At 42.0% G+C, this 72089-nt stretch overlaps 2 protein-coding genes across 2 annotated transcripts in view; both read right to left on the bottom strand.

The window, feature by feature from the left end:
• The window catches only part of LOC119086533 (CD209 antigen-like protein C), a 5790-nt gene extending 1046 nt beyond the window's left edge, over positions 1-4744 (bottom strand). The window contains exons 1-5 of the mRNA XM_037198417.1: positions 4571-4744; positions 4085-4174; positions 3692-3763; positions 2884-3035; positions 1552-1661 (exon numbers count right to left, since the gene is read on the bottom strand). Of these exons, the coding sequence (XP_037054312.1) occupies positions 1552-1661; positions 2884-3035; positions 3692-3763; positions 4085-4174; positions 4571-4622 (476 nt within the window). The 5' untranslated portion in view covers positions 4623-4744. The remainder of the gene's footprint in view (positions 1-1551; positions 1662-2883; positions 3036-3691; positions 3764-4084; positions 4175-4570) is intronic.
• Positions 4745-26083: 21339 nt separating this feature from the next.
• On the bottom strand, positions 26084-51727 carry LOC114683163 (CD209 antigen-like protein C). The gene is made up of 8 exons (XM_028857342.2): positions 51663-51727; positions 34692-34880; positions 34006-34079; positions 33549-33638; positions 30665-30754; positions 28910-29061; positions 27942-28051; positions 26084-26558 (listed from the first exon to the last, which is right to left on the bottom strand). Exons 1-8 carry the CDS (start codon positions 51725-51727, stop codon positions 26417-26419), a joined length of 912 nt encoding a protein of 303 aa, XP_028713175.1. The 3' UTR covers positions 26084-26416.
• Between the last annotated feature and the right edge of the window lie 20362 nt (positions 51728-72089).

The raw sequence follows: 72089 nt of genomic DNA, 5'->3' as shown, positions 1-72089 counted from the left end.
TTTTTTTTTTTAATATTCCTTACTATATTTTTCTGTCCCCCTTTATTCCTCAATGGCTAAGTTCTTCAGCAGGGAACATTCTTCCCAGCATCTAGAATAGCCTCCTTCTCAGATTCCCCATTCTATTGAGTCAGGACACACACCTTGTCTAACAAAAACCCTGGGACCTGAGATTCCCTCCCCACCCTCCCTGTCACATGGACTCAGTCACATAGCAGCTTCCTGTCACTCTCTAACCCTAATCTAAACTGAGATCTCCTGACAAGCAAGTGCCAGCTGGGGAATCTGGGGCCCAGTGTTTCCTGCTTGTCTGTGATTCGTGGATGATCTCTATCATGCCTCATACTGAAAATGGAACATTATGATATCTCAGAGCCCACTGACATTCCACACTAGCCTGGTTTATAATCTCCCATGTTTTTTTCCTTGGACAAGAGAACGGCCTTGGCCTCCTTCCTTCCACCTGTTTCTTTTCATGTTCTCATGGTATGTGGCAGTTCCTTTGTAGCTCACATGACATCATGGATCTTTAAGTATAACAAGCTGTATGTTTGTTTGTTCATTTTTTGTTTGTTTGTTTTGAGACAGCGTTTCTCTGTGTTGCTTTGTAGGCTGTCCTGGAACTCTCTCTGTAGACCAGGCTGGCCTTGATCTCACAGATCTGCCTGCCTCTGCCTCCTGAGTGCAGGAATTAAAGGTGTGTGCCACCACATCAGGATGCACTCTGTATTTTGAAACATGGTCCCTTGCTGAGCCTGAGGTCACTGATTGCCAGTTCTGGTGAGCTAGTCAGTGACTCCTGGTTTCTGTCTGTCTCTCTTCTCAGTGCTAGGATGACAGATGTTTGCTATCACCTTGATTTTTGTGGGTGCTGGGAATCTACACCCAGGCCCTCATGCTTGCATGTCAGGCACTTACTGAATGAGCCAGCTCACCAGCCTCCACCTCATATTATTACAGAAAGGGTCTCTATCTGAGCCTGAAGCTCACAATGAGACTGAACTAGCTGCCCCATAGGCTCTAGGACGTGCTCTGTCTTTGCCTCCCCAGCAGTTGTACTACAGGTACATGTCACCACACCATTTTTTAAATGTGGATGTTGGAGATCTGAACTCAGATTTTCATAATTGTGTGGTGAACACTTTTTCCAGAGTCTCTTGATAGAATCTCCTTCACTTCCTGCCTCATGACCAGCCCTCATCATTCTCAAGTAACCCTGTTGGTGTAGAAAGTTCTGGGGAGAAAACTCAGGTTCTCGTTCTTGCAAAGCCGACACTTTATTGGCTGAGGTTTCTCCCTCCCCAATTATTTAACACACTATACTTAAACAATCCAAACAAGTTGCAAACTGCTCCTGCCCACTCTGATTATGGAATATAAAGGACTACCAACATGGGTATGAAGACCCTCCCCCATCGACTCAATGAATATCATGGACATTTAAGCCTAAGGGAGGGAGGGAGGGAGGAAGGGGCAAGGACTTGGAGGACAGCTGAGGTCAGTTTCACAGCCCCACCCACTCTCCATGAGGTTCCATGCTCCCAGGGCTACCTGTCTTTCATAGGTGAGTCATCTACCCACTGCCATGAGCCTTCCTCTTTCAGGTCAGAGAGACCCAGCCAGGCAGATCCTTTATCCTTAGAAATCACACTCAGGAATGTCTGTAAACAAAGGAGAGAAGTCAGGAGGTTTCTACTTCATTCCTGTGTTCCACCTGTGGGTCTCCAGGGGCATTGACTCCCACCTGAGAGAAGCCCCTGACACGTGCTCTGGAGCCTGAGTCCCTTCCACACCTGTATCTTACGGCCTAATGAAGTCTGACTTACAGTTTTTCCACAGCAGGAGTCTGCACACATGTTCCTAAAGCATTGCCAGTATCTGTGATGAATGAGCACACCCACACACACTCGCCCATAAGGTTTAATGTGATCAGGATGGCTAGCAGTGTGCAGCAACTTTTAGCTCTGTGTCGAGTGATGCGCCATGTGTACACAATTGCATATTTACACTGACAAAAAGTATACACTTGAATATTTTCCCACCAAGGGAACAATTTCCTGTCTCCTGGCCAGCTGGGACAATGTGATAGTTTTAACTGACAGAACAGAGATCCACGTAGGAGATAGGCTCCCGACACACCTGTCAGGTATTATGTAGATAAATTGAAGTGGGAAGGCTCATTTTAACTATTCGCAGAACCATTCCCTGATGGAGGGTCCTGGGCTGGGGAAATGGGGAAAGTGAGCTGAGCACCAGTGGTCATCACTCTGCATCTTGACTTGTGGATACTATGTGGTTGACTCCCTCAAGCTCCTGTGGATGTGACTCCCCAGCCATGACAGACTGTAACACAGAACTGTGAGCCAAGATATCCATCTTTCCTTAAGTTGCTTCTAAAAAGTTTTATTTTATTTTTTGTATTATGTGTGTGTGTCCATGTGTGGGTAGGTGCACATGTGAGTGCAGGTGCCCACCGAGGCCAGAACAAGGCATCGAATCCCTTGGAGCTGGAGTTACAGGTGGTCATGGATGGCCCACGTGGGTCCTCGAAACTGAACTAGGGTCCTCATAGGAGCAGCGAGTACTCTTAAGCACTGGGCAATCCCTCCAGGCCCCTTAAATTGCTTTTTATCAGGGTATGAGGACAGCAGTAGTAAGAGAAGCTATGACTGATGACTTGTACTATAGGTTTTCTGATGCATTCAAATGTGTTCAGACTTGATGTGTCCACTCAGAGGGTGCCAGGGACCCTCAGTCCCACCTCTTCTCTCTCTTTCCAAGAGCAGTAAGCAGACCCTAACCAGAAGCACTTTCTGGCCAGCCATGGCTTCCACACTCAGTCAATGTTGGCCTGTCCCAGGGTGAGGAAGCCATCAAGCGTACCTGCTCTTCATCACTCTCAATGATGACGAGTTGGGCCTCCACTTCCAGGCAGGCAGTGATGGAATCATTCCAGTTACGCTGCGACTTGGAGAAGAAGTAACACTTTCCATGGAAGAACGTCCACTCCCAGGGGCAAGGACGGCAAATGCTGTCTATTGGGGGAGGGTAGATCAGGAGGGACCCACACTTGGATGCCCATGATCCTGCATTTGCTCCAGCCTTCCAGAGTCAGGGCCCTCCCTCACTTGACACTGCATCCTGGGGAAGTAGGAACTTCAGAGATTGAAACAGAGCCCAGAAGACTATATTGACTACTGTGCCCATGACCAACGTGAACACTGAGTACCTACTGCATACACAGTGCTGGAAACATTGAGTGCTGCTGATGTGTATGACCTCTGTGTGAACTGACTGCCTACTATGTGTGTCACCCCTGAGACCACAAAACCACTCCCTGGCTGTTGCTCTGTGTTCCTACTAATTAATTTTTTTGCCTATTGTGTGTACATGCATGTGTGTGTATAAAGGTGTATAAGTGCACTAAGATGGCTGGCCAGTGAGTCTGAGGGAATCCGCCTCCATTTCCCCAGTGCTGGAGGTAGAAACATACATCCCCATGCCTTTTTATTTAAAAATATAGCTTCTGTGGCTCAAACTCAGATTCTGTATAGCAAGCACTTTACCCACTGAGACATCAAGTCCCCACAGAAGTGGAAACTGAGGCCTGGAGAGGGTCAATGGCTCAAACACAGTGTGTTCCCAAGGAGACCTTCTCAGGTCCTTGGATGCCTGATTTCTGGTCACTTACCCACTCTACCCTTGAGTTGCAGCAGCTGCTGATAGATTTTCTCATATCCTGGGGAGCTGGGGGCCTTGAAACCTGCACCAAAAGAATCCAGAAACTACAATGGTACGAATACTTATTGTGTGTTATGACCTGCACTGGATTGCTGCAGCAGAACACCTTTCATCACGTTTAAAAAGAAGAGAATGACACAAAGATGACCAAACCACAAGAAATGGACCCGGGCCCTTCCCCTACCCGTACCCCCACCTCCCGACACACTTCTGCTCCAGTGTGGGAAGCCCCTGAGGCCTCAGTGTGACCCACTCTCAACATTTCCCTCTCTTCACTCCCAGATCCCGCTGCCATGGCCGGTGGGCCATACCACAGAGCTGGAAGCGCCTGTTCCCGCCTGACCTTGAACAAGAACAGCGACCAGCAGCCCAGTCAGGAGCAGGACAGACAGCAGATGCAGCACCAGGCTGCCTTGGTTGTGGCTCAGCCACCCTGTGGGAGAGGCAGGTATTTCAAAACAAGGCCGCCAATCACCTCTGCCCCCAGAAAACAGCAGGTCGGGTTCCAGCCTTCACCTTCTGGTGCTCTGGAGGTCAGGGTCTAGTCTCTAGGCCTGAGCCTTTAGATTCCAGGAACCCAGAGAAATGTCTAATTCTCCAGGATCCAAGACTCTTAGAAAATACTTCTGCATCTTCTTGGCTTCTTGTCTCCACAACTCCACAGCTAATGAACATAAACACACACACACACACACACACACACACACACACACACACACACACACGCCCGCAGTGTGTATATATGTGTGCACACTTGTGTGACTGTGTGCAGAGGCCAGAAGTGACCACTCTGAGCCCCAAGCAGCCACCCACCCCATCCCTGTGTCACCTAGGAAGCCTGGCTGCTGCTTCTCGCTTGCTTCCATGGAGTCGCTCATCATTGCTGCCGTCCTTCAGTGTCCTTGACTGCCGGCAACATCAGCTTTTATTTTCCACACATCTGTTCCTCACTCTCTGAATCTGAAGTCAGAAAGAGAAAAGGAGAAGTGGGGACCAGCACCAGAAGAGGCCAGAGGGAGGTGCTGAGCATCTGACACAGCAGGACTTCCCATGAATCTAGGGGAGGGCAGTGGAGGTGTGTTAGGTCCTTCCTTCATTGCTGCTACCAAATACCTGACGAAAACAACTCAAAGACACACGGGGTCTCAGTTTGGGTATTGGCTAGTAGTGTGAGGGCGCAGTTCACCCAGTGTGGAAGTGAGAGTGACCGCAACTTAAGGAAACTGCTCACGTTGACACCATAGGAAGCAGAGAGGGAGAGGAGAGCCCGTGTGCAGCTCTTTCTCCTCCTCCTGCCGTCCTCTGACCCTGGATCCAGGGACACTAGTGCGGACTCTGCAGCAGCTTTGCTCAGGGAGAAATTTCCCTCTGGGCTCCTGTGCTGTCTGCAATGTCAACTGAAACTGCAGGGGAGGGCGGGGTCTGCACAGCTCTGGAATCCTGTGCACCAGCACGATCGATTCCACAGGGGTGCTGCTGCCGTGTAGGAACTTGTCGCCCCCAGAGCTGTAAGGGAAACCTCACCGGATTCTGTTGGCCCAGGTGCTGAGACAACTCAAGAACTGAGTATCAGTTCCTGCCCTGAATTCCTGCCCTGACTTCTCGGGGTGACAGATTACAAGGTTTAACATAAAATAAACCCCTTCCTCCCTGAGTTGGTTTTGGTCACTGTGTTTTATCAGCAGCAGAGACCCCAGCGGAGACACTAGGTGACTCTAGCTTGTGCCAACTTGACACAACTAACCAACATAAGGACTAGGATTTGACTGTAGGGAAACAGTGAGTTTGTCTGAGAGGCTCCAGGGCCTGACCCAGTAGATGAAGGTGGCTGTTTCTTCAAGGCTGTTCCAGCAGAAGACAGGATAAACACAGAGTCTTAATGACAAACATTCCTTTCATCATTCCCCTTCCTGGCTGATGCACCTTGTTCTTCTGTTCCTTCTTTTACAAACACTTTGTGACTCTTAATCATTTATTTACTTATTTTTAATGCACTAAACCCAATTAGTGCTTCCTATATGCACACGAGTGTGTGGTCATCCACTAGGGCATGGGCAACCTACAGGGCCCTCACCCAAACAAAAGTGACTCTCCCTCCATCAGTGGCCATCAGCTGCCAACAGCTCCTCAGCTAGTGGTAGGGCCCAGGGAGAGCCTTTTCTCTCCTTTTTAACTGGTTTGATCTTGCATCTGCCTCAGGCAGGTGAGCACAGTCACTGTGACCTCAGGAGTGCAGCAGCCATGTTGTGTCCAGAGGATATTTCACATAATTCCTCCCCATGCCTGGGCTCTTACACTCTTTGTTAGCACTCCAGGCAAATACCTAGGCAGCTCCCAGATCTTAGGGCTGTAAGTCACATAATCTATGCACATTCGCTGCCTGGCTGCATAAACCTCTACACATGCACTAGAACCCCCTTTAAAGGCAAGCTCCACCCATTCCTTATCTCTTTCCCACTCTCCTGGGAGAGGCCAGCAGGCAAGGGAGTCATACACCTCAACCAATCATTTGCTCCCTCTCCCATCCCCTCCCCTCCCCTCCCTCTCTCTCCCTTCTCTTCCATTCCCCTCCTTGCACATCTCCCAATCATTCCCTCTCCCTTCTCTGCTCCTCTCTCAACTCTTGTCTCCCCTTAATCAACCCTCCACGTGAGCCTGCCACATGGTGTGTCTGTCTGCTCCTGCCTCCATTTTTAAGTCTTCCCTCCCCTCTTCTGAGTGTTTTAAGAATCTTGGCAGAGGAGAGGGGATCAGGTTCACCTGGCTGTCTCATACATGGGAGGCTTTCTCTTTTTTAGTTTCTTTTCCTGTTGCTGCTGTAAATATTCTGACAGAAGCAGATGAAAAAATGTTTGCCTCCATCTTGTCAGGAAAGTCACAGTGACCAGTTGTAAAGACAGCTGGCCACCTCGCACCCATAGTCCAGAAGCAGAGAGCAATGGATTCCTGCATGCACGTCTGTGCTTAGCTCCCCTCCAACACTCTTATGCACTCCAGGTCCCCCTACCTAGAGAATGGTGTCTCCCACTGTGGGCTGGGTCTACCCACCTCAATAGAGGTGATTAAGAGAACCCCCCACAGATTTACACACAGACTCATCTGATCTTGACAGTCCTTCATTGAGACTCTTCCCATGTAATTCCAGGCTGGATCAAGTGGACCATTAAAACTAACCTTCATAGTCCTCAGTGCATGACAGTGCAGAAGGGGGCCCTTGAGAAGTGATGATCATGAGAGTTTTAACTTCCTCAACAGGTTCATCCACTGTTGTGCTCTCACTTGAATGTATTATATGGAAGTTAGACCTGTTTGGAGGAAGTAGGTCACTGCCAATATACATGGGTTTTGGATCTCTCTCTCCTCTTTCTCTTTCTCTCACTGTTAGTAAAAGGACATGGAAGAAGGAAATTCCTTCCTTCTTCCCCCATTTTCTCTCAGTTGGCCTTGACTCTTGCTGGCAGGTTCAGCTACCCTGTTGCTGCTTCTGTTGACTCTTTTGCTGACCATCTTTTTCAGTTTTCCAGAGAGCTAAAAATCAGTGACTTTCCAGGGATCATCCAGGCCTTTGGTACCAGGCAGGGACAGGTAAGACACCCAGCCTCATAACCTGAGTAACTACTGGGTTGAAGCTCTCTTTAATGTGCAATAGCCATAGTTGGACTGCCCACGCCCTACCATGTAAGCCAATCTAAGAAATCATTCTGTTGTTTTGATCCTCTAGAGAGAACTGACTACACATTCTCCACTCTGGCTCTGTGAGGGCATCAGCATGCTCTCTGCCATGATGTTCTGCTTCACCAGAGCCCAGAAGCAGTAGACCTGAATTATCAAGGACTGAACATCTGGAAAGCAAATATACTTATTTTCTTTAAGTTGAATTTTGAAGGTGTTCTGTCATAGCAGCAGATGGCTGGGTGATACCCAGCACAGTAATTCCTCCCCATCTCTTCAGAATGATCCTCTTGGGTAAACATGTCATTCCTTCCAATACTTCATCTTTTGAGGATTAGTGTTTGAGCAGCTGACCTGTGGATTTGAGTCTGCAAACACCTCCATTGTTATGTAGAAGTACATAATCTGGTTTCCTTCCACACAATGACCTCTTCTCTTTGTGTTTTTGAGTTGGGGTTTGAAAAACTTGAGACTCTAAGAACTCTTTTTTTTTTTTTTTAAATTTTATTTTACAATACTATTCCGTTCTACATAGCACAGATTCCCTTGTTCTCTCCCTTCCTGCTCCCCTCCCCCTCCCCCAGCCCACCCCCCATTCCCACCTCCTCCAGATCAAGGTCTCAGTCTAGGCAGGTCCAGTACCCTCCTCCCAGATTGAGCCAAGAGTCCCTGCATACATCCCAGGTTTCAAACAGCTAACTCGTGCAATGAGCCCAGGTCCTGGTACCACTGCCTAGGTGCCAGAAACCCCATCCAAGGAATGAGGAATCTGGATGCTAGGCCCTGGGTGGAGCGCTGGGTGTCTAATTAGTGAGAAAGAGGAGGGTTTATATGAGCGAGAATTGTTGAAACCAAGGTTGGATAAAGCACAGGGACAAATAACCAAACGAATGGAAACACATGAACTATGAACCAAAGGCTGAGGGGCCCCCAACTGGATCAGGCCCTCTGAATAGGTGAGACAGTTGATTGACTCTAAGAACTCTTAATGTTAGAATTCTCATTTTCTTCTTGTGGAATTCTAGCAGTACTGGATGGCAAGCCTTTTCTATGATATACTACTTACAAGTATTTCCTCAAGGCTTACTCTTGATCATTTAGAAGTATGTTGTTTAGGGGTTGGTAGGATGGCTCAGCAAATGTTCTAGTTAGCTTTCATGTTGATGAGATAGACAATGACCAAAGCTGCTGGGGAAGGGAGGTTTATTTCTTCTTTCTGGTTGGTCTATCATCAAGGGAAGCCAAGGCAGGAACTCAAGGCAGGAGCTTGAAGCATGGAAGAGCACCGCTATTGCCTTGCTTAGTGGCTCATGCTCAGCTTGCTTTTTTTTTTTTATTATTCATTTTACACACCAAACCCAGATTCTCCCCTCATCCCTCTGCCCACTCTCCCCCCTAACCCCCCATAGGATTTGGAGCCACACCCACATGACCACGCATGCACTGGCAAGATGGTTAGTCATTTCTGGGGTTGTAAGTCCCATGTAATCCATGCACTGCATGGTCATGTAATTTGCACAGAGCATGATCACATAATCCATGCTCATGCATGTCATAGCTAAGTAAGCCCATATGCGCATAATCAGGAAAGTCCATAAAAGATGGATCCCATGTATCTCCCCCTCCTCTGCACATATCTTCCAAATAGGCCTAAGGACACCTTTTCCTGTCCCTCCCTTCTAATAAACTCTTATAGTGAGTTTTGCTGTGTCTTGTGACTTTTACTCGTGGGGTAAACAGCGCTGCATAAAACTAACACTCCCCTCACCCTCATCCTCTCCTTCAACAGAATAAGTTCTCCCATGGGGGTACAGCTAAGTGTGGTATATTCAGATGAGGCAGGACCAAGCCCCTCCCTGTTTTATTATGTGTCAGAAAGGTGTCTGACCATAGGTAATGGGATCCAGAAAGCTGGCTCATGCACCAGGAATAGATCCTGGTCACACTGCCAGGGGCACCTCAAACAGACATAGCTACACTACCCATATGCGGAGAGTCTAGTCTGATCCCATGCAGTTTCCACTGCTGTTGGTCTAAAGTTAATAAGTTCCTTGGCTTGGTTCAGTTGTCTTTGTAGATTTCCCCATGATGATCTTGACCCCCTCTCCCACTTGCTCATATAATCCCTCTTTCCTCTCTTCGACTGGACTCCAGGAGCTCAGCCTGGTGCATGGCTGTGGATTTCTGCATCTGCTTCCATCAGTTACTAGATGAAAGCTCTATGATGACAGAGTATTCACCAAACTGACTACCAAGGTAGGCCAGTTCAGGCACCCTGACCACTGTTCCTAGTAGACTCATCTGGGGTCATCTTTAGGGGTTCCTGGGAATTTCTCTACCTCCAGGTTTCTCCCTTACCTCATAATGTCTCCCTTTATCAAATATCTCTTTCATTGCTTTTCCACTCCATCCCTCCCCCCAACTTGGCCATCCTGGTCCCTCATGGTCTCATCCCTGTCTCCTAGCCTCTATATCCAGTTTACTCATCAGGATTTCCTCTGTTTTCCCATCCCAAGGTGATCCATGCATCCCTCTTAGGGTCCTCCTTATTTCCTATCTTCTCTGGAGCTGTGGATTGTAGTCTGGTTATCATTTACTTTACATCTCGTATCCACTTATAAGTGAATACATGCCATGTTTGTCTTTCTGAGTCAAAGTTACCTCACTCAGGATGATATTTTCTAGTTCATCCATTTGTCTGCTAATTTCATGATGTCATTGTTTTTTACAACTCAGTAATACTCCATTGTGTACATATACCACATTTTTCCCATTCTTTGATTGATGGGCATCTAGGTTACTTCCAGGTTCTGACTATTACAAATAATGCTGCTATGAAAATAGTTGAGCATGTGTCCTTGTTGTTTGCTTGAGAATCCCTTGGGTATATGCCCAAGAGTGCTATAGCTGGGTCTTGAGGAAGATTGATTCCCAATTTTCTGAGAAACCGCTATAGTGATTTCCAGAGTGGCTTTACAAGTTTATATTCCCACCAACAGTGCAGGTGTGTTCCCCTTACTCCACATCCACTCCAACATAAGCTGTCATCAGTGTTTTTGAACTTAGCCATTCTGACAGGTGTAAGATGGTATTTCCCCTTTTTCTAATGTTTCTGAGAGAAGTATTAGAAGACATTATTCTGAGTGGTCACCAGCCATCCATATTATACAAGAACAGGGCACAATAATTGATGATCTCCCAAAGACACCAACAGCTCTACCTTTAAAATGGTTAATAGACAAGCCTGTATGGGTTCAGCAATGGCCTTTAACAACAGAGAAACTCCAGGCTTTAGAAGAGCTGGTAGAAGAACAGTTAAATGCTCAGTATATTGAAGAATCAACCAGCTCTTGGAATTCTCCTGTATTTGTTATTAAAAAGAAATCTGGTAAATGGAGAATGGTAACAGACCTTAGAGCAATTAACAAAGTAATTCAGCCAATGGGCTCTCTACAATCTGGAATTCCTTTGCCTATTCTGTTACCAAAACGATGGCCTCTCACAGTTATTGACTTAAAAGACTGTTTCTTCTCAATACCCTTACAAGAAAAAGACAGAGAAAGATTTGCTTTCACAGTGCCTACTTATAATAATTCTCAACCGGTTAAAAGATTTCAATGGAAGGTCCTCCCACAGAGAATGTTGAATAGCCCAACTCTGTGCCAATATTTTGTACAACAGCCAATGGAAGTGATACGTAAAAAATTTCCTAAATCTATAATTTATCATTATATGGATGGCATTTTACTAGCTGACTCAAATACAGATACTTTAGAAATAATGTTTGAAGAAGTAAAGAAAATTTTGCCTTGCTGGGGATTACAAATTGCTCCTGAAAAGATACAAAGAGGAGATTCTATTAATTATTTAGGATATAAAATAGAGCTATAAAAAATTAGACCCCAAAAGGTGCAAATTAGGACAGATAGACTACAGACTCTTAATGACTTTCAAAAATTATTTGGTGATATTTCTCATTCATGAACTATTGTTGGGGTAAAAAATGAACTGACTAATTTGTTCAAAACCTTAGAAGGTGACAAGGACTTACATAGTTCAAGAGAATTATCACCTGAAGCTGAGAAAGAATTGGCCTTGGTAGAAAAGAAAGTACATGAAGGGCACGTGGATCATATTGATCCAAAGCTGGATTGAATTTTGGTTATTTTACCTTCTAGGCATTCTCCTACAGGAATATTAATGCAGAGGGAAGATAATATATTGGAATGGATATTTTTACCAAATAAACCAAATAAAAAATTATAGCCGGGCGGTGGTGGTTCACGCCTTAATCCCAGCACTCGGGAGGCAGAGGCAGGCGGATCCTGTGAGTTCGAGGCAGCTGGCTACCAAGTGAGTCCAGAAAGGCAAAGCTACACAGAGAAACCCTGTCTCGAAAAAAAAAAAAAACAAACAAAAAAAAAATTAAAACCAGCAGAAATTGTTGTACCTTTAACTAAGGAGGACATTGAAAAATTATGGACAGAAAGTGAACCTAGGCAAAGAGCTTGCAGGAATTTTTTGGGAGAAATTAACAGCAAATATCCCAAAAGCAATAGAACTGATCTTATAAAGAGAGCTGATTGGATCTTGCCTCGAATTGTACGTCAAAAACCCCATATTTGGAGTTCGTTCATTTTATACAGATGCCAACAAACAAGGAAAGGCAGGTCACAAATCAGAAAATTTAAGTAAAGTGGTTCAAAGTCCTTATAATTCAGTTCAAAAATCGGAATTGTATGCTATTCTGTTGGTATTAATGGATTTTTTAGAACCTCTCAACATAGTAACTGACTCTCAGTATGCTGAAAGAGTAGTATTACATATTGAGACTGCAGAATTTATCCCTGATGCTTCAGAATTAACTTCACTATTTATTCAATTACAAGATACAATCAGGACAAGGAGTCATCCTTTATATATAACTCACATTCAATCCCATACTGGTCTGCTAGGCCGTCTAGCACAAGGTAATGATGAGATTGATAAATTATTGATAGGAAATGTGCTGGAGGCCTCAGAATTTCATAAAAAACATCATGTCAATAGTAAAGGTTTAAAAAAGGATTTTTCCATAGCATGCAACAAGCCAAAGAAATAGTAAAGAAATGTCCTACTTGTTCCTTCTACAATCAAACGCCATTACCAGCAGGATGTAACCCAAAGGGTACTCAGAGGAATAAAATCTGGCAGATAGACGTGTTTCACTTTGCAGAATTTGGAAAATTGAAATATGTACACCATACCATCGATACTTATTCAGGATTTCAATGGGCAACTGCTTTGAGTTCTGAAAAAGCTGATTCTGTAATCAATCATTTGCTAGAAGTATGGCCATCATGGGTATACCTGCACAAATCAAATTGACAGTGCTCCATCATATGTCTCTGTTAAAATGAAACAGTTTTTTGCTTATTACAATATAAAGCATATTACAGTTATACCACGTAATCCTACAGGTCAAGCAGTTATAGAAAGATCAAACAGAACTCTAAAGGATATGCTAAATAAACAGAAAGGGGTAACAAATACCCCCAGAAATAGACTGCATAATGCTCTATTAATTTTGAATTTTTTCAATGCCAATGAGGAAGGAACAACAGCTGCAAAGAGACATTGGATAATAGAAAAAACCACAGAATCAAATCAGCCTATATACTTTAAGGATGTGCTGACCTCAGAATGGAAACCAGGGTATGTGTTACGTTGGAGATGAGGTTTTGCTTTTGTTTCTACAGGAGAAGATAAGCTGTGGGTACCATCAAAATTGATAAAGGTTCGATTTGAACAAGAGAGACCTCTTAATTAGAGGAGGTGATGGTTCATCAACCAGTACAAACATCCAATTGAAACTAACTTATACCAGTAACACATGCCTTTTCATTTAATGAGATAATAACTTGCCAAAAAGGAACCTCCCCAAAATTAGTCTTGGGGAAAGGTTTTTGTTTTTGTCTTTTAGGAGAATGAAAGTTAAGGAATCTGAAGAACACAAGACAAATGAGACAACTGAAGAAAAGGGACAAATCATCTATCCCAGGAAACAGAGTGAAATGACATATGGGTATATCATCTAAAAAATTTTATAATTCTTCCTAAATGTTTGTTTCTGTTCTTCTCTAATGAAATTTAATACTATTGGTCTTCTTGTAGTTCCAGTTCAATTAAAATTTAAAGCTGACTTGGGAGTTGGAGAATGGCTCTCTCCCTCTTTAAACTCAAGCATGTTGTTAAAAGGAAAATGCAAATTCCCTGTATCATGCCAGAAGAAAAGAGCCATCTTCTTCTATAGGAGAGGACAAAAGCCAAATTAATTAAGGGACTATTCTATTACTAATCTCAACTCTTTGATTCTATTCTGATTCTTTAAACTTTTCTTAAAATATGAATTTTATATGAAAATTTACAAGATTTATATGATATATATATATACATTTTAGACTTTGTTAAGATATGAATGGTCATATAGAGTACTAACTAATTCTAGAAAGAAAAAATGCTTCAATTAGCTGCATATATATGTCTTTGTGTTCGAGTTTCTTATCAGTTTTCTGCAGGAAATCAAGGCCAGGCCAAACATCAACTGAAATCTCCAGGAAGAAGATGGGGCCCCACAACAACAGTTCCACATGGACAATAATAATGTCATTAAGCTGACAAACATCATCTACAGATCAGCTTTGAACTACAAAGTGCTCAGAGCAATTTTGAGAGGGCTCATTGAGATGATCCAGTCTCAAAGACTACTTGAATAAGGACTTGAGATAAACCATGAACTTTGGCATTATACGCAGACTGGATAATGAAGGATATAGTTACCTTTCCTAGATTTTGACAATTAACCTAAAATTTTTCTTTCAGGATAAAGATACCTTTACCCATATCCAGCAGGAAGCAATTTTAATAATACAACACCCACATTCCCAAAGAGGTGGTGTGGGGCTGGTGGTTTTTTGGTCTTTTTAATGGGTTTTGGGTCTGGGATAATTTTCATTGTTTAGGGGGTTGGTTACAAGTTGTTGTCAAGGGTTAGGAAAAGGGCTAAGCAAAGGAGATTAGATTTAAGGTTCTTGTTTAAAAAAAAGAAAAAGAAAAGAAAAGAAAAGAAAAAGACAATTACTAGTTTTAAATACTTTACATTGGATTGGATTGTTCTTTATTGTATATAAATTATATATATTGAAATTGATATTATTAGAAAATGCTCTATGTATATTTCTAATTGTACTTATATCATTCATTTAATAATATAATGCAATTTTCTGATCCTTGAATGTTATTATTACCAACTATTAGCATAAAAATAAATGAACTTTCGTAGTTAAGACATTACAATAGAACTTGTAGTCATATTAGATATGTTTTCAAGATTGAGTAGATATATTTTAGATAGACAGGTCATCTTGAAACCCTTCAGAGATCTACAGAATATGGCATTTAAAATGTCTTAATAACTTAGAAAATTTTTCTTTTTGTTATGACTATGAGACATGTCAGTTCGTGGCAGTACCCATCTACTTCAGAGAAAATACAGGCATTGAAGAAACTGTGTATGGAGTTAACTTTCCTTGTGGCAAAAGTTAGCCACTGGACAACAAAGTATCCTCGAATCAACTGCTGACAAATAGGACAGACAGGACACAAAACAAAAGACTACTGATTCTTGCCAAAACAAGTGTGGTTATGGCTTTATCAAAAGGCATCTTCTGAGGCCAGGACAATATGGCACCATCCCTGAAGTGGCCTTCACAATCCAGAAAAGGTACAGTGCCCTTTTCTTCGAAGGCAGCTGAATAGGCAGTGGGCCAATGGCTTCTGATGTGAAATGGAACAGAAGCTGAAACAGTTATTCTTGAAGAGTACTTAAGCTCATGCCTCTCAATAGTAGAATGGCATTTAATAGAAGGATGTGAAGAAGAACGGGATGCTGAGATGAAGCCACATATACACAGCCAAGAAGAATGGACAGCTGAATTAAAAAAACATCAACAATTTCCAGAATTTAAAATCCTGAATCATGACAGGACACTAGTGGAATTCAGGTGTTTCTGGTACATGGACTGCTCTCACCCAATGTGAGGTCAAAATATTGACGTCATGTACATCCTACTTCACAAATGAGTCTGTCAGATACGCTAAGCCTGTAGGCTGAAGATGATGCCCCAACACTGCAGAGAAACCTCAGGTGACTGTCCAGGCAGCTGACTGTTTCTGTCAACTCACAATTAGTTTGGAAGCTGCTTGCATGCACTTCCTGTCTTTATTTTTTATTAGTAATATTATTTTCCTTCTTGGGTCTCTGAGGGAGTTGAAGATTAGTTAGTTATAGTTGAAGATTAATTAGGATAGAAAGTGAATTAGATACATTTTAATTTACCAAAATAGAATAGATAATGGAATTATTTCCTCTGAATTTGTCAAATATAAATGGGCTAGACATTGTTTAGGTTTTTATTACTTGTATTTATGGTATATAGTTATTGTACTTTTGTATATAGTTTTTCTTATGTTAGTTACAACCTTTTCCTTTTTCTTTTTATTAAAATAGAAAAAGGGAAATATAGTGATATTTTATTTGTACTAAAATGTGATTTGTATGTTAATAAATAAAGTTGCCCAGGGGTCAGAGCTATTAGAGCCATAGCAAAAGCTGGGCGGTGGTGGTGCACGCCTTTAATCCCAGCACTTGGTAGGCAGAGCTAGGTAGATCTCTGTGTGTTCAAGGATACAGCCAGCATTGAAGACACACACCTTTAATCTCAATACCAACCATAGAAGACCTGGAGGTCTGTACAGACAGGCAGTGACGAGGCAATCATGTGGTTGGGTTTACAACCCATGAGAAGGCAGAACATAAAGTCTATATAAAGACAAAAACACACGAAGTAGGTCTCTTGGCTGAAGAGGATAGCTGCAGCAGACTGGTAAGGCTCTTAGCTCTGATCTCTTGGCTTTCTTCTTTGCATTGGTTCTGTGTTTCTTATTTAATAAGACAGTTGGTTACATCTACAGGCATGTTCCCCTTGCTCCGCATCCACTCCAACATAAGCTGTCATCAGTGCTTTTTAACTTAGCCATTCTGACAGGTGTAAGATGGTATCACAGAGTCATCTTGATTTGCATTTCTCTGATGACTAAGGATGTTGGCAATTCCCTAAATGTCTTTCAGTCATTTGGGAATATTTTGAGAATTCTCTGTTTAGTTCTATAGTCCATTTTTTAATTGGATTTTTAGGTATTTTGATGTCTAGCTTCTTGAGTCTTTATATATTTTGGAGATCAGCCCTCTGTCAGATGTGGGGTTGGTGAAGATCTTTTCCCACTGTATAGGCTGTCATTTTGTGTTATTGACCATGTCCTTTGCCTTACAGAAGCTTCTCAGTTTCAGGAAGTCCCATTCATTAATTGTTGCTCTAAGTGTTTGTGCTACTGGTGTTATATTTAGGAAGTGGTTTCCTGTGTCAGTGCTTTCTAGGCTACTTCCTACTTTCTCCTCTATCAGGTTAAAGTAGTTGGATTTTTGTTTAGGTCTTTTATCCACTAAGATTTGAGTTTTGTGCATGGTGATACATATGGCTCTATTTGCAATCTTGATATGTTGACATCCAGTTATGCCAGCACCATTTGTTGAAGATGGTTTCTTTTTTCAATTTGGCTTGTCAAAAATCAGGTGTTCATAGGTGTGTGGATTAATGTCCGGATCTTCAATTTGATTCCATTGGTCACATGTCAGTTTTTATGCCAATACCAAACTGTTTTTATTATTATAGCTCTATAGTAGAGCTTGAAGTAAGGGATGGTGATGCCTCCAAAATGCCCTTGCTTTATTGTAAGGGATTGTTTTAGATATCCTAGGTTTTCTGTTTTTCCGTATGAAGTTGAGTATTGTTCTTTCGAGGTCTATGAAGAATTGTGTTGCCATTTTGATGGGGATTGCATTGAATCTGTAGATTGCTTGTGGTAAGATGGCCATTTTTATTATGTTGATCCTACCTATCCATGAGCATGAGCGATCTTTCCATTTTCTGATATCTTCTTCAATTTCTTTCTTCAAGGACTTAAAGGTCTTTGACTTGTTTGGTTAGTTACCTCAAGGTATTTTATATTATTTGTGGCCATTGTAAAGGTTGATGTTTCTCTGATTTCTTTCTCAGACCATTTATTATTTGTATATAGGAGGGCTACTGATTTTTTTGAGTTGTTTGTATCCTGTCACATTACTGAAGGTATTTATCAGTTGTAGGAGTTCCCTGGTAGAATTTTTGGGGTCACTTATGTATACTATTATAACATCTGCAAATAGCAAAAGTTTGGCCTCTTCCTCTTCAATTTGTATCCCCTTGAAAAGATATGGGGAGAGTGGACAGCCTCTTCTTGTTCCTGATTTTAGTGGAACCACTTTAAGTTTCTTTCCATTTAATTTGATGTTGGCTATCAGCTTGCTGTAAATTGCCTTTATTATGTTTAAGTATGTTCATTGTATTCCTGATCTCTCCGGGACCTTTATCATGAAGGGGTATTGGACTTTGTCAAAGGCTTTTTCAGCATCTAATGAGATGGTCATATGTTTTTTTTTCTTTCAGTTTGTTTATGTGATGGATTACATTGACAGATTTTATTTTTGTACATTGAACCATCCCAGCATATCTGAGATGAAGCCTACCTGATCATGATGGTTGATTTTTTTTAAGCATTCTTTGATTCAGTTTGCCAATATTTTATTGAGAATTTTTGCATCAATGTTCATGTAGGAGATTGTTCTGTAATTGTCTTTCTTTGTTGCATCTTTATGCGATTTGGATATCAGGTTAGCTGTAACCTCACAGAAAGAGTTTGGCAATGTTCCTTCTATTTTTTTTGTGTAGAACAATTTGAGGAGTACTGGTATTAGCTCTTCTTTGAAAATCTGGTAGAATTCTTCACTGAAACCATCTGGACCCCAGCTGGTTTTGGTTGGGAGATTTTTAATGACTGCTTCTATTTCCTTAAGAGTTATAGGTCCATTTAAATTGTATATCTGGTTTTGATTTAATTTGGGTATATGGTACCTACACCGAAATTTATCCATTTCTTTTATATTTTTCAGTTTTGTACAGTACAAGTTTTTGAAGTATGACCTGATGATTCTCTGGATTTCCTTGTTGACTGTTGTTATGTCTCCCTTTTTGTTTCTGATTTTAATTTTGATATTCTCTCTTTGCCTTTTGGTTCATTTTGATAAAGGTTTGTGTATCTTGCTGATTTTCTCAAAGAACCGACTCTTTGTTTCATTGATTCTTTGTATAGTTCTCTTTGTTTTTATTTTATTGATTTCAACCCTCAATTTGATTATTTCCTGGTGTCTATTTGTCCTGGGTGACTGCCTTTTTTCTTCTAGAGTTTTCCGATCTGCTGTTAAGTGGCTTGTGTGAGATTTCTCCATCTTCTTTATGTGGGCATTTAGTGCTATGAATTTTCCTCTTGGCACTGCTTTCATAGTGTCCCATAAGTTTGGGTATGTGGTGTCTTCATTTTCATTGAATTCAAAGAAGTCTTGGCCGGGCAGTGGTGGCGCACGCCTTTAATCCCAGCACTCGGGAGGCAGAGGCAGGTGGATTTCTGTAAGTTCGAGGCCAGCCTGGTCTCCAAAGCGAGTTCCAGGAAAGGTGCAAAGCTACACAGAGAAACCCTGTCTCGAAAAACCAAAAAAAAAAAAAAAAAAAAAAAAAAAGTCTTTAATTTCTTTCTTTATTTCTTCCTTGACTCAGTGGTGATTTAGTTGAGTGTTGTTCGATTTATATGAGTTTATAGGCTTTCTTTAATTAGTGTTGTTTTGAATTTTAATTTTAAGGCATAGTGGTCGAAAAAAATAAAAAAGATTATTCCAATTTTTCTGTGTCTGTTAAGATTTGCTTTGTGACCAAGTATGTGGTCAATTTTAGAGAAAGTTCCATGGAGTGCTGAGAAGAACATATAATCTCAGGTGCCTGGGTGGAATGTTCTGTAGATATCTATTAAATCCATTTGAGTCTTAACATCTGTTCGTTCCCTATTTCTTTGTGATGTTTCTGTCTGGCAGATCTGTCCATTTGTGAGAGTGGGGTTTTGAAGTCTCCTATTATTAGTGTGGGGTGCTTGTTGTGTGATTTAAGCTTTAGTAATGTTTCTTTTATATATGTGGGTTTTATATATTTATTTGGAGCATAAATGTTCAGAATTGAGACTTCATCTTGATTGATTTTTTCCTGTGATAAATATGTAATGTCCTTCCTGATCTCTTGATTTTTAGCTTGAAGTCTGTTTTGTTAGATGTTAGAATAGATACAACAGCTTGCTTCTTAAGTCCATTTGACTAGAAAGTCTTTTCCGATCCCTTTACTCTGAGGTAGTGTCTGTCTTTGAAGTTGAAGTTGTTTCTTGTATGCATAGGAGGACAGATTCTGTTTTTGTATCCATTCTGTTAGCTTGTGACTTCTTATAGGTTAATTGAGTCCATTGGTAATCAGGGATATTAATGACTAGTGATTGTCAATTCCTGTTATTTTTTGGTAGTAGTATTGTGTATTTCCCTTTTTTGGGAATTGTTGGTGTGGGGTTATCTATTGCCTGTGTTTATGGGTGCATCTAACTTTCTTGGATTGGATATTTCCTTCTAAGGCTTTCTGTAGGGCTGGATTTGTGGACAGGCAATGTTTAAATCTGGTTTTATCATGGAATATTTTGTTTACTCTGTCTATAGCAATTGAGAGTTTTGCTAGATATAGTAGTCTTGACTGGCACATGTGGTCTCTTAGTGTCTGCATAAAGTCTGACCAGGACCTTCTGTCTTTCAGAGTCTCCATTGAGAAGTCAGGTGTTATTCTGATGGGTCTGGCTTTATATATTACTTGGCCTTTTTCCTTTGGAGCTCTTAATATTCTTTCTTTATTCTGTATTTTCAGTGGTTTAATTTTTAATGTAGCAATGCAACTTCTTTTTTGGGTCCAATCTATTTGGTGTTCTGTAAGCTTCTTGTATCTTCATAGGCATTTCCTTCTTTAGATTGGGAAAGTTTTCTTCTATGATTTTGCTGAATACATTTTATGTGCATTTGAGTTGATATTCTTCTCCTTCTTCTACCCTATTATTCTAAGGTTTGGCTTTTTTATGGTGTCCAATATTTCCCAGACATTTTGTTTTATGACTTTTTCGGCTTTAGTACTTTCCTTGACTGACGAATCTATTTCCTCTATTGTATCCTCCACGCCAGAGATTCTCTCTTCCATCTCTTGCACTGTGTTGATTATGTTTGTATTTTCTGTTCATTTACTTGGATTTTCTATTTCCAGCATTCCCTCAGTTTGTATCTTCTTCATTGTTTCTATTTCAAAAGGTCTTGAACTGATTCTTTCACCTGTTTAATTGCTTTTTCTTAGTTTTCTTGGCTTTCTTTAAGGGATTTATTGATTTCTTCCAATTTTTGTTTGTCTTTTTCTCAATTTAAGAGAATTTTTCATTTCCTCTTTAAAGGCTACTACCATCTTCATCAAGTCATTCTTAAGGTTTTTTTTCTCTGCTTCTTCTACAGTGTGATGTTTAGGTCTTGCTGATGTAGAACCACTAGGTTCTGGTGGTGCCATATTGTCTTTATGTTGTTGAATGTATTTTTGCACTGGTATTTACCCATCTCTTCCTAATTACCCAGTTGGTGGAAATGGTGTCTGTGTCTCAGGGAGCCACTCTTGGTCCAATTGGAGCTCTATTCCTATTAGAGCTGGTGGAGTTTGTATCTCAGAAAGCAGCTGTGGTCATGGAGGATGGGTGAGTTTGGGTAGTAGCTTGGGGCTTGTAGGTTACAGCATCTGGTGGAGGAAGGTGATAGCCAGGCCTGCCTGCAGGAGTCCTGCGTGCTGGCCTGTAACTGGCTGTACCCCTGGGCCTAAAGCTTAGAGGATGGGGTAATTGCCTAGGAGAACAAAGACTCACCTCTTCGCCCAACCAGAGCTGGCAGTGTCTGTGTATCCGGAAGCAGCTGTGGTCTGGGAAGATGGGTGATTTTAGGGGGTGGGTTGGGGCTTGTAGATTAAGGGGTCCAGTGGAAGGGCTCGGGCCTGCCTGCAGCAGTTCTGCCTACTGACCTGCACCTGAGGCTGCAACGGGTGGGATATGAGGCACTGGTGGTGCCCCTGGGTCTAAAGCCCAGAGCTCAGCTTACTTTCTTAACATCCCAGGCCCACAGGCCTAGGGATGGGGCCACTTGCAGTCGGTGGCCTCTCCTGCATCCACCACCAATAAAGACAGTTCCTACTAGGCCAATCTCACGGAGGCAATTCTTTAACTGAGTTTTCTTCTTCCCAGGTGACTCTAGTCTGTGTTAAGTTGATAACAAAAACCATTCTAGTAGGTAAAGATGTCTGCCCTCCTACCTGATAATATGATTTCTGTCTCCAATATCTACATGGTAGAAGGAGAGAATCAACTCCTGCAAGTTGTTCTTTGGCCTACACACACATACAAAAAAAAGTAAGAATAAATTTAAAAGATGTATGTTGTTTAATTTGCAAGTGCTAGTGAATCTCCTTTCATGTCTCCATAATTGATTTCTAGTTGGTCTATTTTAGTAGATGAACACATTTTATAGCCTTAAATGTATTGACATATTTTGTTTCATTTAATATGGTCAACCTTGCTGGATGATGCTCATGTTCTTGAGAAAACTATATATTATATGTTCTATAGTAGAGATGATTTTGTGTTTCTCTCTGAGTGTATATGTATAAGAGTCTGTTGTGTGTGTGTCTCTGTGTGTGTGTGTGTGTCTTTACATCAAAACATGTCTGTTCTAGCTTTTCTATTTCTCCATTATTATTTAATGATTTCTTCTCTTTATATAATGATACCAAAACACAACTCATTTTTCTGAAAAGGATATAATGTAATACTTCTTGATGATAGAGTGATACACACACACACACACACACACACACACACACACACACACACACACACCTGTTTCCTAAGTCCTTAATCTCTTGATGGAAGTACCCAGGCTCTTGTTATGAGTGCATCATTAGGTATACATGCACAGATCTGCACTCTGTTCCATCCCTTCAGGTACATACCTTCACTCACTGCTAGATCATATGGTGCTTCTACTTTGGGTGTTTTGAAGCATCTCCATACTGATTTCCTCTGTGGCTTCACTAATTTACATTGCCAGTAACAGGGTCTGAGAGGAGGTGTCCCCATCTCTTCAGACCTGAATACCACACTCTTTGCAAAGCTATTGAACACAGACACTGCTTGAATAATGTAATTCCTTGATGAATTATCTAGTGTTTTTGGTCATCAACTTCTCCTCTGAATGGAAAGAGCATACATGGCAGCCTCAGCATGCTGAAACCTGAGATGCCCCCCCCCACAGATTCCCAGTCTCCTCCAGGTTGGAAAGCTGATGCACAATTGCTGTGTTGGAGCTGTTCACTTCCACTACTGTCCTCAGTGCCCAGAGTTGCTCAGGATCACAGATTTTATCAGCCACCGATATTCCTCACTTTCTGAATATACTTCTTCCACAGGAAGAGAAACAGGAGGACCTGGATAGCAGCACCAGAAGAAGCAGAGAGAGATTCTGGGCATCTGGCACATCATGGCACACATCAGACCATCCATGAATTTCAGGGATGGTTGAGGTTGCCATTATGAAGACAGAGTGCACTGGTGACACACTATTGGAAGTGTGTGTGTGTGTGTGTGTGTGTGTGTGTGTGTGTTTGCATGTGAGAGGGTACATATGCATACATATGTGCATGTATACTGTATACAAATGTGTGTCAGGGTGCATTAATCTGAATGTGTATACATGAACAGAGGCCAGAGGACTTCAGGTGTCCTGTTTTATTATTCTCCACTTTATTCGCATGATACAGTGTAGCTAGAGTTTTCCTGCCTGGCCCACAGTCAGGACAAATCTTTGTCACCAGCCAGTCCCACAGCCGCTCAGACCCAACCAAGTAAACACAGAGACTTATATTGCTTACAAACTGTATGTCCGTGGCAGGCTTCTTGCTAACTCTTCCTATAGCTTAAATTAATCCATTTCCATAAATCTATACCTTGCCACGTGGCTCGTGGCTTACCAGTGTCTTCACATGCTGCTTGTCATGGCAGTGGCTGGCAGTGACTCCCCCCACCTTCCTGTTCTCTCAATTCTCCTCTGTTAGTCCCGCCTATACTTCCTGCCTGGCCACTGGCCAATCTGTTTTATTTATTGACCAATCAGAGCATTTGACATACAGACCATCCCACAGCAATACAGTCGCTTACTGATGCTGGAGCCTCAGTTTCAGCCACAAAGACCCACTGATCCTCCAGTCTCCAAACCCTACAAGCTGCAGCCATATCTGTTTATTGTTTGTTTGTTTGTTTTTAACATGATTTGCACTCAATTCTTCATGCTGTGACTTCTATGAAGTGGTGGATTATAACCTGGAGTTGTAGTTAAGATGAATTCTGCTCTGGTACATTGCCTTTGTCAGGTATATTTATCATGTCAGTAGAAACAAAGTAGGGACCCACTGCTATTGTCAGACAGGTGGGTTTATTGAAACTCTATGTGCCATGGAGAAGACCTATGTGAGCACAGGAATTTGCTCCTGGGTGTTCTGTAATGCCATCCTCAGAGTGTAACAGTTGCTATTGTCATCAGAACAGATGTGACTACTTGAGAGAGACCCTCAAGTTCAAGTCTGTTGACTGTTGACATTTTCTCCAAGATGGAAGGGTTGGGGAAGTCACTGGACTCATGCCAGGGATTCAGGAATTCTAAACATACCTCTCAGTCCATGGCAAGTATTGCAGCCTTAACAGCGTGTGGAGTAAAAGTCTCAGCACATGCTAGACAGTGGGAGGTTGACTGAAGAGAGAAGTCTGTCTATGCAGCTGGGGGGAAGCCATCAGCCATGATGGGGTGAGACTTTCCAGTGTTGCAGCTGCTGTAAGGTCACCCACACTCCTGTGGATAACCCTTCACCCATGCTATGTAAGTGAGCACAACAAACTCACTGACCCCAAAGTCATACTTTTGTGGAGCTGTACTTTAGTTTGTCATTGGTGTCCCATGAGGAGCAGTGGACATTTTTTCATACTGTGTGGAGGGAATTCTGGGAACACGGACCCCAGTTAGAGCCCCTTAACAGTGGCAGTGGATCTCTGAACACAGAGAACCAGCCTCCACAGTTGATTCTGTGGACCAAGGAGAGTCAAGTAATCTGAAAAGGAAACAAAAGGCTCCCAGGAATTTTATTTCTAAGGTGACAAATTGAAATAACTCAAGACCTAAATGTTTAAGAGGCTCAAACTAAATAATCTCTATTTAGACCCTCAGAGCCTCAAACATCTGGTGACTTTGTCCCTCCCTCCCTCCCTCCCTCCCTGCCTCCCTCCCTCCCTCCTTTCCCTTCCTCTCCATGTGTAAACATATGTGCCTGCATGAGTTTATGAGGACCACATGACATGAATGCCTGCCTCCATCAGAAGAGAGTTACATCTCCCAGAACTGGAGTTACAGGTCAGTTCGGGCACCCAATGTGAGTGCTTGAAACTGAAGCTAGGTTCTCTTCAAGAAGAATAAAAGCTCTTAGCCACTGAGTCATCTCTCAGTCCCTAGTGGCTCCTAACTATTAATTAAATTTGTTCTTAAACAATTCCCACATGTATAAAGTGCATACTGACCACACTCTGATCCTTAGCCTCTTCCATCTTCTACCACCTCTGCCAGTTCCCTACCTTCCAACGAATCTCACCCATGCCCACATCTGTTTATTTGGTTTGTGACCTACTGAATTTATCCAGGGTGATGTGTGTGACCTGGAGCTGGTGCTCTTCACGGAAACTGGTGGGCTCAGCAGTGAGTACCCAACCAGGAACAATGACTTTCCTCTCTCAGAACCTCTTAACAGCTGTTCCAAGGTCATGGATTGGGCCCTGTTAGCACCTGCCCATGAGGAAACTGATAGGGCAAGTCTTGCATGGGTCCAGTGCAGGCAACTGCTGTTGTGAGTTAGTGATTGCAATAGTTGTGTGGATTCTAGAGAATGGCATTTGACAGTCCTTGACTCTACCTTCTGTCTCTTACATGTCCTCTGTACCCTCTTCCATAATGTTGCCTGAGCCTTAGAGGGGGATGTCTATATGTCTTGTTTAGTGCTGAGGCCACAACTCTCACTCATTCTCAGCATCTTGGACAGCCACCAGCCTCTGAATTCACTGCTGTTCATTGTAAGAATGCTTTCTTAATGACCCTCCCTCCACCCAGTCTCTTCCTAGATATCGCCTATGAGAAGCTTGTAAGTGGCTGCCGAGTTTAACTTTCTGAAAAGTAACATATCTGTTTAAACAAAACTAAACTGGGTCATAGGTCAGGATAAACTTCAACACTTTGTGTAGGGAGGATAAAGGAGACATATGCTGTAGATAAGAATGGTTCTCTCAGGAGATATGACTTATTCTTGTCTCTTTCTCCTAATAAAGACATTAGCATACTTGGGGTTCCCAAGATGAACCTTAGATGGTGATAGCCCTGCCTGTTCCAGGAAGCCAGATGCTCAATACACATGATTCCTTTGTGCTGACTCTCATCTCTTAAGCGTTGGATCTGACTGACATACTTTTCTGTTGCCATGATAAAAAAATTCCCAGACAGAAAGCAATGTAGGGATAGAATGGTTTATTTTGGCTTATTGTTCCAAAGGGATAGAGTTCATCATGGTTGTAGAGACACAGCAACAGGCAGGGAAAGGTAAACCAACACAATGGTGATCAACCCAGAATTTTATTCAGGAAGAAAGCTGAAAATACGGGTCAGAACCATAATCTCAACCAAAGAAACTGTAGGCACAGGGGACAAGGTAGAAAAGTAGAGTCCAGATCTATTGTTAAGAGCCCAATATCCACAGAAAGGCAGAAGGAACTGAAATGAATGTACTTCAAGTTTGACTAAGTGATAAATAGGTTGGACAAACAATGGTCATGTGGTGGGCAGATTTCACCTAGAGCAGGGAGATGCAGGCTTCTTGCAGATCCAGAATTTCTCCAAGGAACAAATGTTATCATTCCATCCATTATCTGAAAACTCTGCACAGTCTTCATCGTAAACGTTGTTGGGCTCCCCTCGAGCCCAATATTGGCTGAAATTGAAAATCCCCAAACATCATGAGTCTCTGTCCCAGCCTCTACTGTCACTGTATCTAACTTCCGACACCGAAGTGCTAAAGTATTGGTGCGAGAAACCCTCATTCTACAAAACAGAATCAAGAGACTTCAAATTATGGAACCGATGCAGTTTTATCTTTGGTTTTGCAGAATCATGTGTCAGCTGGACCAAAGGCAAAAAAAATGGCTCCCATGCAACTTGATGCAAAGCAGTGGTTTTTATATTCCTTACTATATTTTTTGTCCCCCTTTATTCCTCAATGGCTAAGTTCTTCAGCAGGGAACAATCTTCCCAGCATCTAGAATAGCTTCCTTCTCAAATTCCCCATTCTATTGAGTCAGGACACACACCTTGTCTAACAAAAACACTAGGACCTGAGATTCCCTCCCCACCCTCCCTGTCACATGGACTCAGTCACATAGCAGCTTCCTGTCACTCTCTAACCCTAATCTAAACTTAGACTCCTGACAAGCAAGTGCCAGCTGGGGAATCTGGGGCCCAGTGTTTCCTGCTTGTCTGTGATTCTTTGATGATCTCTATCATGCCTCATACTGAAAATGGAACATTATGACATCTCAGAGCCCACTGACATCCCAAACCAGCCTGGTTTATAATCTCCCATGTTTCTTTCCATGGACAAGAGAACGGCCTTGGCCTCCTTCCTTCCACCTGTTTCTTTTCATGTTCTCATGGTATGTGGCAGTTCCTTCGTAGCTCACATGACATCATGGATCTTTAAGTATGACAAGCTGTATGTTTGTTTGTTTGTTTGTTTGTCTGTTTTGAGACAGGGTTTCTCTGTGTTGCTTTGTAGCCTGTCCTGGATCTTGCTCTGCATACCACCAGGCTGGCCTTGAACTCACAGAGATCTGCTTGCCTTTGCCTCCTGAGTGCTGGGACTAAGGACATGTGCCACCACTACCCTGTGACAAGCTGTATTTTTAAGGCAACCATACTCCTGTATTTAGATTCTCTTAGTACCCTGAACTGGATCATTCATTGCCTCAGAACTAAACCTTTTGAGCACAAAAAATCTCCATTTTCATTGTTTCAGGTGTTTCTGCTTGCAAAATCCATCTCAATTGGTCTTGGTGGACAGTTCACATTTCCTTTTAGGAGAAGTTGGGGAGTGTCATTGGATCTTCCCCTGAGTTTCCACTCCCCTGTGATTAAGAACTATTCACACATCCCTAGGGAAGAATTTCTGCAATATCTACCACAGAACAGGTGCTGGAACTGAAAAATCATATCCATTTATCCATCCCAATAATCTGATGTCATGTTAGGAATCTGAGGAACACATAGAAACCATAACTATTTCTTGGAGCATAGTTTCACCCCCGACACACTGTATTACCTCCATTTCAGCGGTGAATTATCCAACCACACCCATTTGCCTTCCTGTTTTATGTCCGACAGCCCCATCCAGACATAGCCTATCTTCTTAGAGGTCCGCTGCAGGAAGCTCTGGAGAGGAAGGGGAAGCCATGATGGGCTCTGCCATCATTTCCTACCTTGGTCCATAGTTCTGCTTACAGTCTGACCCTCAGCTTTCTAGTGCAGCAACAAACACACACGTATGTTTAGATATCCCTCACACGCTTTACACGCACACATCCACAGCACAGATATGACGATCAGGCCAGACCTCACACAGGCTCTCTCTGGGACAGAGGGTTAAGAAGCAGTGTGTGCTGTGACTTGACAGATCCTAATGTTTGGCATCTGGCTCTCCTTCGTCGCATATCCTTTGTTGAACTAAAACAATGTGACATGAAACTTGCTCTCAGCTTCCCAAACTTATAGAAGTCTGGTGTTTCCTAGGTTCTGGACATCTCTAGGGATTATCTCTTCAGAATAATAAACTCTGTGTGCGTGCATGCGTGCATGCATGTGTGTCTCTCTGTGTGTGTGTGTGCATATGAAGGTTTGTGTGTGTGTGTGTGTGTGTGTGTGTGTGTGTGTGTGTGTGTGTGTGTAGGTTAGTGGATAACTTGTAGGCATTGGTTCTCTTCCTACCCTGCAGTAACAAGCACTGTTACCCACTGATCCACCTTCCAGGCTCCAGGTCAAGATTTGAACAGCAGTGGAAGTCTTGTTACACTGGCCAGCACTCCAGAAGTGTCCCCTTCATGTTAAGTGTTCCCTAGAGCAAGCATCCATGTTACCACTTGTGTTGACACACATGCACATTCTTGGACCAGCCCTTCTCTGTCCACAGTCCTGATATCTCCCCTGTTCATGTGTAGTGATGAAGACTTCTCTGAAAAATTCTACCTAGCTCGAGCCATGCCCACACCTGTGCAAAGCCCCAGCTCAACACACCTGCTCCTCATGACTCTTGATGACAACAAGTTGGGCTCCCACTTCCTCACAGGCGAACATAGAGTCCTTCCAGTTCTGTTGGAATGTGGAGAAGAAGTAACAGTTTCCTTGGAAGAGAGTCCAGTCCCAGGGGCAGGGGCGGCACAGGCGGTCTGTGGGGAGGTGAGTCAGGTTAAACACACAGTGGTCTCCATGTACGTGGATCAGTCCAGCCTTTAGGTATTCAAGAGTTGTCACCCTCTCTGGAAACTGCACATGGGGAACCATGTTCCTCTATGTTTTGTAGTGTGTGTGGTATTCTTGTGTGTACGCATGTGTGTATGTGCACTGTTCTGTGTGTGCTAGTGGAGGCCAGATTGAATGTTGGAAGTCTTCCTCCATTGCCATTTATATATTTTGGTTTTTTGAGACAGGGTTTCTCTGTAGCTTTGGAGCCTGTCCTGGACTAGCTCTGTAGACCAGGCTGGCCTTGAACTCACAGAATCCACATGCCTCTGCCTCCCAAGTGCTGGGATTACAGGCATGTGCCACCACCACCCAGTCCTGCCCTGTATTTTTTAATTCTTATATATATGAAACAGCAAAAATAAAAGAAAAAGACCTTCAATTTCAGGGAAAAGCATGTGAGGACTTATAAACAATGGAAAGAAATTATGTAATTGTACCTTAGCAAGAAATTTAAATTAAAATATCTATTATTTATTTATTTTTGAACATTTGACACACACAGACAAGATCTTTTTGTCATGCTTTTAAGAATATTATTTAATTAGAACATTTCTCCCTTCCCTTCATCCTTCAAAACCCTCTGATGTATCCCTCTCCACTCCTCTTGGAGTTCATGACCTTTGTAACCTGACTATTATTGCATGCACATCTGTATGCAGTCATGCACATCTGTATGCAGTCATGCACATCTGTATGCAGTCATGCACATCTGTATGCAGTCATGCACATCTGTATGCAGTCATGCACATCTGTATGCAGTCAATATCTTTTGATCAAATCCCCGCCCCCCTGCCCTCCCTTCAGAAGCACCCAACCACTTGACCTTGCCGACTTCATGAATTGTTGCTTTAGCCTGAGTCAAACTAGTACTGCCAGCCAGTGTGTCTGTCCTTCCTTCCTTCCTTCCTTCCTTCCCTTCCTTCCTCCCTCCTCCTTCCTTCCTTCCTTCCTTCCTTCCTTCCTTCTATTTATGTGTTTACTTATTCTGTATCTCTCTCTTTCCTTCCTGTCTTATGTTTGAGACTGGTTCTCTCACTGAACCTAGAGCTCCCTGTTTTAGCCAGACTATCAGGTGAGTTCTGGAATCTGCCTGTCTCCCCAACACCCCTGAATAGCAGGCATGTGTGACTATGCTCAGCTTCTGTGTGGGTGTGAGCAATCCAAACCCAGGTACTCATGATTGTCAAGAAAGCACTTTATTTGCTGAGCTATATCCCCAGGCACAGTCATTTCCCTCTTAAATTCCTGGGTCTGTCCCCTCCAGGGTAACCCAGGAGCCATGGCCACCTCACATAAGCACAGAGAATAGCAGGGACATTAAATATCAGAACAGTCAGGACTCTGGTTTAATTGAAGATGTTCTGTGTGCATGGCCCTTATGTCTAGTGACTGCCATCCTTAATGTTACTCTGTGTTCCCATTCAATGGATAGAGAAACTGAGGGACTGGAGGCTCAGTCTCTGAAGTCACTTCATACCACATGGAAACCTTTTCATACTCTTGGAAATCCATTTTCTGGTCACACACCTAGTCCAGCCTTCAGTTGGTCCAGTTCCTGGTGGATGTCTTGCTTTACCTGCTGCTGCTCATGCTCCTGGGAGCTAGAAACGTCAGAGCCTATGCCAAGAGAGTGAAGATGAAAACATTAAATGCTGATAGATGTAAGAGAGGAAGCCACTTCCTACTTTTAAAGAACAACTTGTTTAAAATATTTTACATTGGTATAGATTTTAGTTTATTGATACAAACTTGAAGTATAAATTTTAGTTTATTGATACAAACTTGAAGTTAATTTTGTTATACTGTATATATATATATATATATTTCTACTCTTGTTTGAGGTATTATGTTTATGTAACTCATTTAAAATTGTAATGGATAATTAAAAATACATTAATAATTAGTCATCTATGATAATCATATCTGTAGCCATGTTAGTTAAGTCTTCTAGGTATACATAGATATATTTCAGATAGATAGGTAATCTTCAAACACTTCATAGACCTAGAGAATATGGCATTTAAATAAGTTAAAATTCTGTTGACGTGAGACACAATTGCTCCTGGCTGCACCAATTGATCCCGAGAGAATGTTGGGCTTCTAAGACATTTCCATTTGGAAGTTTGTCTTTTTGGCACAAAATGGCCTACTGGGCAAAGAACTGCCCTTGCCTTGATGTCTGACAGTACAAATATAATGCTGTCCTTTCTGGACAAGTGGGACACAAGGAAAGTGACCACTGTACTCTGCCAAGACAGGGTAAGATGGTCTCTCAGAATTCCTGCTTCTAAAATTGTCTGTCAGATACTCTAGGCCTGTAGCCAATTTAAATGAACCAACAATGCTGAGAAACATTAGGTGACTGTCCAGACTGCCAGCTGTCTTGGTCTACTTTTGCAAGATTCCCGAAAGTTGCTTGCATCCATCTACCATTTCTCAGGTACCATTATGTTCCTTCTCAGATCTTTAATGTGATTGAAAACTAGATAGTTGTAATTTCCTCAGTTATGATAAAAGATAAGTTAGATATAAAACCTTAAACTCATAAATATAAGATAGATAGGACATCTTCTTTAATATTGTAACTATAATTCTTGCTCGGTAATTGTTTTGTTATATGTAATTTTACCATGTTAAAGTTAAAACCTTCCTTTTTAAAAAAAGAAAAAAAAGGGAAGTGCTGTGGATATTGTTATATATAAATAAAACACTGATGGCCAGTGACCAGGCAGGAAGTAGGTTGCCAGGCAGGAAGTAGGTGGGACAAGGAGAGAGGAGAATTCTGGGAAGCGGAAGGCTGAGTGGTGAGACACTGCAGCCACCGCCAGGATAAGCAGCATGTAAAGATGCCAGTAAGCCACCAGCCACGTGGCAAGGTATAGATTTATAAAAATGGGTTAATTGAAGATAAAAGAACAGTTAGCAAGAAGCCTGCCATGGCCATACAGTTTATAAGTGAAAAAAAAAAAGAGAGAGAGAGAGAGAGGAAGCCACTGCTTAAGGAAAGGAGCTGACCCCAACTCCCCCTTCAGGAGTTAGCTCTGTTAGAAGGGCTTCAAGACTATGCCCCAGCCTCTGTTTTGGAAAGAAAACATTACTATATGAAAACAATGTAACAGGTCCCTAAAACAAGAGAGAGGCTTCCCCTTAACACCGGGAAGAGTTTCTAGTAAGAGTAAGAGAATAGCTTTCTCCACAGGATGACAGATGACGGGACAGGACCAGAGCAGCCTTCAGAGAAGTTCCCCAAACAAGGGAAAGATCTGACTTTTACACTTCCAGGGAGTCGCAGGAGTTTCACCTTTCACCCCACATGATTCGTTCAGCATAGCATAGGTGACAAAGAGCACAGAGGGGCCGGGTACATGCACTGGAGGCTGTCAAGTCACACAGAAGCTTTTTAACTCTCTGACCCAGAAAAGGAGGGCTGCTAGGAGTTAGGTCTGATTGCGTCAGGCTGTGGGATCCAGACTTTAAAGTGACCAGAAGCTCTCAGTACTAACCAGGGAAGTCCCTTCTTGCAGTAAGTTGTGATTGACATAGAGACTCACGTTGTCTCAATGTGCAAAGGATAAGATCCTCTGGAGATGGGATCACAGGTGGGATTCTCTAACACGAACCCTGCCCCAGGAGCTCAGGGATCATCATGAAGGGGTCAGAGAGACTGTGGCAGCCAGAGGCAGTGGAGGCTGGCTGTAGAACTGTCTCCTGGACCCCACAGGCCTGATGCTCATGTGGACTCACAGTGCTGTGACTGCAGTTCAAACCTGCTCAGCTAAGCCAGAAAACATCCAAAACAGATGGAGAAGGGACCCATGAATCCCCAACCCTAGGTGAGGAACTGTTAGCAACTGATGGCTGCTGTGGGAGGGTCTCTTACCATCTGCCCCTAGAGGCTACCCATACTCCAGAAGCTGGTCTTACACCCGTGTCTCTGTAGAGCAGTAACTGGATTTGGTGGACTATAAAAATGAAGGAGCACATGGAGTTGGGAGGAAAAAGTGCTGGAGCACAGGGGAGGAATTGGAGGGCAGGGAGGACGTAGTGGACTTGATCAAAACATTATATTCATGTATGAAATTTGCAAATAATAATATTTAAAGGCCAGCCAGACCATGATCTAACTAACATGTATTGGGTCCACAGGAACATCATGCTCAAGTCCCATCATCTTATTTGAATCTGTCTCATTGACGATGAGGAATCATGGTGCCCAGGGAAGCATGAACCACAGGACAAATGGAGTCACATCGCCCTCCTGAGACTACTTCCTTCCTGCTGCACAGGAGTCTTGAGATGACCCATGACTCGTTCCTAGGAGGCATGTAAGACCACAGTCACAGATCCTGTGTCCCCTGCACCCCAAGCTTAAAGGTTAGATCAGAAAGCCCCAATCTGGAAGTTTCCTGACCTTTGACAAGGACAGCCACGAGGAGAGCGGCCAAGAGCACCAGGGAGATGAGCTGCAGTATGGTAGCGGACCAATGGCAGTCCTGACGCTCTGAGGAAAGAAAGTCGAGTGGTCCTGCAGGCCCTTGTCCCTGCCACACGCTGAACCAGGGAGAGCCTAGACCCTCTTCTGCTTCCTGAACACAGGATTGTAGACACTCAGTCACCATTTCCCACTGCCTGGGTTTTCCTGTCCATCATCTGCCACATGAGCATCAGAAGTCTGATTCCAGCCTCAGCTATCCCAGGACCTTGCATTTCAATCATCCCATTCCAAACTTACTGGCAACAATAACAATGATCCTCAGGCCCACCACTCCATGAACCAGGAGATCAGTTTCCAGATGCCACTTGCACAGAAGCAGAACTTCAGACCCAGCTCTACTTCTTATGATAGGGAATTCAGCATCCTCCTTTACCCCACAGGATTGAGGATTCCTGTTTCCCAGTATGCACCTCTCCTAAACAGGGCTCCTCTTTGTAGACACCACTCCTTCAGGACACAGGAGGTCAGAATCACCCTTCACCTCTCTAAGACCAGGAATGAAATACTCAACCTCCTCCCTGTAGGAGCCAGGAATACAGCCTCCAGCCCTCACTTCTTCAGGACAGCAGAGTCTAGACCATCAGCTCTGCCTTGACAGGCCTCAGGATTCCAGGTTTTCAGAATCAATGTTCTTAGAACTCAGGACGCTAGAGCCCAGCCTCCTCTTCTCCAGTGTCCAGGAATCAAGTCCTCAAGTGTTCATCTCCTCAAGACCCAGCTTTCCAACTTCACATCCTCAATTCCCCAGACAAAAGGATATAGACCTGCAGTCCCAACCATCCCAGGACCCAGGGATCCACAACCCAGTCTCCCTGCCCCCAGTACTGAAGACTCCCCGCTCTGTCCTATCCTCAGTACCTTGCAAACCCTTGTCTGCTTCAGAAACTCTTGAAGCCATGAACAGGGTCTAGTCCAATGCTTCTTAGAAATAGCTGGTGCTCCTGATCACAAGCTCCGTCACTGAACAGTTGTATCATCTGTCAGAGCTTGAACAGGCTGAGACCTGAGCTGCCCCTCCTGACTCTTCCCTGAGCAACCTGCGTCCTAGCTCAGCCTCACCCGGGGAGCACAGATGTTTCTCCCTCTCTTCCTTGGAGTCGCCCATGGTCCTTGCCGTCCAACAGTGTGCAGAAATCTGGAGCCCGGTTTGCCTTTGCCACTCTCTTTCCACACTCCTCTAACCTATTCTCAACCAGGAAGAGAAAAGGAGAAGTGGTGACGGTCAGCAGATGAGCTACAGGAAGGAGGCTGAGGATCAACAGAGGATGAAATGGACAAGCTCCGGGGATTTCAGGGAGATGACGATGTTTAGAAGCCCAGAGTCAAAAGCATTGGTCCATTCTTAGCAGGACCAATCTCTTGATGCCTTTAACAAAAATATCCCATTCAGGTATAGTACTCCTGGGATCTACACAAAGGTCTCTGTATCCTACTACAGAGGTACCTAACCATCCATGTTCATTGCTTCTGGACTCACAATAGCCAGGAAACGAAAGCAACCAAGATGCCTATCGACTAATAACTGGGTAATGGTAATGGTTTTACACATCCCTATACATATAATTATTCCTATTGACTTTCATGTTTATTTTAATGTCTTTTGTGAGTGCAGATGACTGTGTATAAATGCAGCCTTGGGAAATAGAGACAGTATATTCCTACAGCATGCTTCCTAGAAAGACTGGCCATCTGGGTGAGTTCTGGGTCTGATTGACAGACCATGCCTTGGGGAATAAAGTACAAGAACAGTCAAAGATGATTCCCAATATCAACCTCAGGCCTCCACATGCACCTGGCACTCCAAATACCACTGCCAGACACATGCAAAATGCAAATGTCATACACATATATGCACACCCTCCCTGCCAATGTATTAAAATGAAAAATTTTAAACTTACAAAATAAGCCTGATTAGTTACATATCCTGAACCTATAGTGAAGATCAGGAAGGACTTTCCTCACTCTCCCTGAAACCTAATCTTAACTGTCCCCAGAGTTTGTTGCCTTTTTTGCCAATGTCCTCATTCATGGCAGTTTCTAGTAATTGACACTGGCACTAAATCATGTCCATTTACATCTGTTTATTCATTGCAATGAGAATAACCTAGAATATAGAAACTGATACAGCTTCATGTTGTCCCCACACCAGGCAGAAGAGTTCTCTTCATCTTTTAGGGGTTCAACTAATGTGAAACTAGGTCCATGGTTTTGAGGGATAAAGGATAAAGAATGAGACTGTATCAAGCTGAGTTGGAGTTTCTTAAAAATGAATGGTGGTTGGAAGAGATGGCTCAGAGGGTAGAGTCTTGCTGTAAAGCCTGACCGTGGATTGATCCTGGGTCTCACATGGTGAAAGGAGGGAAGGATCTCCCACAAGTTCTCTCCTGACCTTCACACACTCCCCATGACATGTGCACATTCACACACAAGCAGGCACACACACAAGAAATAAGTGAGTGAGTGGATGAATGAATGTAACAATGATAGAAAGTAGAAATGTGCCCAAGGAATAAAAAGTCACACCCCAGAGCTTCTTGAATATTCTTATCTAAGTATTTTAACAGGCACTGTAGCATTTTGAAACTTTTTGAATTTCATTCCTTTTCAGGATTCTTGAGTTTCTTTCAAAAACTTTCTTGTCTGCTAACTTGTGAATTTGCCTTTTATGATTCTTGTTTCCTTTCCGTTAGTGACTTTGAACTCTGTTGACTGTAAGCTAACTCCTGCCTAGATTGTCCACAGTGAGGCAGAGGTGGTGACCAGACACTGGGGATGAGCTGCCTGCTGCTGCCTCTGCTTTTTCTGCTGCCTCTGCTACTTCTGGACGGGCATCCCCTTCAGAGTCAGGACTGGAAATGATTCCTTTAGATCTCCATCCTTCAAACACATACCTTTAAAGTAATTTTAAAATTGAGATTATAATATAGTTCCATCATTTTTCCCTTTCCTGTTTCCCTCTAAACCCTACCATATATTCCCCTTGATCATTTCAGATTCACCTAAATACATGAATATAACCTGCCCAGTCTGTATGATGTTTCTTGTGTGTATAGTTTCATGGCTGACAATTTCATCTTGGATAACCAATTGGTGAACTCTTCACTGGAGAAGACATTTCTGCTCTCAGTATTCATTAGTTGCCTGTAGTACTTCGTTCAGGGTTAAGATCTCATGATCTTTCCCTGATGCACTTTGGCATGTCTCTTGTTTTGTACCTGTTGAGCTCATGTTTAGGTGGTCATGTTGTTGAGACTTTAAGGTATAACTTCTGACATCACTAGGAGACATAACCTCACAGCAAACTCCCTCTCCTTCTGTCTCATACAATATTTATGGCCTTCTTCCACAATGTTCCCTAAGCTCTAGGTCTAAGTTTTATGCTGTTGATGTATCCATTGGAACTGTTCTCCATAACTATGCTTTTTAATTGGTGTGGCTTCTTTCATGGTCAATGTCTATTTCATTGAGAACATTCCTTGACAAGGGGTGAGAACTCTATGTACATGTGGATATAAGAACAGATGATGAGAGTGTAGTTAGGGATTATGATGATTTAGTTGAGTTTTGGTTGTGGTTTTTCCTCCAAGATATAGGACATCTCTAGCCATGGGTAGTTGGATAAGTTTCCAATACCAGGCATGGTTTCTCTCTTTTGGAGGGCTCTCAAGTCCAATCAGAGAGCTGTTGGTTGTTGCCAAGGAATTAATGCCACTACTGCTCTCTTTAGTGTTATCATGCCATGTTGTTCATTGTTGTGGTTCATAGGCAAATGCTATATTTTTAAACATTTTTTTATTGAAAATAGATTCTTTGACATTCTGTGACCCTCTCCCCAGCCATTGAAGACCCAGGGACCATGCAGCTGCCTCTTCTCCCACCCCCTCACCAAGAAAACAAACCCCTCAGACACCAGAGACTACCAGACTCATAAGCCCACCCTGTACCAATTGGGAATAGCTGCCATCTGAGACACAGAATCCATCAGCACTGATTGGACCAAGAGCCCAGATTTGACCAAGACTTCCTATTACGACCAACAGTATCAATCGGACCAAGAGAGACTCCCTCAGACACAGACAACACTTGCACAGAGTAGAGGAAGAGATGGATAGATACCAGTGCAAAAATACAGTCAACAACATAAAGACCAATATGGCACCATCAAAACCTAGTGGTTCTACATCAGTAAGACCTGAATATCCCAATGCAGAAGAAACACAAGAAATAGACCTTAAAAATTACCCTAAGATGATGATAGAGGCCTTTAAAGAGGAAATGAAAAAATTCCTTAAAGAAATTGAAGAAAAAACAAACAAAAGTTGGAAGAAATCAATAAATCCCTTAAAGAAAACCAAGAAAAAGCTATTAGACACTTGAAGGAAACAGGCCAAGATTTGAAAATGGAAATAGAGGCAATAAAGAAGACTCAAACTGAGGGAATATTGGAAGTGGAAAATCTGAACAGGAACTATAGATGCAAGCATAACCAACAGAATACAAGAGATGGAAGAGAGAATCTCTGGCATCGAAGATACAATAGAGGAAACAGATTCATTAGTCAAAGAAAACACTAAAGTCAAAAAAGTCATAACATAAAACATCCAGAAAATCTTGGACACCATGAGAAGACCAAAACTAAGAATAATAAGGATAGAAGAAGGAGAAGAATACCAACTCAAAGGCACAGAAAATAAATTTTGATTTCAACAAAATCATAGAAGAAAACTTTCCCAATCTAAAGAAGGAAATGCCTATGAAGATACAAGAAGCTTACAGAACACCAAATAGACTGGTTCCAAAAAAAAAGTCCCCTCTCCACGTAATAATCAAACCACTAAACATACAGAATAAAGAATAAATATTAAGAGCTGCAAAGGAAAAGGACAAACAACATATAAAGACAGACCCATCAGAATAACACCTGACTTCTCAATGGAGATTCAGAAAGCCAGAAGGTCCTGGACAGATATTATGTAGACATTAAGAGAACATGGATTCCAAACCAGACTATTATACCCAGCAAAACTCTCAATTGCCATAGACAGAGTAAACAAAATATTCCATGATAAAACCAGATTTGAAAAATACCTATCCATAAATCCAGCACTAGAAGGAAAATTCCAACCTAAGGAAGTTAGATACACCCATGAAAACACAGGCAATAGATAATCCCACACCAAGAAATACCAACGAAGGAAAACACACAATACTACCACCAAAAAATAACAGGAATTAAAATCATTGGTCATTAATATCCCTGAATATCAAAGGACTAAATTCACCTATAAAAAGACACAGGCTAACAAAAATATATATGAAAACAGGATCCATCCTTCTGCTGCATACAAGAAACACACCTCAACTTCAAAGGCAGACACTGCCTCAGAGCAAAAGGCTGGGAAAAGACTTTCAATCAAATGAACTTAAGAAGCAAGCTGTTGTAGCTATCCTAATATCTAACAAGATAGACTTCAAACTAAAATCAATCAAAACAGATTGGGAAGGACATTACATATTTATCACAGGAAAAATCCACAAAGATGAAGTCTCAATTCTGAACATTTATGCCTCAAATACAAGGGCACCCACACTTGTAAAAAAACATTACTAAAGCTTAAATCACACATCAAACCTCACACACTAGTAGTGGGGGAATTCAACACCCCACACTCCCCACTGGACAGGTCTGCCAGACAGAAATTTAACAGAGAAATAAGAGAACTAACAGATATTATGACTCAAATGGACTTAATAGATATCTACAGAACATTCCACCCTAACACAAAAGAATATACCTTCTTCTCAGCTTGCCATGGAACCTTTTCTAAAATCAACCACATACTCATTCCCAAAGCAAATCTCAACAGATAAAAAAAAATTGGCATAACCTCCTGTATTTTATTGGACCACCATGGCTTAAAGTCAGATTTCAACAACAAAAATTACAGACAGCCTACCATCTCATAGAAACTGAATAATGCCCAAATGAATCACCAAGGCGTCAAGGAAGAAATAAAGAAAGAAATTAAAGATTTCCTAGAATTCAATGAAAATGAAAGTACAATATACCCAAACTTATGGGACACTATGAAAGCAGTGCTAAGAGAAATATTCATAGCACTAAATGCCCATATAAAGAATATGGAAAAATATCACACTAGCGACTTAATACCACACCTGAAAGCTCTAGAACAAAAAGTAGCAAACTCACCCAGGAGGAATCAACACCAGAAAATAATCAAATTGAGGGCTGAAATCATTGAAATAGAAACAAAGAGAACAATACAAAGAATCAATGAAACAAAGAGTTGGTTCTTTGAAAAAAATCAACAAGATAGACAAGTCCTTATCCAAAAGGCAGAGAGACAGCATCCAAATTAACAAAATCAGAAATGAAAAGGGAGACATAACAACAGACAATGAGGAAATCCAGAGAATCATCAGGTCATACTTCAAAAACCTGTACTCCACAAAATTGGAAAATCTGAAATAAATGGACAGTTTTCTGGATAGGTACTACATGCTAAAGTTAAATCAAGAACAAATAAACTATTTAAATAGACCGATAACCACTAAGGAAATAGAAACAGTCATTAAAAGTCTCACAACCAAAAAGAGCCCAGAACCAGATAGTTTCAGTGCAGAATTCTACCAGATTTTCAAAGAAGAGCTAATTCCAATACTCTTCAAATTTGTTCCACACAATATCAACAGAAGAAACCTTACCAAACTCTTCTTATGAGGCTACAGTTACCCTGATACCCAAACCACACAAAGATGCAACAAAGAAGGAGAATTACAGACCAGTCCCCCTCATGAACATTGATGCAAAAATACTCCATAAAATATTAGCAAACTGAATCCAAAACACATTAAAAAATTATCCACCATGACCAAGTAAGCTTCATCCCAGCAATGTAAGGATGGTTCAACATACAAAAATCTGTCAATGTAATACACCATATAAAGAAACTGAAAGAAAAAAACCACATGATCATCTCATTAGATGCTGAAAAGCCTTTGAAAAGATCCTAACACCCCTTCATGATAAAGGTCTTGGAGAGATAAAGAATATAAGGAACATACCTAAACATAATAAAGGCAATTTACAGCAAGCTGACAACCACCATCAAAATAAATGGAGAGAAACTCAAATCAATTCCACTAAAATCAGGAACAAGACAAGGCTGTCCACTCTCCACATATTTATTCAATATAGTACTTCAAGTTCTAGCTAGAGCAATAAGGCAACAAAAGGAGATTCAATAGATCAAAATTGGAAAGGAAGAAGTCAAATTTTCACTATTTGCAGACAATATGATAGTATACACAATTCCCCAAAAATTCTACCAGGGAACTCCTACAGCTGATAAACTCCTTCAGTAATATGGCAGAATACAAGATTAACTCAAAAGTATCAGTAGCCCTCCTATATACAAATGACAAATTGACTGAGAAAGAAATCAGAGATACATCATCCTTTACAATAGCCACAAATAATATAAAATACCTTGGGATAACTATAACTGAGCAAGTGAAGAACCTGTATAATAAGAACTTTAAGTCTCTAAAAAAGAAATAAAATATATCAGAAAATGGAATGATCTCCCACACTCATGGATAGATAGGATTAACATAGTAAAAATGGCCATCTTATCAAAAGCAATCTACATATTTAATGCAATCCTCATCAAAATCCCAACATAATTCTTCACAGACTGGGAAAGAGTAATACTCAACTTCATATGAAAAAACAAAAGACCCAAGATAGCTAAAAGAATCCTGAATAATAAAGCAACTTCTGGAGGCATGATGTTCCCTGACTTCAAGCTCTATTCTACACATGTAGTAATAAAAACAGCTTGGTACTGGCATAAAAACTATCATGTAGACCAATGGAATTGAGTGGAAGACTCTGACATTAATTCACACTCATTTGAACACCTGATTTTTAACAAAGAAGCCAAAACTATACAATGGAAAAAAGAAAGTATCTTCAACAAATGGTGCTGGCATAACTGGATATCAACATATCAAGATTGCAAATAGATCCATATCTATTACCATGCACAAAACTTAAGTCTAGGTGGATCAAAGACCTCAATATAAATCCAGTTACACTGAACTTGATAGAAGAGAAAGTAGGAAGTAGCCTTGAATGCATTGGCACAGGAGACCACTTCCTAAATATAACACCAGTAGCACAGACACTGAGAGCAACAATTAATAAATGAGACCTCTTGAAACTGAGCTTTTGTAGGGCAAAGGACATGGTCAATAAGACAAAATGACAGCCTACAGAATGGGAAAAGATCTTCACCAACCCCACATCTGACAGCGGGCTGATCTCCAAAATATATAAAGAACTCAAGAAACTAGACATCAAAATACCTGATAATTCAATTAGAAAATGGGCTACAGAGCTAGACAGAGTATTCTCAATGGAAGAATCCCAAATGGCTGAAAGCCATTTAAGGAATTGCTCAAAATCCTTAGTCATCAGGGAAATGCAAATCAAAATAACTCTGAGATACCATCTTATACCTGTCAGAATGGCTAAGATCAAAAATACTGAAGAAGACAGCTTATGTTGGAGAGAATGTGGAGCAAGGAGTACACTCCTCCACTATTGGTGGGAATGCAAACATATACAGCCACTTTGGAAATCAGTATGGTGTTTCTCAGAAAATTGGCAATCAATCTTCCTCAAGACCCAGCTATACCACTCTGTGGGCATATACCCAAGGAATGCTCAAGCATACCACAAGGGCACATGCTCAACTATGTTCATAGCAGCATTATTCATAATAGCCAGAACCTGAAAACAACCTAGATGCTCCTCAACTGAAGAATAGATTAAGAAAATGTGACACATATACACAGAGGAGTACTACTCAGCAGAGAAAAACAATGACATCTTGAAATTTGCAGGCAAATGGATGGAACTAGAAAATATCATCCTGAGTGAGGTAATCCAGACTCGGAAGGACAAACATGGTATGTACTCACTCATAAGTGGATACTTGATGTAAAACAAAGCATAACCAGACTGCAACTCATAGCTCCAGGAACGCTAGCTAGCATGGAGGACTATAGGAGGTACACATAAACTGCCCAGTGAAGGAGAAATAGATGAGATCTACATGAGCAAACTGGGAGTGAGGGGGGTAATGGAGGGCAAGAGATGGGGGGTGAGAACATAGGGAAACAGGAGGTTCAAGCTGGAACAGGGACAGAGTGGGAGAGCACAGAAAGAGATATCATGATAAATGCAGACATCATGGGAATAGGGAGAAACAGAGTGCTAGGGAAGTTCCCAGGAATCCACAAGGATGACCCCACCTTAGACTACTGGCAATAGTTGAGAAGGTGCCTGAACTGGCCTACTCTGGTGATCAGATGGCTGAGTACCCTACCTGTCATCATAGAGCCCTTATCCAGTGACTGATGGAAGAAGATGCAGAAATCCACAGCCAGGCATCAAGCCGAGATCCAGGAGTCCAATCAATGAGAGAGAGGAGGGATTCTATGAGCAAGGGACATCAAGATCATGATAGGAAAATGTACAGAGATGACCAGCCAAACTAGTGGACTAGACTAGGCCTTATGCATAGGTGAGACCGTTGTTTAGCTTGAACTGTTTAGGGGGCCCCTGGCAATGGGATCAGGATCCATCCCTGCTTCATTAGTGGTTTTTGGAGCCCAGTACCTGGTGGGACACATTATACAGTCTTGGTTCAGAGGGATCGGCTTGGACCTGCCTCAGCTGAATGTACCAGGCTCTGCTGACTCCTCATGAGAGACTTTGCCTTGAAGAATGTGGGATTGTGAGGTGTGTTGGGGAAGAAACCTGGGGGTGGGTGAAGGCAGCAAAGGGGAATTTGTTGTTGGTATGTAAAATGAATAGAAAATTTCTTAATAATAATAGAAGAAGAAAAAACATTAAATAGATTTTTTTTTTGGTTTGTCGAGACAGGGTTTCTCTGTGTAGCTTTGTGCCTTTCCTAGATCTTGCTCTGTAGACCCAGCTGGCCTCAAACTCACAAAGATCGGCCTGCCTCTGCCTCCCAAGTGCTGGGATTAAAGGCATGTGCCACGACCACCCGGCAAAAATAGATATTTCTATCATGCAATACTTCCTGACCACAGTTTACCTTCCCTTCATTCCTCCCAGCTCTGCCACATCTCCTCTCCACCAATCAACTCCTCTTAAGTTTCATCTTCAAAAAAGAGCAGGCCTCCAAGAGAATACAACCAAACAGGACAAAACCATATATAATAACACAAGGCACAAGCCTTTATTTCTGTTGCTGTGACAAAATACCCCAAGAAAAGGATGTTTATGGAAAGGAAGGGTTATTCAGCTTACAGTTCCTGGTTGCAGTCCATCGTTGTAGGGAAGATAAAGAAATGGGAAATTGAAGTAGCTAGTCACATCCACAGTCAAGATCAGAAAGAGAATGAACATATGCATTGTTACTCAACATGTAGAGAATGGTGCCACTCACAGTGGACTGGATCTTCCCTCATTGATTAATGCTTGTAATCAGGACAATCCCCATAGATACACCTACAGGTAAACCTGATCAAGACGTCCTTAAGACTCTCATCTCAGGTATTTCTAGATTATGTCAAGTTGACAATTAAAAGTAGCCATTTCACAGTCTCTCAGAAATTTACCAACTAAGCAAAGATATAAGAAAGGATGTCTAAAGATCTGGCGTGACTATATTAATATATATATATATATATATTAATATATATAAGACTAAATATAAGACAAATTAAAACCTAAAAACTAACACACCAGAGTTGACTAACTAACTTGTGTCTATCACCTGTATAACTTGCATAACAGCAATGCAACCATGTATACACAACCCTACTTTAGTTCCTTTATACTTTGCATATTGACCTTTTTAAATAATCCCTTTTCTCTCCCTTTCACCAAGATTATAAATTCTAAAGAAAATTGCCTGTGAGTGACAGACATTCTAACTGCTGGTGTGGAGTATTACAGGAAAAGGAAATAGATAAGCCCTGGTCACATGATTGCTTAGTTGGTCATAGTTCTTTAGATCTTCAGATCTCGAACCTGTAACGATCTACAGATCACATCAGAGAACAGGCCAGGGACCTGCTAATCTTGATCTTTTGAAAGTCCTGTAACAGGGGTTGGGGTTGCCTCAAGAGATAATATTGGACCCGAGTTTCCATGAAGAAGGAAGGGTGGGGCCACATTTGTAATCCAGGCACAGTGTGTGTGTGTGTGTGTGTGTGTGTGTGTGTGTGTGTGTGTGTGTGTACAGGAGGGTGACTGGGGCTTTTTGCCTGCCAGTCCAGCTTTAAGTTCAGTTAGAGAGCCAGTCTCAAGGGAATGAGGTGGAATGTGAAAGCACAGGATACCTGACATCCTCCTTTGTCACCTGAGCTGCACTGGTGCATATGTGCATATGCTGCACTGCACACAGACAGGAGAATAATGTTTACATTACTTACAGAGATATAAAAAATGTGTCTGCAGAATTGTAGACACCAACCTAGAAGATGAAGTTCAATTGTGTGATGATTAAATTGTCAGCTTGACACAATCTAGAGTCACCAGGGAATAGTCTCAATGAGGCAGTGTTTAGATCAGGTTGGCCTGTGTCTACGTCAGGGATTGTTTTGATTGCCTTAATTGATGTGGGAAGACCCATCCACTGTGAGTGACACCATTCCCTAAGCAGAGGATCCTGAACTGTGAAAGAGTAGAAAAATAATCTAACTACTGCTATCCATGTGTTTCCTGTTCTGTTCCTGATTATGGCACAGATGTGATGTGATCAATGTAAGCTCATGCTCCTGTAACTTCCCTGATCTTTTGGATTGTAACATAGAAATGTGACCCAAAAAGATCCCTTTTCCCCAGGAAGTTGCTTTTGGAGGATATTTTTTAAAGCAACAGTAAGCCAAACTATCATAAGTTGTCACAAGAATATTAAAGAAGAAGCAAAAACTAATATAAGAAAATGATGATAAAGATATTGAATAGCACATGACCATCCTACCCTCTGTCCCCTGAAGCTCCATTCCTTCCTATAAGGCTAATCTGTCCACCTTAGTTCCCTCAGAAAGCCCTTGTTTGCAGATTTATTTTTCAGATATAAAACTTCCCTCAAAGAAGCCTATATTGTAGGCTGGTACTCAATGCAGCAGCAGTGATCAGAGTTGTTTCTTTAAGAGGTGATTAAATAATAGGGACTTAATTTGTTAAATATATTAGTGCATTGATTAATTTTTTGCTGACTGAGCTGTTATGAGATGGGACCTAGTCGGAGGAAGTAGGTCACTGGGGACATGCATAGATGGTATATCTTTTAATTCTCTTTCCCCTTAGTTTGTGTCTTCCTTTTTTCTTCTTTTAATCTTCTCTGTTCCCACTCTTTATCATCCTCTTTTCATCTATTAATTAAATGTTTAATTATTTGATGATTTCGCACATGCATACACTCTCTTTTGATCAACTCCACCTGTTCCTTCCCTTTCAATACCCTTTATCCCTCCCACCACTTTCCCTCCCAGCTTCATGTGCTTTCTTCTGTTTTTTTAAAAACAAACTGACACCATTTAATGCTTGGCTATATGTGCATGACTTTAGGACCATCAACTAGTGCATGGATAGCTTCTCAGGGACCACAACCCTGAAGAAAACAGACGCTCCCTCCGCCAGTGGCCATCAACTTCACATACATTCTCAGCTAGTATAGGGGCTTCATGATTCCCTCCTGAGTCCAAGACGGGATTTTGTCTGACTTGATCTTGTGGATGCAGTCACAGTTGCTTGAGTTCATGAGTGCAGCCTTTTTCTCATGTTCTGCAGATGATGTTTTGTTGATCCCTGGGCTTTGGATGAGTGTGTGATTCATATGTTCCATTTGGGTCTGAGAACATCAGACTCTTGTTCTCTGAGCATATATCTGCTGTGTGTCTCTATATTAATATTATCTGTTGCTGAAATAAGCTTCTCTGATAAGAGTTGAGAAATACACTAATCCAGAGATAAAAAGTAAGAACTTAATTGGTAAAGACTTCAAGTACTGTAACCCCTAAGTAAATAGAAGTCATTAAAAGAATCCCAACCAAAAAAAAAAAAAAAGCCTAGGACCAGACAGTTTTAAGGAAGAATTCTACAAGACTTTTAAGGAAGAGTTAACACAAATATTCCTCAAATTATTCCACAAAATAGAAATAGAAATAAACATTGCTACATTCATTTTACAATGCCACAGTCACCTTGGTACACAAACCACACAACAATGAAAAAATAAGATAGTTACAGACCAATTTCTCTTATGAACACAGATGTAAAAATACTTGCAAACTGAATCCAAGAACACATCAAAAATATCTACCATGTGTGGTGGTATTGTGTTCCCCAAAATATTGTGTACTCTAATAAATTTATCTGGGGTCAGAGAACAGAAAGCCACTAAATACAAAGGCTAGAAATGGTGGCACTCACACCTTTAATCCTAGCATTCCAGAGATAGAAATCCCTCTGGATCTCTGTGAGTTCAAGCACATGGAAATAGCCAAGCATGGTGACACACACCTTTAATCCCAAAAGCCAGCCTTAATCCAGGATGGTGGTAGAAAGCAGAAAGATATATAAGGCGTGAGGGCCAGAAACTAGAGTATTTTGGCTGGTTAAGCATTCAGGCATTCGAGCAGCAGTTCAGCTGAGACCCATTCCGGATGAGGACTCAGAGGCCTCCAGTCTGAGGAGACAAGACCAGCTGAGGATCCGGCGAGGTGAGATAGCTGTGGCTTGTTCTGTCTCTCTGACCTTCCAGTATTCACCCCAATAACTGGCCTCAGGTTTGATTTTATTAATAAGTACTTTTAAAATTCCTGCTACAACCATGACCAAGTAGGCTTCATCTTAGAGGTGCAGAGATGGTTCAACATACAAAAAAAATCAATCTATGTAATCCACCATATAAACAATATGAAAGAAAAAAACCCACATGATCATCTCATTAGATGTTGAAAAGGCCTTCGATAAAATGCTAACACCCCTTTATAATAAAAGTATTGGAGAGATTGGAGATACAAGGGACATACCTATAGATAATAAAGGTGATTTAAGCAAACCTATAGCTAACATCAAATTAAATGGGGAGAAACTGAAAGCAATTCCACAAAATAGGGAACAAGACAAGGCTGTCTACTCTTCCTATATCTACTCAATATAGTACTTGAAGTCTTAGAGCAATAAGACAACTAAAGGAGATCAAGAGAATACAAATTTGAAAGGAAGAAATCAAAGTATCATTATTTACAGATAATATGATAGTATACATAAACAACCCAAGAATTCTACCAGGGAAGTCCTACAGTGATAAACACCTTCAGCTATGTGGTTGGATAAAAGAGCAGCTCACAAAAACCAGTAGCCCTCCTACGTGCAAATGACAAATGGACTAACAAAGAAACTAGGGGGAAAACACCCTTCATAGTAGCCACAAATAATATAAAATATCTTGGGGTAACTCTAACCAAGCTAGTGAAAGTCCTGTATGACAAAAGTTTCAAGTCTTTAAAGAATGAAATTGAAAAATATGTCAGCAGATGGAAAGATATCCCATGGTCAGAAGGATCAACATAGTAAAAATGGTCAGCCTACCTAAACCAATCTACAGATTCAATGCAATGCCCATCAAAATGTCAACAGAATTCTTTATAGACCTTGAAAGGACAACACTCAGTTTCATAAGGAAAAACAACAACAAAAAACCCAGGATGACTAAAACAATCCTGAGCAATGAAATAACTCCTGGAGGCATCGGCATCCCTATCTCAAGCTGTACTACAGAGCTCTAGTAATAAACACCACATGATATTGGCATAAAACAGACATATTAATCAAAGGAATTGAATCAAGACTTAGACATATATCCATACACCTATGTACACCTGATTTTTGATAAAGAAGCCAGACATATACACTGGGGAAAAAGGCATCACCAAATGGTGCTGATTGAACTGGATGTCTGCATGTAGGAGAATGCAAACAGATCCATGTTGATCACCCTGCACAAAACTCAAGCCTCAGTGGATCAAAGACCTCAACATAAAACTGGATACACTGAACCTGAGAGAAGAGAAAGTGGGGAATACCTTGAATACATTGGCACAGAAAACAGCTTCTCGAACAGAACACCAATAGCATAGATGTTAACATTGACAATTAATAAATGGAACCTCATGAAACTGAAAAGCTTCTGTAAGACAAAGGACACCATCAATAGGACAAAATGGCATCCTAAAGAATGGAAAAGATCTTTACCAACCCCACATCTGAAAGAGGGCTGATTTCTAAAATATATAAAGAACTGAAGAAACTAGACATTAAAAACCCAAATAATCCAATTAAAAAATGGGGGTACAGATCTAAACAGAGAATTCTCAACAGATGAATCTCAAATGGCTGAGAAATACTTAAAGAAATGTTCAACATCCTTAGTAATCAGAGAAATACAAATCAAAATGACTCTGAGATTCCATCTGACACCTGTCAGAATGTCTAAGATCAATAACACAAGTGGTAGTTCATGCTGGTGAAAATGTGGGGCAAGGGAAACACCCCTCCATTGCTGATGGGAGTGCAGACTTGTACAGTCACTATGGAAATTGATATGGCAGTTCCTCCGATAGTTTGAAATCAATCTATCTCAAGACCCAGCTGCTGTGGATATCATTCTATATAAATAAAACACTGATGGCCAGTGAGCAGTCAGGAAGTATAGGTGGGACAAGGAGAGAGGAGAATTGGGGAAACAGGAAGAAGTGGGAGAGACACTGCAGCCATGGCCAGGACAAGCAGCATGTAAAGACGCCGGTAAGCCACCAGCCACGTGGCAAGGTATAGATCTATAAAAATGGGGTTAATTTAAGATATAAGAACAGTTAGCAAGAAGCCTGCCACGGCCATATAGTTTATAAGTATTATAAGCATCTGAGTAATTATTTTATACGTGGATTGTGGGACTGCGGGGCTTGGGGAACCTGGAGAGAAGCCCTCCAGCAACACCAAGCCATACCAATCTTGGGTGTATACCCAAATGGGCGCTCCATCCTACTACAAAGACACATGCTCAACTATGTTTGTAGCAGCTTTATTCATAATAGAAACTGGAAACAACCTAGATGTCCTTCAAATAAAGAATGGACAAAGAAGACCTGGTACATTTACACAATGGGGTATTACTCAGCTGTTTAAAAAAATGACATCATGAAATTCTCAGGCAAAAGGTTGAACTAGAAAAAAGTCACCCTGAGTGAGGTAACTTAGACTCAGAAAAACCAACATGATATGTATTTATTTATAAGTGGATATTAGCTATTAAGTCAATGATATGCATGATACAATCCATAGACACAGATATGGTAAGTAACAAGTGGGGTTCTAAGGGAGGCACATGGATCTCCCTGCAAATGAGAAATAGAATAGATTTTGTGGGTTGACTGAGGCAGGTGGGGATGGGGACAAAAGGGATCAAGTAGGGGGTGGAGAGACAGAGTACTGGGAGAGATGACAGTAATTAGAGAACATTTTGGAGGAGGGTGATATGGAAACCTAGTCCAGTAGAAAATTTCATGATTCTGTGAGAGTGACCCTAGTGAGGACTCCTAGTAATGAGGATACAGAGCCTTGACTGGCTATCCTCTGTAACTAGACAAGGCTTCCAGAGATGAGACTGGGACACAAATCCAGCCACAAAGCCTTTGGCCTACAATCTGTCCTGCCTGAAAAATGTGCTGAGGCAATGGAGGCACAGAACTTGTTGGAGTGGCCAAGCAATGACTGGTCTAATTAGAGGCCTGTGCCATAAGAGGGAGCCCATGTCCAACACTGTGTGGATGACCAGGAACAGGAAGCTGGATAGTGCGGAGACCTAGGATAGAAAAAATAACATGATAACTGATGGTATCCTTATATATTCATAGATTTGTGCCTAACTCAATTATCATTAGAGAGGCATCTGCAGATAGAGCAGATATTGAGCCCCACAGCCAAAAATTAGGCAGAGAGTCAAATTGAAGATCTCCATCAGGTCTCTCACCTTGGAGCTCAGGGAACCCCATGGAAGAGAGTGGGGAAGAAATGTAGAAGTCAGAGGAGTCAACGATGCCAGGAAAACATGGCCCCACAGATTCAATTAAGCAGGGCTCATGGGGACTGAAGAGGCAATCATGGAGCCTACATGGGTTTGAGCTTGGTTCTCTGCATGTTAGGGTTGTTGGCTTTGTGTTTTTGTTGGACTCCTCACAATGACAGTGGGGATGTCACTGACTCTTTCATCTGCTCTTGGGACCTTTTTCCTCTCCCAGCCTTGATATGAGGGTTTGTACCAAGTCTTACTGTATCTTGTATTGGGTAGATATTCCTGGGAGGTCTGCTCTTTTCTTAAGGTAAACAGAGGAGGAGTAGATCTGGGAGGCAGGGGAGAAACTGCAACCCAGAATAAAATAAAAATAATAATAATAATAATGAAAGTTTGCCCTAGGAGAGGAGAAGAATCCACGAGCTCCTCAGTGTCGTGAGGACTAGGCAGAAAGAAGTGGAGACAGACACGCTCTCCCAAGACCATTTGCCCTAGGCTGGGAGAAGAAAACACGGTCCTGCCTGGTGCCTTGAGGGGCCAGGTGGTTAAATGTCATTATGGTGAGCAAATATATGATAGGGTGAGAAAGAGAGAGAGACAGAGACAGAGAGAGAGACAGAATGTTCATGTCCTGTGGAGAGAGGCAGATCTGAAGAGGTGAAGCGGTGAAGAATGGGCTGATGTGCAGGTCTGCTTGCCACTCAGGGCCATGGTGGCATCTGGTCCCGGGCTGTTGCGAAGGGCCATGTCTGTGTGGGCCATGTCTGTGTCTGTGGCCCTACCACGGCCAGTGTCTCCATCAATATCTGTGGCCCTAGTTACCACCTAAGGCAGTGCAGATGCCCAGGATGTGGGCCAATACCTGAGGCAATGTTGATACCTGATGGCCATGCTGTCACCAGGGCCATACAGATTGGGGTGGCCTGTGCTGCCACCTGCAGCCATGTTGACATCCAGGCAAACTGTGGCTAGGAGCCATTTCCGGGTCTGCAGCCCTGCCACAACCAGAGTCTGAGTTGAGGTCCATGGCTCCTGTTGCCATCGAAGGCCATGTGACTGCCCAGGGTCTGGGCCACCACCTGGGAGTTTGCTGAGTACTAAAAGCCTATGGTGTGAACTATATTACAAACTGAGTTGGTTTGAATGGGAACGACCCCTATAGACTCATGTCTTTGAATGCTTGGCCTATAAGGAGAGGCACTATTAGGAGATGTGGCCTTGCTGAAGGAAGTGTGTCACTGTGGAGGTGGGCTTTGAGGTCCCATATACTCAAGCTGCACCCAGTGTGGCACACAGAATCCTGCTGCCTGTGAATCAAGATGCAGAACTCTCAGCTCCTTCTCCAGCACCATGTCTGCCTGCATGTTGCCATGCTTCATTTTCAACATGATAATGGACTAAACCTCTGAAACTGTAAGCCAGCCCCAATTAAGTGTATCCTTTTATTAGAGTTGCCATGGTCATGTTGTCTCATCACAGCAAAAAAAAATCCTAAGACACAAACTTAAGATAAATGCATTTGATTTACGTATTTACCAATTGTGAGTGACAATTGATTTGGTGATTCTTTACATGAAACTTTGGACAGTCTGGAGGAAAATAAGAAAAATTATGCCACTGTTTGGTTGCTTTTAGCATTCTGTATAAATTGAAAAAGGATAGGGGTGAGTTCTGGGATAAAATTAACCAACTTCTATCATCTTAGAATTCTGTGAAGGACAACAAAGAACTTAATGATAAAATTGGCCAACTCCAGATGTGTATACACAGTCTAAAGGTTTCTAAGTGTGCCCTGGAAGAGAATCTTCTCGCCACAGCCACAGAGCTCAAGTTTTAGAAAATCAAACTGAAACCCTAATAAGGTTGGCTGAATTACAATGAAAATTCAAGTTCCAGCTCAGAGGTTGTCAGCATTTAGAGTAATGGGATTAATTCATAAAGAATGGGATTCTACAACTTGGGATGAGGATTTGTGGGAAGGACCCTATTAAAGCTGAGAACTTTGAACCTTCAGATTCTCAAGGGTTTATCTCATCTTGGAAAGTAGAAACCTCAACCCTACTCCTTGAAATATTGCTTTTTAAAAGATCTTTGACTGAAAAAATTAATCCTTCATTGTCTGCAAAACCAGCAGTGACTTTCTCTGAAGGAAATGCCAGGCAAGACAATACTAATGTCCCTCAGGGCCACCAATTGGGACTAGTCTTAAAACTAGACTTAAGGTCAAAGTAGGCTCCTGGAGGAGAGGTAGAAAGTATAATACATAAGAAGGTGTGGAATACCGCTAAAGATCTTAATGAGTTTGCTAATTCATTCAAGCAGAAGTCTGGGGAATGTACAGGAATGGGTTTTAAAGGTGTGAGATATGGTTGAAGGAACATAAAACTAGATCAGGCTGAGTTTGATTGATATGGGTCCTCTGAGTGGAGATTCTTGACTTAATATGGAAGCTTGCATAGTTTTGAAAAAGGCGGAGTATTAAAAGTTTGTTTGAATGATTAGCTGAAGGGTTTATCAAAAGATGGCCTACTGAAAAGGAGTTGGAGATGCCTGACATTCCCTGGCTTAGTTTTGATGAAGGGATTTTAATTCAGACTCGAGGAAATTGCAATGTTAGTAAATACTCTGTGTAAACAGAATCCTCCACAATGCAAAGGTCCAGAAGAACTTAATTAATTCTTCATTAATCCTCTAAGACACAAGGTGGTGAGAGGGTGACCAGCACATTTGAAAAGTTTTATTGTCACTCTTTCTTTGTGTCAGACCATATGGTTGGTATGCTGCTGCTCAATTAGATGAATTAGATACAATGGGTTAAACTGGACCCCAAGGTATCAGGGGCATGTAGCAGCACTGAATCTCCGAAGACAAGGTGATTGTAGTTACTGTAATGGGCAGCATAGACAAAACAATGCTCACAATGGCCTAACCCGTAAAGGTAAGTCCAGACAAAGTAAATTGTATAGTGGCATGAGTCATATGGACCTTTGGTACTAGCTAATCAATCGTGGTGTTTTCAGGCATGAAATAGATAAAAAGCTTATTGAACTTTTGTTTCAAGTGTATAAGCAGAAAAATTCTCAAACAAATGAAAGAAAGGCTGTATCAAATCATGGCAAAAGGGAATCTTGCCCCATGAATCAATTTCCAGACTTGAACCACTTTGAAGACCCAAAACCCCTTGAATGAAGAGATAGCCAGGTTCTCCTGAGGAACCTTTGATAAAATATCTAAAAGTTTTACTGTTAGCCTTTCTCCAGTCCTTCCTAGAGGAACCATAGTCTTTCATGAGGGTAACTGTACAATGGGGGAAAGGAAACAATTAGACTTTCCAGGGCTTATTAGATACTGTTTCTGAACTGACACTGATTCCAAAAGATCCTAAGAAACACTGAGGCCCTCCAGTTAAAGTAGGGGCTTATGGAGGTCAGGTGATTAACAGAGTATTAGCTGATATCCAACTCACAGTAGGTCCAGTGGGTCCCCAAAATAAACATGTGGTTATTCCCCCCCTTTTTAGGGTGTATCATTGGGACAGATAGAATTAGAAATATGCAGGATTCTCTCATTGGTTCCCTGACTTGTGGAGTGAGGGCTCTTATGCTTAGAAAGGCTAAATGGAAGCCTTGAGAGCTGACTCTCCAAAAAAAAAGTGAATCAAAACAGTATTGCATCCCTGAAAGAACTGCAGAAATTGGTGCCACTATCAAGACTTGAAAGATGCAGAGGTGGTGGTTCCCAGCACATCTCTCATTAACTCTCCTATCTGGCCAGTGCAGAAGACGGATGGATGGTGGAGAATGACAGTTGACTATTGAAAACTCAATCAGGTAGTGACTCCAATTGCAACTGCTGTACCAGATGTGGTGTCCATGTTTGAGTAAATTAACACATCTCCTGGTACATGGTATGCAGCTAATGATCAAGCAAATGCCTTCTTCTTGGTACCTTTCCATAAGGACCACAAAAGCAATTTGCTTTCAGCTGACAAGGTCAGCAGTATACCTTTACAGTTCTACCTCAAGAACATATTAACTTTCCAGCCCTGTGTCATAATTTATTAGAAGGGATCTTGCTCATCTGTCTCTTCCATAAAATACTACACCAATGCACTGTATTGATGACACTATGCTTATTGGACCAAATGAGCAGGAGATAGCAACCACTTTTGAACTCATTAGTAACACTTATGCATATCAGAAGGTGGGAAATAAATCTAACCAAATTTCAAAGGCCTTCTACCTCAGTGAAATTCTTATGAGGCCAGTGGTGTGGGGAATGCAGAGACATTCTGTCTAGGGTGAAGGAATAGTTATTGTACCTGGCCCCTCCTACCACCAAGAAAGAAATACAATGTTTAGTGGCCTATTTGGATTCTGGAGAGAGCACTTTCTCACTTGGGTGTGTTACTTCAGCCCAGATACCAAGTGACTCAGAAGGCTGCTAGCTTTGGGTGGGACCTGGAACAGGAGAAGTCTCCTTCATAGGTCCAGGCTGCTGTGTAGGCTGCTCTGCTTGGACCACATGACCCAGCAGACCTGATGGTACTTGAGGTGGCAGTGACAAACAGGGATGCTGTCTGGAGCCTTTGGCAGGCCCCCAGAGGTGAATCTCAGAAGAAATCTTTGGGATTTTGGAGCAAGGCTCTACCATCTTCTTCAGACAACTATTCTCCCTTTGAAAGACAGCTCTTGGCCTATTGGGCCTTAGTGGAAACTGAGCATTGAGAATAAGCCATCAAATTATCATACAACCTGATAATAGGGCATCTCTTGGTGCACTGTGATTAAATTCAATGTGACCTCCAAAAGCCTAATCCAGACAGGATGACAAAGGGCACAGACATATCAGGAATGGAATTATGGATCGCTCCAGGAAAAGAGCCAAGGTTTGCTGAGGTTCTTGCACAGGGTGGAGGAAACACAGAATGGGTAGTAGAGGAAGGAAGTTATAGATACCAGCAAAGGCCATGTGAGCAGTTGCAGAAACAAGGATTATAGTTTACATGAATATTTCTGTTTTATTTTGTTAAGACTGTCTTTGTACAGATATTTGTATTTTATTTCAATTTCTTTATCATGTATTGTAATATCAACTTAAGGAATATCAATGTTCTTCATATTTAAGTTTAAAATACTCAAAGAATGTCCCCCAAATGACATTGCTACCTATTCCAAATTTATAATGCATTTACAGTTATACAAGTGACAGTAATATCATGCTATGCATAATTGTGACCTGGTTAAATACATAATGTGTTTGTGATTGTATGTGGGTGTTATGGATCCAAGGCTCCAAAAGAACCCAAGCACACACAAGCAGTTCTGCAAAGCAAGATTTATTACTGGACAACACAACAGAAACTGACCAGTCAGAGACACCAGTACAGACTTGGGAGCTGACTGTGTCCTTGAATGTTCATTTCAGTGAGGATTTAAGCACCTAAACCACAAATGTCTGTGACAAGTTACAGTTACATTTTTCTACCAATCAGAATTCAAAGATTAGGGGCTTTCCCCATGTGTTCCATCATTGCCAACTGACACAGAATGTAAGTTTTTCAGTCCAACCAGTCAGATTCATTTGTTCTTTCTGTTGTTAAGAACAGCCATAATGTCTTTAGATGCATAACAGACTATTTTGTTTTTTAAGGAGGAGGTTGGTCACTATTGGAAAGTTTCCAGCTCTCCTACGGCTTGGGAAATTGAACTTCTTTCACTCTACAGGTAAAACAGTGTCTGAATTCAAGACGGCTATGCTTAGGACAAGGTGATTTTTACCTGTTCCCAAAAAGAGATAGATATATTATGTTTGGACTTATTTATGAGGTGATTATTGTTTTCATTTGGAAATTAATCATGACAAAAGGAGATGTGTGTAACATGAATCTTCAAAGGTCTTATTAATAAAAATAAATCCAGGGCCAGGTACTGGAGTGAACGCTGAAAGATCAGAGAAGCAGAACCAGCCACAACTAACCTCAACTCACCAATTCCTCAGCTGATCCTGTTGCCTCAAACTAGAAGCCCGTGTGTCCTCATCCAAATGGATCTCAGCTGAATGCTGCTAGAAGCCTAAAAGCTTCACCAGGCTCTAGTTCCTGTTTCTCATGCCTTAAATACCTTTCTGTTTACTGCCATCACTTCCTGGGATTAAAGGTGTGTGTCACTATCCCTGGCTGTTTTCAGTGTGGCTTTGAACTCACAGAGATGCTGATGGATCTCTGCCTCTAAAATGCTAAGATTAAAGGTATGAGTGCTACCATTTTCTGGACTCTACATCTTTCTAGTGGCTGTTCTGTTCTCTGACCCTAGATAAGTTTATTAAGGTGCACAATATATTGGGAGACACTATATATCACCACAGATATGATTATGTGTCAAGTTGACAAGGGGTGGACTTGTGATGGCTGTTCTTTCTTGTCACCTTGACTATATCTGGAATGAACTAAAGTCCAGAAATGGAGGGCATACCTGTGAGAGATTAATTTTTCTTGGGTGAATTCTTTTTTCATCCAGACCTTTGGGGTAGGAAGACACACACCTTTGACTCGGATCTTGAGGGGGAAGACACTTTAATCTGGGTCCCACCTTCTGCTGGAAGCCTACGTAAGAACATGGACAAAGGGAGCTTTTGCTTTTCGTCTGCTTGCCCTGGCCATGCTAGCGCATCCATTTCTTTGCTATCACTGAAGCCGACTTTTCTGGAATTCCAGCGTCTACTGAAGACCAGATGAGACATCTAGCCTTGTAGACTGAGCAACTATGGGATCCCTAGACTTTCTGTTCACAACTAGTCATTGTTGGATTAGGTGGACTGCAGCCTGTAAGTCATTCCAATAAAATCCATACATACACACACACACACACACACACACACACACACACACACACACACATATGTGTGGTGTGTGTGTGTGTGTGTGTGTGGTGTGGTATATATATATATATATATATATATAGAGAGAGAGAGAGAGAGAGAGAGAGAGAGAGAGTTCTATAAGTTCTGTTACTCTGGAGAACCATAATACACTCCTTTAAGCTGCTTTTGTTATTGTTTGGTTTTGGTTTTTTTTTGGGGGGGTTTGGTTTTTGGTTTTTCCAGATAGGCTTTCTCTGTGTAGCTTTGTGCCTTTCCTGGAACTCGCTTTGGAGACCAGGCTGGCCTCGAACTCACAGAGATCTGCCTGCCTCTGCCTCCCAAGTGCTGGGATTAAAGGCCTGAGGCACCACCGCCTGGCTTTGTTGTGGAATTTTATCACAGCCACAGAACATGTCGATACTACAGAGCTTGTCTATGGCTCCTTGAAAAATGACTAAAAATTTTCACTGTTACTTCCTTTTTTTCTTCCTAAATGGAGAAAGCACTCGCTCATTCAGAAACCCTGCCAACCAATAATCTCTTCCTCTAGCAAACTCTGACCAGCTGTCTAAGACCAGCCTGTGTGGCTGCATTCCTGCTGAGCTCCTGTTGGCCTGGCTCCAGAGAGTAGCACCTAGCCCTAATCCATCCTTTGTTTAACTGACACTTTTTGTTTCTCTTATCCTCCTACATGAATGAATATGAGAGTCTCCCAAGGATCAAAGGCCTATGCAAAACTTGGTTCAGGAAACCTGGAAAACCATGGACCTGAGAAATCAAGGGATTTGCACTTGTCTTTTTATCTTTGGGAGCTCCTTTCAGGTTGCTTTCAAGGTACTGAAATTAACTGGCTAAACTGTAAATAGAGAGAAAAGGAAGATGCCCTGGGCAAAGGAAAAGTGCCTCAGTCCTTTCAGGCTGGACCCCCCTGCACTGATTCATTCTTAGGATGCCTCTGAGTCTTCTTTCCATGGATCCACGTGAACCCACATACCCATACCATGACACACAGTGAAAAGCCTGAGTCCTACCTGATCCTCATTACTCTTGGTGATGACTACTTGGGCCTCCATTTCCTGACAGGCAATGATGGGGTTGCTCCAGTTTTGTTGAGCCATGGAGAAGTAGCAGTTTCCTGGGAGAATGTCCAGGGCCAGGGGTGGCACAGTCACTGTTGGGAAAGACTGGTCAGGTTGTACCCATATTTGAATGCCAGTGTTCCTCTATTTGTCCATTCTTCAAGCACTCTAGAATCAGGACACTCCATAACACAGCACCATGAGTAACCCAGCCCAGTCTCTGCTTTACAAGTCCCTTTGCCACCCCCAAGAGAACCCAGAGTCCTAACACAGGCTCCCGTCTGGGAGAAGTGTTGTACCCGTTTCTTGAAACGCCCAGAGACCACCAAAGAGCTGGTTTCCTATGCAAGCACATAAGGGTCCTTTTATTCAGGTTCAACCTGGGCCACCACACAGTAGGTAGAAGAAATGTGGCAGAGGCCACAAGCCCACGTGTACAGAGTTTTAGAGGGAAAAAAACACAAGCCAGGAATTGGCAACTTGGAATTGGATAGAAAGCACATGGGGGAAGGTGATTTTTTTTGAAACTATTGGTCTAGACTTTGGGTGCAAAACCACATATGAAACCATTGTGTTAGACTTTTGGCAGCAAACCACAACACTGAACAGGATTATCTAGGTATCTTCAAGAGTCATATGCCACAGACAGGATGTCTACAGGAGGATACTGCTCTGTATCCATTCAAGTTGTCATGGCACATTCCTGAGGTTTTTCCTGGAACTGAGTACAGCAGGTGGTCTGAGATGGTGGCCCTTTCCCTAAAATGGAGCCTGTAAAGTTAAGTCTAGGCCTTCACAGAAGCTGATGGTTAGAGTTCAGAATGGAATCTAAGAGACTGACTTAATTGAGTACCTACTGTTTACAGAGTACTTTGAGACCAAAATGTGCTGTCTTGGATATTACCCTATGTTCCCATGTCATACACAAGGAAACTGCGGCTCAGAAAGAGCCATAGAATCAAGCAAAATGACCCCACACTGGAGACTCTCTCAGACCTCTGGAGATGCCATATGAAGTCTTTCACAGACTTTAGCCTTTAGCTGAACCAATTCCTGGTTGATTAGCTCCTTATCCTGAGATCTGAGTATTTTGAAGCCTGGGCTATACAAAAAAGAAAACCATAATTATCTAGCCACAGGAACAGTGGTTCTAAGCCAGTGCCATGTATAATTCCACTGGAAGAATAGGAAACATAGCACCCAGAAAAGACTAAACTAAAAATACAGGTAGAGTCAGTACCCTTTTCTCCTTCTGTTGCCTTCCCTCCTGTGCTCCCAGAGGTGGGATAGGCACTTAGAAGCCAAAGGAAGAGTATATCTCAGCTTCTTCCCTTGACCCAGATGTGCAATATGAGGGACCAGGCCAGGAAGATACAACCATCAGTCCTGTCTGACCTTGAACAAGTTCAATCACCAAGATTATAGCCAAGAGAATGATTGATATCAGCTGCAACCATGGGAATACACGACCATGTTTCAGACACTCTGCAGGAGAAAATATGAGTGTTTTAGTACCAGTATCCCTGCCTCAACCTAGCTTGGGAACAGATGGGCCACCAGCTTCCTTCCTGGAACACAGGAGTCAAAATACCACCTCTAGGTCTAAGGCTCTGTCACCCAGAGAATAACTTGTCCCTGTTGTTGGTCAGGATCTGATGGTGCCTTGGTTGTCCAGGAAGTGGCAGAGGTTGAGTAGAACCCAGTACTTCTGATCCCTCTGATTTCACTTACTGAGGGTTTAGGATATGGTTCTGTGTGCCACCACCCCAGTGTATATGGTGATGGAGATGGAATCCAGTGTCTTTGTCTATGAACTACAGTACCAGGCCTATGAAAAAATCCAGGTTAAACCTTCACCATGTAGGACACAAGACTCAAAAATGTCAACTTCACCTCACCAGAATACAAGACCCTACATTCAGCTTTCAAGTCCCCATGAACCAGGAGCCTATAGTATGAACTGCTACCTTCCAAGGCAATCAGAGATTCAAACTCTGAGTTCCCAGAACCTAAAGATCTGGTGTTCTCCTTCAACTTTCCAGGACCCAGAGGTCCAGAGACCAAACCTTCACTTCCCCAAGAAACCAGGAGTCTAGAATTCCAGCCTCTAATTCTACAGGACTTAGGAGTCAGAATGCCAAACTTTAATTCCCCAGGACTCAGGATTGTAGAGTCCTAGCCTCCACCTTCTCAGGATCCCATAGGTCTGGTGTCCAGCCTCTACCTTTCCAGTACTAAGGGGTCCAGAACCCGACCTCCACTTCCATACACCTCAGGAGTCCAGAGTCCCAACTCCCACTTCCACTTGACTCAAGAGTCCAGAGTCAAAACCTTCCTCTTCCCAGACTCAAGTATCTGAGAAGAGTTTCCCACTCCTTTTCAGCTCTTGATCCTGTTCTATCTCCAAAGAGATGGAACCCAGAAATGTGCTCTGACATCTAATTCATATTCTGAAATGTTTTCTTCCTTTGGTCATTTTCTGCTTCTCTGAATGGACAAAGCATTAGTTAGATTAGTCAAGGCCTGGGAAGGCCAAAAGCTCATCTATCCTCAGAACCCTTACCTCATGACCCCTCCATCAGTTCCCAGAGCCTCTTCCACAATTCACAGAACCCCAGTTCCCATTCCAGAACCTCTTCCCCAGTTCCCAGAACCCCATCCCAGCTAGGCACCCAGGAAGCCTAACTCCTGTGCCCTCAATTTTATTGTCTTTCATTTCTCTTCTGTCCTGCACTGCTAAGGACTGCTGTGAATAGAGCTTTTATTCACTACACCCCATTCTTTGAAAGGTCCAAAAATATAGAAATATAAAGTTTTTAGTTTAAGAAGTAAAAACTGACAATCATCAGCTCTAAAGGCTAACTGTTAACAGTGGCTCTCTGCTTTGCAGCCAGCTCCTCTGTCAACAGCCACGGGCTGACTTTTAACCCCTTGCCCCTTATAGCCAACAACTGCCTGGACCAAGGTTAACTGTTACTAGTTGTTTCTAGGTGACTCCTAGCGTGCACTCCATGCCTGACATTATAAAAGGGGGACAGTATTGGCCTCTGTGGCCACAGCCCCAGAATTCCAACATTGGCTGTGGTCTCATAGGCTGATAAACTTTTGGGCCCCATGGTGTTTTATTTTTATTTTTATTTTTTATTTTTGTTTTTCTGGAATAAAGTTTGCTTCTGGTTTAATAGATTTTTGGTCTGTCCCCCATTATTGTGTGAGCCTGGACCCAACACTTCATCCCCTGAATATACTCCCACTAAAGAGGAAAACAGAAAGTGGGTATCAACACCAGAAGTGGTTGGATGGAGGAGACTGAGCCTCCCACAGCATTCATTGCGTGTTCTGGGAGGAGCAAGACAGCAGGCAGTGTTCCTCCATGGGCTTTGTGCCTTTGCCTCAGCTCCTTCTGAGTTCCCTCAGGATGGACTTCAACTGTCAGCTGAAACCAGCCCCTCCCTTCCCAACCTGCTTGCAGTCACGGTGTTTATCTCAGCAGTGGACACTGAAGGGCACTAGCCCACTTCTACATGTGGCTCCAGAAGGCCTTGTCCTTCTCCTCTTGCTCTGCTAAAAACTATTAGATCACATTCCTAAAGCTGGCCACCAAGGTCTGTTCCCTTATTTGGTCACTTGCTCCTCCTGAGGCTGACTACCAAGGTCCAGCTATCAAAATTCCCTTTTGGTTCACCTAATTCACATGCCCAATTAAAATGAAAGACCTCATTCTATCACAGGTTTCCCCTTTACTTTTGTAAACCACCATTTGCCTGTGTGCCACAGCTGCCTTCCCTCTATCCAGAGGCAGTCCTTTGTCCCTCCAGAACAAATACTCTCTCCCCCTTTCCCTTGACCCCTTCCCCTTCCCCCTCATCCCCTGTCTCTCTTACCACCACACCCTAGTCCAGTCTAACACAGACCTCCCCTTTTCCTCCTCTTAAAATTTCACCTGCAAGATCAATTACTGCTGTTTTCTGCCTGAGTCAGAAAGCAGTCACTAACTTTTCTTCCCCACTTAATAAAGAATCTCTCTGTGAAAACAGGGTTTTGGGTGTGGTTGTGCCTAACCCAGGGTCCAGGAGGATGCCCCCACTGTTTGGGGGTCTCCTTCAGGAACTAAACTGGAACACCCAATAGAAGTTATTAAACCCAGTTGGAAGAACAGGTGAGTGACTGGTGTCCCAGCTGAACTGCCCCAAACTCCAGGTCCTAAGCCCCAAGGCACAGCACCTGCCTGAGTCCCTCCCCCTCCCATCTCAGCCCCAGCAAGGCAGCTGGGCCCTGCCCACAATTCTGGTGGAAACCTATTGTCCTGGTACAGACCTCAGCAGCTGGCCATCAGGTGAGAGACCTGCAGGTAGGATGCACCACCACCACTGCCACCCACTGGACTCTGTTCCCACAAGACCCAATCCACCACCCATTCCCATATACCCAGGATCCTCCCCATGGACGGCCCTCTCCCACAACATCATCAGACCCTATAGGCATAAGTGCCATCCACACCAGTTGGAAGAACAGGTGAGTGACTGACCTCCCAGCTAAACTGCCACAATCTCAAAGCCCTAAACCCCAAGGCACATCCAGTGCCCCTCCCCTTCCCATCTCAACCCCAGCAAGGCAGCTGGGCCCGGACCACAATTCAGGGGGAACCCCAGCAAGAAGCCAGCAGTGGAGAGACCTGCAGGCATGCTGCACCACCACAGCTGCCACCCACTGGACTCTGAAGAATTCCACTTCAAGGCACAGAAAATATATTCAACAAACTCATAGAAGAAAACTTTCCCAACCTAAAGAAAGAAATGCCTATGAAGATACAAGAAGCTTACAGAACATCAAATAGAACTGGACTAGAAAGAAAAGTCCCCTTACCATATAATAATCAAAATAGTAAACATACAGAGTAAAGAAAGGATATTAAGAGCTGCACAAAAAAAGGCCAAGTAATATATAAAGGCAGAGCTATTAGTATTACACCTGACTTCTCAAAGAAGATTCTACAAGTCCAAAGGTCCTGGACAGATGTTCTATAGACACTAAGAGACCACAGTTGCCATCCAAGTCTACCATACCTAGCAAAACTTTAACTCTCCATAGATGAAGTAAGCAAGATATTCCATGACAAAACGAGAGAGAAACAATACCTATTCGCAAAGTCAGCCCTAAAGAAATCACTAGAAGGAAAACTCCAACCCAAGGATGTCAGGTGTACCTATGAAAACACAGGCAATAAATAAACCCACAGCAGCAAATCCCAATGAAGGGAAACACACACATTACCATCACCACCACCAATACCAAAAAATAACAGGCATTAGCAATCACTGATCATTAATATCCCTGAATATCAATGGATTCAATTCTCCTATAAAAAGGCACAGGCTAACAGAATGCATACAAAAACAGGATCCATCCTTCTGCTGCATACAAGAAACACACCTCAACTTCAAAGACAGATATTACCTCAGAGTAAAGTGTTGGGAAAAGACTTTCAAATCAAATGCACTTAAGAAGCAAGATGGTGTAGCTATCCTAATATCTAACAAAATACTTCAAAGTAAAATTAATCAAAAGAGATGGAGAAGTAAAAGAGCTTTGTGTCAAGAACTTTAAGTCTTTGAAGAAAGAAATTGAAGGAGATATCAGAAAATGGATATATCTCCCATGCTCATGGATAGGTAGGATCAATATAATAAAAATGGCAATCTTACCAAAAGCAATCTACAGATTTGCTGGGAGCCATCCTTGGCAGTGGATGGGTCCTGCAAAGGGTATAAGGAGCTGGCGGGGGAAGGAAGTGAGTCAGGCCATAGTGTTTGGGAAAATCTTGCAGCCTGACTTATTACTTGCCAGAGTGTTTCTTTATTTATACAGAATTTAGTAAGCAGGGGTAAGTTCACAATGTTCCAAAATCATAGATCATATCATTTTTGTTTTTGGAAAAGTGTTTCACTTCCTATTGCTCATCTTTTAGTAATCATTAATAAACTATGACTGAACACAAATACCATTTCTAAACATTTTCCCTTGTGTTTTGACATTATTAATAAACAGAGTTATCATTTTTACTCATTAACCCTATAACCCGATTTTTGAGAATCTAGAGGCATATGATAGCCTGTTCTCAGGCTGGTAGCTTTGGTTGCTTCAAGGACACTAGACCAAAATGAAATCTTCAACCACCCTGGGCATTTTGCTATGTCCCAAGCAGTGTATTATTAACTCTTTAGTGGTCAGAGTGCCCAGGAAAAATTCTAAGGTCAAAACTGCTGCAATTATTATTCAAATTCTGGCATAATACAATGTTCATATTTATATCTTTATAGAATTTGTCTATATGTCTAATCCTGGAATTCTGTTGTTCCTTGGTCATAAGATATTATAGTGGCTCTGCATGAGCTAACTTTTCAAAGAGAGACAGGTCCTGACACCTCATACTTTTATCATCTTTCCACTCCATACTTTGCTCATCAATATGTCTCTATGTAGGGCAGAGCTGTATGACACATAATTGTCTGAGTGTAGCATGGGAAGAAGCTTGTAATCTGAACTGTGGTCAGTCCTCTTGCCCACCAAATCTTGTTGACCTTTTAAAGTTTACTTTGTATTTAATATCTTATTTCTGTGTAAATACAGGGACAGATGTTTCAAGACTGTCTCATAGCCCCATGAAGAGACCTCTGGCTTTTTCATGTGTCACAAGTTCCAAGACATAAGGAAGACCTTCAAGTAGATAAGGATATCTCCCTAAAAGCAGGGGGAGTTCAGGCTTTCCTGGGGAAGCTTAGAAAACAGCATTCCTGGGAAAAGGCATAAATGATTCATAAGAAATTTTCCATCATTCTAATATCCCCAAATTGTACAAATATTAAAAGTGCCCCAAGTATATAATGGGTGGAGATGAAAACCAACAGTGGCATGGCAGTCATCATGTGGCTCAGCTTTGCTGGATCTTTGTCAAGCAGCTGTGCTGGCTTTATGACTTCTGCTATTCAATCCAGATATGGCTGTGCCACAAATTCAATGCAATCCCCATCAAAATCCCAACACAATTTTTCACAGACCTCAAAAGAATAATACTCAACTTCATATGAAAAAAAATCCAGGATAGCTAATACAATTCTGTACAATAAAGGAACTTCTGAAGGTATAACCATCCCTGACTTCAAGCTCTACTATAGAGCAATAGAAATAAAAACAGTTTGGTATTGGCATGAAAATTGATATGTGGACCAATGGAATTAAATTGAAGACCCTGATATTAATCTGTACATCTATGAACACCTGATTTTTTATAAAGAAGCTGAAACTGTACAATGGAAAAAAGAAAGCATCTTCAACAAATGGTGCTGGCATAACTAAATGCCAACATGTAGAAGATTCCAATAGATCCATATCTATTGCCATGCACAAAACTCAGGTCCATGTGGATCAAAGACCTCAATATAAATCCAGTTACACTGAACCTGATAAAGAGAAAGTGGGAAGTAAACTCAAATGCATTGGTATAGGAGACCACTTCCTAAACACCATACCATTAGCACAGACACTAAGAGCAATGTTCAATAAATGGGACCTCCTGAAACTGAAAAGCTTCTCTAAGGCAAAAGACACTGTCAATTAGACAAAAATGACAGCCTACAGAATGGCAAATGATTTTCACTAAACCCACATCTGACAGAGGGCTGATTTCCAAAATATATCAAGAACTCAAGAACTAGCCACCAAATTACCAAATAATCCATTTAAAAAATGGGCTACTGTCGTGATGTATTGTATCCCCCAATATATTGTGTCCTTCAAGAAAATTTATCTGAGGATCAGAGGAAAAAGCCAGCCACTATATTTAACATAGAACTCAGGCAATAGTAGCACATGCCTTTAATCCTATCACTTGGGAGGCAGGGATCTGTCTGGAACTCTGTGAGTTCAAGGCCATACTGCAGAACAGAGCTAAGCATGGTGACATGCACCTTTAATCCAAGCAGTAACCATAGAGGTCTGGAGGTCTGTACAGACAGACAGGAGGTGACAGAACTGAGCAGGAAGAGAAAGTGATATAGTTGGGCTGAGAGAGCCAATGAGAGAACAAGACAGAAAGACATATATTTGTGGATATACAGGGAGTAGCTTGCTTTGGAGACTGAGGTGTCAGTGAGGTAAGGTTAGCTTATGACTTTCCCTAACCTCTCAGGTTTTCACCCCTATATCTGGCATCATACGTTTTTATTTAATAAGACGATTTAGCAACTCGTCTACAATTGGTGCTCCAATGATTGTGGCAAGGATTCAATAAAATGCCTCTTGTGGCCTTACAGGCACCCTGGCTCAGGCAAGAGCTGCACAACTCAGGCCAGAGCTGTATGTGGCCAGATCTCCACCACACATGGGTCAGAGGAGACTCTTTGGCTTTTTTTCTCCTGGTGGGTGGTGGGCTCTCTCTGGATTACCATCTTGAATCTACACTACACTAGGTAACTGCTTTGAAATTCCCTCGGACTTCTATTGTTCTATGCAGTCAACAGACTTGGTAAGTCAATGAAGGCATTTTAAAGAGAGAAATTAGTTAAAAGAGAATTTTTTTCCACATTAAAAAAATGGGAAACATTTTCATAATGGAAGGTATTTGGTCTCTGATAACACATTAGGCAGTCTGAAAGTGGAACAATTAAATGAGAGGATAATTAATGCTGGTGGGATATATGTACCATCAATTATGAATATTAATTGTTCGATAATTTTTATTTTAGCATTAAAAAGGTTGGTCGATTTGAGTACCAAGTTAAAAGCTTTAGAAAAGCCTGTTTAAATGAATTACAGAGAAATTCAGACCCAGACAGAAGAATGTAAAGGTGAATCTATCTCAGGATTGACTTTAGAAGAACATGTTAAAATGAATTATAGAGAAATTCAGACTCAGACAGAGGAATTTAAAGGTAAAGTTATCTCAGGATTGAATTACACAGTTACAGAGAAACAGCCTCAGGTTATCAGACAGCAAACATTAATCTACCCAGTAACCTTACAGGAACTGCCAAATGCTAAAGGGTGTGTATGAGCTAAGTGGACTCTAGTGGAAATGTTAGATTTAAGGAGATTTAAAGAAGCTATAGTATCATATGGCATGCATTCTCCATTGTAAAGCAGATGTGAAATTCGTGGTCAACTTGCAATAGAATTATCCCTCAGGACTGGAAAGAATTAGTTACAGTGGTGCTAGAGGCTGGACCACAATTACAGTGGAGAACATGGGGGAAAGAGGAAAGTGAATTAGGTACATTTTAGACTCAGCAAAATAGAGTAGATAATGAAGTATTTTCTCCGAATTTGTCAAATGCAAATGGACTAGACATTGTTGATGTATTTACTGTTCATATATATTGTACATAGTTATTGCACTTATTGTATATAGTTTTACTTATATTAGCTATAATTTTTATTATAGACAAAAAAGGGGAAATGTGAAGATGTATTGTCCCCCAATATAATATATAACCTAATAAAGTTTATCTGAGTATCAGAGGAAAAAGCCACCACTATATTAACATAGAACTCAAGTAATGGAAGCACACAGATTTAGTTCTATCACTTGGAAGGCAGGGATCTGTCTGGATCTCTGTGAGTTCAAGGCTATACTGGGAACAGAGCCAAGCATGATAACATACACCTTTAATCTCAGCAGTAACCATAGAGGTCTGGAGGTCTGTACAGACAGACAGGAGGTGACAGAGCTGAGCAGGAAGAGGAAGTGATGTAACTGGGCTATGAGAGCCAATGAGAGAAGAGAATAGAAAGGCATATAGATGGGGATGTATGGAAAGTAGCTTTCTTTGGAGACTGAGGTGTCAGTGAGGTGAGGTCAGCTTATGGTTTTTCCTATTTCCCTGATCTCTCAGGTCTTCATCCCTGTGTCAGGCTCTATGTTTTTTATTTAGTAAGACCATGTAGCAGTTCATTTACAGGCTACAAAACTATACTAGAGTGTGCCAAGTAACCATTTGCTTGAACACAGATAGAAATGAACACATGCTGTTTACAGGATGTTGCATGTGTGTCCTAATGCCCCTTGGCTAGAGCTGCAAGCATGTCCTCCAGCTCAGGGCACAATCAGGAGGTGATGGACACTTTAGCAAGTGAGGCCAAGTTGAAGGAATTGGGTTATTGAATATGTGTCCTTTCAGGGGATGCTCCTGAGAGAAGATCAAAATAAGCACATGTCTTCATTTGCTCTTAGCTGAATAGAAAAGTTGACAAATTTTGGAATTTTGCATTTGCTTATGTCATTCTTCTCCCAAGAGCTTTGCTGCAGGTACAACCTCTGCTGTGTGAGGGATGATGACAGTCACTGTGTTATTATTCAGAGTGGGTTGTTTATTTCTACTTTGCTAAAACAATTGTGCTTAAATATTGTTATATTTGTGGTGGTTTGAATAGCAATGGCCCCCATAGACTCATGTGTATGAATGCTAGGCCCATAGCAAGTGGAAATATGAGGAAGTGTGACCTCATTGGAATAGGTGTGGCCTTGTTGAAGGAAATGTGTCACTGTGGTGGTAGGCTTTGAGGTTTCATATGCTCAAGCCACATTTAGTGTGACAGTTTACTTCCTGTTGCCTGCAGATCAAGATGTAGAACTCTCAGCTCCTTCTCCAGCACCATCTCTGCCTGCATGCTGCCATATTCCCTGCTATAACGATAATGGACTAAACCTCTGAAACTTTAAGCCAGCCCCAATTAAAGGTTGTCCTTTATAAGAGTTGCCATTGTCATGGTGTCTCTTCACAGCAATAGAATCCCTAACAGTGACACTATTCATGATCTATGTTCTAGTGTGTGCATTAAAAGTTGTGGGGTTTTTCTGTAGTGTGATAATAAAGTGAATGCTATTAATCATTAAGATAAACTATTGAGGCAGGTGTAGTGGGACACACCTTTGATCCCAATGGAAGGGTATGGAGATCTCTGTGAATTTGAGGCCATCATGGTCACTATAGTGAGTTGAAGGCCAGTCTAGGTTAAAAGTGAGATTCTATCTCAAAAAAAGTTATTAAGTCTGCACTTTATCCCTTTTTTTTATTAAAAATGATCTTTATTATTGAAAATTACATACCGTTATATAATGAATTATGACATATTTATACCTCAATTTCCCTTCTAACCTCTCTCATTTTCTTCCAACAAATCCCTCTCCAGTTAGGTAACTCACTAGGTCCGGTTGGTGTTACTCATATGTGCATGGGTGTGAGGTTATCCATTGCATCATGGGAATCATGCCAGTGGCCACATCCTCAAAGAAGAGAGATTCTCCCTCCCCCAGCAACTACCCAAGGCCACAACTCCCCAGTAAGAGTGAGGCTGGAGATGCTCCACACAGCTGCATGGGCATTAGCTCCCCAGTAAGAGTGAGCCTGGAGATGCTCCACCCAGCTCTGCTGGGATTCTGACTGATGCCCTCTTGCCAGGTCACCACAGGGCTGTGGGTTCATGGGGTGACAGCGTGTCATGTGCAGAGGACAATGTCTCACAGCACTCCTCCCTTTCTCCAGCACTTACATCCTTTCCATCTCCTCCTCCACAATGTTCCCTGAGCCTTAGAGTTGCCCTTTTTTAATTTTAGGGAAGATCATTTTTGCTGCAAAGATACACTTCAAATGAGTCTCCAAATTCTCCATCAGTGCCCCACTCCAACATGTGAGAACTTTGTTCTCATAGGCATGTATGTAAAAGAATCTGGTGACCTGACAGGCTTCCACACAACCAGACCAAGGAGATTTAAGCCAGACTCATGCTTGTCTATCTTTTTCATGGTTTGGCACTGGGCAGACTTCTGAACAAGAATTCTCCTGCCTTTCTCAACATCACCTATTATGTATTAATTAAATGCTATGGAGTAATGCTTTTGTACACTGGTTTAATAAAATGCTGATTGGCCAGTAGCCAGGCAGGAAGTGTAGGTGGGACAAGCAGAGAGGAGAATTCTGGGAAGTGGAAGGCTGAGTCAGGAGACACCAGCTGCCACCCAGGGAGCAGCATGTAATAACACACAGGTAAAGTCACGGAACATGTGGCAACATATAGATAAACAGAAATAGGCTGAGTTTAAGTGTAAGAGCTTGTCAGTGGTAAGCCTGAGCTAATTGCTGAGCAGTTTTAATTAATATAAGCCTCTGTGTGTTTACTTGGGGGATGCGAGTGGGAGAGATTTGTCCTGACCACTGCCAGGCCAGGACACAGAAAAACTTTAAGCTACAAATGGTGCCAAAACGTGGGACCTAAAACCTGAGAAAGCTTTAAAAGGAGGAGGAGGAGGAGGAGGAGGAGGAGGAGGAGGAGGAGAAGAAGAAGAAGAAGAAGAAGAAGAAGAAGAAGAAGAAGAAGAAAAAGAAGAAGAAGAAGAAGAAGGAAAAGAAACTAAAATGGAGCCAAAAACAGCTTCCTAGTTGTGTCTCTCAGGCCAGCCATGAGCTGCAGTATGGCTGGTTCACAGTGGCATGTGGACCTGAGTGCAGCATGGCTTATTCCTGTCACCACAGTACACAGAGGCATCTCCAAGCTGTGCACTATGTTGCATGGTGGATATAGCTTTTGCTGGTGTAGAAAAAAAAAAGGTTTCTGGGCTACACGTTGCTTTGATAGAGGCATAGACTCACATTGCCTCCCAGAGTCAGTGGGCAGCATGGCTGCCTGAGCTGGAGGTGAACTACCTCTACCACGCTGGGAAGCTGAAATGTGCAGAGTCAGCAGTCAAGGCTTCTGCTTCAGTACTAGCCACTACAGTTTAAAGCAATAGATTCACAATAAGGCAGATTCAGATGGAATGAGACTTTAAATGTTTACAGTGTGTGTAAAAATGTACGTAGAATTGGAAGAGAGAAGAAAATGAATATAGACAGTTATATAAAGAAATGGTTTTTAAAAATAAAGTCTTTAAAAAGACAGTAAAAGTAGTATAAAAAGTAAGCCACATAAAGATGGATATTACACAGAGAATCTGGTTTATGTTGTCTGTAGCTGGAGTTTTTTTCTCTCTGGATCCCACCAAACCCCAGCAGTCCGACAGTACACTTATAAAGTAAACACACAGACACTTATACTATTTAAACTGTTTGGCCTAATGGCTCAGGCTTCTAGCTATCTAGTTCTTCCATCTTAAATTAATCCATTTTTTAAAAATATACCTTGCCACGTAGTTCATGGCTTACTGGTGTCTTCGCATGCTGCTTGTCATGGTGGCGGCTGGCAGTGTCTCCTCCCACCTTCCTGTTCTCTCAATTCTCCTCTCTGTTAGTCCTGCCTCTACTTCCTGCTTAAGCATTAAGAAGGGTGGAGCCTGGCAGGGAATTAGCATAGGGAGGATATCAAGATCAAGGTCT

The sequence above is a fragment of the Peromyscus leucopus genome, chromosome 23 (genome assembly GCF_004664715.2).
Source record: "Peromyscus leucopus breed LL Stock chromosome 23, UCI_PerLeu_2.1, whole genome shotgun sequence".
NCBI classification, from domain to species: Eukaryota; Metazoa; Chordata; class Mammalia; order Rodentia; family Cricetidae; genus Peromyscus; species Peromyscus leucopus.
Note: the sequence above shows the minus strand (reverse complement) of the source record. Positions and strands in the feature narration are given on the sequence as shown.

Coding starts and splice junctions, on each gene's coding strand:
- LOC114683163 (XM_028857342.2), bottom strand. CDS start 51,727: ATGGCTGCAGGTGGCAGCACAGGCCACCCCAATCTGTATGGCCCTGGT. Junction 29,062..30,664: donor CCAACTGAAGGCTGGACTAG/GTGTGTGACCAG, acceptor ACCTCCCCACAG/ACCGCCTGTGCCGCCCCTGC. Junction 28,052..28,909: donor TCAAGAGTCATGAGGAGCAG/GTGTGTTGAGCT, acceptor CTTCCTCTCCAG/AGCTTCCTGCAGCGGACCTC.